Source organism: Budorcas taxicolor, chromosome 3 (genome assembly GCF_023091745.1).
Source record: "Budorcas taxicolor isolate Tak-1 chromosome 3, Takin1.1, whole genome shotgun sequence".
NCBI lineage: Eukaryota > Metazoa > Chordata > Mammalia > Artiodactyla > Bovidae > Budorcas > Budorcas taxicolor.
In genome coordinates this window covers 23,037,247-23,109,335 of record NC_068912.1, presented here as the reverse complement: position 1 = coordinate 23,109,335, position 72,089 = coordinate 23,037,247, and the positions used below count along the sequence as shown (strand labels likewise).

The following is a 72,089-nucleotide window of genomic DNA, read 5'->3' as shown; positions in this document are numbered from 1 at the left end:
CTGTCCAGTGAATGACACACAGCCAGATATAGAGTGTGGACAAGTACAGCGGGTGTGAATTGGAAAGAACGTAAGAATGACAGGGTCAAGAAAGGATTGCAGGATGTAGTCAGTCAGGAGGGGGTTGTGGTTTAAAGGCAAATAAGGTATTGATGGCACATTGTGAATGAGCCAAGTGCCACTGGTTCACTTGAATGTAGTGAATTTCATGATGAGATTCAAGTCAGTAATTTATTTAAAAGCAAAGTAAATTACTTCCTGAATAACACCTGGAATCCATAATTCACCAACTGGTGTTCTCCACCTATTTGATAATATTGTGCCCTGTGCTCGCTGTGATCATCCCTGCCCTCCTTACCTCAGCCTTTCATCAAGTGTTGGCTTCTCTGCCGGCTTCTCTGCTGGCCTCCGCACCTCAAACAGCAGCTTCTCCCCCAGCACGGATTCAACGATGTCCTTACACGCTTCACACTCTGAGGAAAGAGAGACACGGCCTCAGGGAAAGCTGGCCTTGCTCCTGTTGTCACTGCCTTCAAGGAGGAGGACGGGCCACCTCAGTGGTGGATGTAACTCCTTCTTCAGTCTCAGTGGAGAGATTTCCACATCTGATTTTCAGCATCTGGACCAAGGTTACTCCCCATTGTAGAGGTGAAGAAAGAGAAGCTCCTAGGCACAGACCATAAATAGGAAGAACTGCCATTTGACAAAGTCAGAATTCATATCCCCTGAGACTGACCCTGAATCCTGGGACACTGAACCAGGACCTGCAGCCTCTTAGGTGAGACACTGAGCAGGGCCTGCGGTGGCGATTCCTGTGTGGTCGGGAAGGCCCCCAGGACTGCAGGACTGCTGGTTCCCTCCTGCCAGGATTTCAGCAACAAACAAGTGTCTCAAGGTATAAAACTTGCCGGGACACACTTGTGTGAAATAGAATACATGAAACCATAAGGAACTGAAGGAGAAGATACGCCAAACACTGAGAAAGTCTGTGTTATTAGGCACAGTAGAACTATGAACTAAGTGTCTTTAAACCAAGCCAGGCACTACGGTCAGGGCTTTGTCAGATTTACTCAGCATTCACTACAACTCAAACAATAGTTACTATTACAGCACCACACAGACACAGGAGGAAAGAGAGACACCGGAAGGTTCCCAACAGGGATGTGAGCCAGGAAGACTGGCCCGGAGTCCATGTCTTTCCACTGTGCTTGGTGACTTCCACACCAGGGTCCTGGTGAGACATTTCTTCTTCACTAGCCACACAATTTGTTCCTACAATTTTGTTACTATCATAAGGAGCAGTTTAAATAACACTTAGTTTGCCCTTTCCCCAAAGCTCATCATTTCACTTTCTTAAATAAGAGTCTTGACTTCTTACTTGTCTCTGTGTCCGTCATTTTTCATTGACTCCCTCATTGCTTCACTGAAAATGACTGTAGGAAAGGGACACAGACACAAGTGGTAAAGATTCCTCTCGTCCCCTTGTTGTGCATGTACCCTGGTCTTGACTTCTTTCCTTACCTTACTCCAGGCCCCTCTTACTGAACAGGCAAAAATGATTCCAATCACCAGGCTGACTGTGGCTGCAAAGGGCTCCTCACACTCTGCCTGGGTTTTTACTGGGGCTGGTGATCTCCCCCCACGTACCATCAATCTCATGTTGGTCACCCATCTTGTAGCACAGACTCAGGTTTCCCCGGACTCCTGGTCAACCTGTATCACCAAAGTTTCACCAACTCAAGTGGGGAGGGGGGGAAAGTGCAGATTGTCTGGTTTCACCATAAACACCTTCAATCTTGCCACAGAGTCACATAGCTTTCTAGGACTCAGGAAAGAGAACCTGCACACTCAGAAAACACAGCTTCCTTCTCACCAGAGAACCTCTGTCTTGATGGCTTTACAGAAACCATGGTTTCATTGAGAAGCAGACTCATCCTGAAGCTCCTTTAAATCATATCCCCTCCTTCTTACAGTGTCTAACCACATGTTACCCCAGTGTAACTAGCACAGGACTTTGCCAGTGGAACCTCAGGGAACCTCAAAATGACGGAGTTCATTAGTCCCAGACGTTTAGCCAGGAGTCAAGCAGGATCAGATATGGAACAAAAAAGATTCCAGTCAACACAGCTTAGTTTGCTCCTGAGAGACACAGGCACTCCTGTGCCTGCACCAGGAATCACTGTCTGGAATTTTAACTCTAATCTCACCCTGCACATCACTGCGAACTTGGAAAAGGCCACACTCCTTGTGCCTCCGTTTTCCCAGCCCCAGGACACTGAAGTCAAAAGAGCCACTACTACCTTTCCTGGACTGTGGTCAGGATGGAATTCAAAATGACCAAGGAAATGGAGACCAATCCTGGAGACTTGCAGTTTCTTAGAGGAAAGACAGTGATCGTTCATTGCTTTGGTGACCATGACCTCGAAGACTTACTGTATTTCTGTAGCTGGTTGGCCAGGGAGTAAGCAGTAGCTTGGGATATGAGGAATTTCTCTGTGAGGTCTCTGAAGTCCTGCTTGCACTTTGCCAGCTGCAACCGAAGCTCCTGGTTGATTTCCATAAGGGTAGGTTCTGCCCTCAGATCCGATAAAGAGGGAAGACGTACTGCCATGGTGACATGTGGTAGAAGGGGTAGAAGCCAGAGGTGGGGAGGAGATACCCAATATATGGGGGATTAAAGACAAGCAAAGTCACATTAGTTTAATCAGCACTGAGGGATGACAAAAACTGGAATTCCTGACTTACTGTTGGGAACAACTAGAGGGTTTTCAACCACAAAAAGAAGTTGAGGATGCCAGAGCTCAGAGCCAAAGGAGCTGCTTGGGGCTCAGACTCAGAGAGAAGTGAAGGAGGGGGACCCAGGGTGCTAGGCAACCATCTGGAGTTGCCATAACAGAACTGGTAGGGGGAGGGGTTCATGGAATCTTGGGGGCCCCTGCCTTCCAGGTGCCTACGCCATGACCGTTTGTGAACATTACCACTGATAGCACCCAAGCCCTCAGCAGCCACTCTGATGTTGACTACACATGTCCCGATACCACTGATCTATCTCCTTCCAAACACTATCTAAGCTGAGTTCTCATTGTTCATTCTTCTGTGTATAAAAATATTCACGGGAGAAATACTTTGCCAGCAGGTCTTAATTTCTGTCAGGCTATCATAAAGTCACCTCACTTCAGTTCAGTTCACTTCATTTCAGTTGCCCAGTCATGTCTGACTCTTTGCAGCTCCATGGACTGCAGCACACCAGGCCTCCCTGTCCATCACCAACTCCTGGAGTTCACTCAAATTCACATCCATTGAGTCAGTGATGCCATTCACCATCTCATCCTCTGATGTCCCCTTCTCCTCCCACCTTCAGTCTTTCCCTGCATCAGGGTCTTTTCCAATGAGTCAGTTCTTTGCATCAGGTGGCCAAAGTATTGGAGTTTCAGCCTCAGCATCAGTCCTCCCAGTGAATATTCAGGATTGATTTCCTTTAGGATGGACTGGTTGGATCTCCTTGTAGTCCAAGGGACTCTCAAGAGTCTTCTCCAACACCACAATTCAAAAGTATTAATTCTTTGGCACTCGCTTTTTTTATAGTCCAACTCTCACATGCATACATGACTACTGGAAAAACCATATCACCTCATCTTCTCTTTAAACAGACCTTAAGGCTTTTCCACAAGTGAAGAACGTCACACTTGTAGACTGTCATGAACTTCTTCTCTGGGTCTTCTCCAGTTTAGTCTGTGCCCTAAAAACTGTAGGATAAAAATCAGAGTACAATACTAAGTGATTAAATAATTTTTAAAAATATTTTCTGTCCCATCTCAGTATTCTTTTGTTGCATCCTGTTGTTATCTCAATTTCTTCTCTTTACTGGGCAGCATGTAGGCTTCAGAATGAACTTAAATTTGACATCCCTACTTTCTAAATTCTTCCTCTGGGTCTGGGTTGTTTTATTTGATTATTTTTTGAAAATGTTACTAAACACCACATTTCATATTTCATTTATGTATTTCATTATAGCCTCACAAGAGCTCTTTCCAAGCCGTCAAAGTGACTAAAAGAGTTCATGTGTACATCCTTGAATACACAGTGTGCTTGTGCTCAGTCACCTCATTCTTGCCTGACTCTTTGCGATCCCAGGACTGTAGCCCATCAGGCGGCTCTGTCTATGGGGATTCTCCAGGCAAGAATACTGGAGTGGGTTGCTATGTCCTCTTCCAGGGGATCTTCCTGACCCAGGGATCCAACTTGCACCTCCTGTGTCTCCGGCATTGCAGGCTGCTTCTTTACCACTGAGCCACTGAGTCCATGGGGTGCCTATCTGTTTAGGAAAGATGTGACAGCCTCGTGCTATTGTTCTGTGTTCATTCAGGTCACCCACCTATTGAACAGACCAGGGTTCCAGAGCAGTGTTTGTGGCACACAGTTGGATCCATCTCTTTGAGTTTTCCTCATGCCATTGACCTGTGGTTGTATTCCAAAAACAGAGCACGGTTAAGTTCAGGGTCATAGGTCAGGGATCATGATGATCCAAAGTGAACATAAGCATTGTGTTCAGTGGTATAGAAGCTGAGTTTGAGGAAAGAGAGACAGGCAAGCCCTCGGACAGTGATGGTCTGAACCAACTCCTCACTTCCTCAGCATCTCTTCCTACCGGGGTCTTGTGAGTCCGAGACTTTTGGAACCCCTATAGCATCCATCACTTCAGTTTAGCTGTTGGTCTAACCTGGATGGAGGGTGAAATGGGTGTGACAATAGGCCACTGAGCATTTGTTCATGTTAAGGTAAAAGATACAAATCTGGAATAACTACTTAGAAAGCTTGTCTTCCCCACATCCCCACACAGTCCTCCAACTACAATGGTTAATGATAGTTGGTGTGTGAGATTCAGCAAAGGCTTTAAGGAAATCTATTTTCTGGTTTCTGTGGGGGCCTGACATTCTGTGGGGGAAAGAAAAATGTGTCAAATGTCTTCATTTTAAATATGATGAAATCAAAAAAGCTCACAAAAGGTATCTGACTTGAGGTCAAAGAGGGATGAATTTTGCCATGCTGAGCGCCAAAGAACTGATGCTTTTGAACTGTGGTGTTGGAGAAGACTCTTGAGAGTCCCTTGGACAGTAAGGAGATCCAACCAGTCCATTCTAAAGGAGATCAGCCCTGGGTGTTTTTTGGAAGGACTGATGCTGAAGCTGAAACTCCACTACTTTGGCCAAGTCATGCAAGGAGTTGACTCATTGAAAAAGACTCTGATGCTGGGAGGAATTGGGGGCAGGAGGAGAAGGGGACGACAGAGGATGAGATGGCGGTATGACATCACCAACTCGATGGACGTGAGTTTGAGTAAACTCCAGGAGATGGTGACGGACAGGGAGGCCTGGCGTGCTCCGATTCATGGGGTCGCAAAGAGTCGGACACAACTGAGCAACTGAACTGAACTGAAATTTACTGAATAGAAGTATTAACAGGTACAGTTCATTAACTGATACTGTGCCAGACATTTCACACATATTTTGATACTTCTTTCATCATAATCATTCAAGGTAACATCATTGTAGAAGAGGTACATTAAAAAATTTATTAGACCAAAGTTAAAATTAAAAAAAAAGACCACTTTGTCAAGGCAAGTAAGCCATTGCCTTGCATTTTGTAGGTAGGAGAAACCTACTGTTTTTATCCTGCCTTTGTCCCATTTCATACTCCTCTTTTTCTCTGTGACCTAGAGCCCTACCTTTTTTCAACTAAACCATTTCTATGCACTGAGCAATTGCAGAAGTGATGGCTGGGCCCTTCTAAGGCTTCCTGAGTGCTTATGTGTTTCAGGACACCAGATGCCCTCTGGAGGCAGAGCAACCCGTCTGTTAGAACGTGTGCTGTGCTAAGTTGCTTCAGTCGTGTCCCACTGTTTCTGATCCTATGGACTGTAGCCCTCCAGCCGCCTCTGTTCATGGAATTTCCCAGGCAAGAAGACTGGAGTGGGTTGCCATTTCTTCCTCCAGGGAATCTTCCTGACCCAGGGATCAAAACCGTGTCTCTTGCATGTCCTACATTAGCAGGCGGGTTCTTTACCACTAGCACCCCCTGAGAATCCCATCTGTTAGAATGGGCAGCTGCTTTCCCAGCCCACTGAAGTTAGCAGAACGTCCCGGGACAGAAAGGATCACTTCCCTTCAACTCAAGGATCTTGTCTCTCAGTGACTGTGCTCTATAGGGCTGAACTCTCCTGAAATTGAATGCTCTTGCTAACTTTCTGGTTTCTTGTTAGGTGGCTTGAGTGTTTATAAACTTTTCTAACAAACATCTTTATTGAAGTTTGCATTTATAGCAATACGATTTATTTTTTAGAAAGTGGCAGCTTGGAGAAGATTGGTCCCATCAATGAGCAAAGAAGGGTGAATTTAGCTTCCACTCAAAACATGACTGAATTTAAAATTAGGGCTCTCACTTTCCTCAAGGTGGATAGTCAAGGGCCACAGGCATGTATCCCCAAGGACTTGTGTCTCTGCTGTACACGGGACAAGAGTAAAATGGGGTCAGATGGGCCTAGTCCTTCAATGCTAGAGTCTTCCAATAGTACTCTGCTTTAGTCACTGGACTGGAAACACCCTTGTTCTTCTGCTCCGTCCTCCTTCTGTGTTTGGCCCATGGACTGCAGCCTCCCAGGCTCCTCCATCCATGGGATTCTCCAGGCAAGAATACTGGAATGGGTTGCCATTTCCTTCTCCAGGGGATCTTCCTGACCCAGGGATCGAACCCAGGTCTCCCACATTGCAGGCAGACGCTTTAACCTCTGAGCCACCAGGGAAGCCCTAAAAGGTATGCAGTTCAGTTGTTCTGTCCCCAAGCTGATCACTGTAGGAATCACCTGGGAGAGTTAGTACCCAAACAAGTGCACAGTCCTCACTGTAGCAACTGAGATTCAGCAAGTGCAGGTAGGACCTGGAACCTGTCTGTTAAAGGTACTCAGGTGTGCACTTAGTCTTACCCACTGATTTCGTTGTCCTCCCTCATGATTCGAGGGGATGATTATTTCATTTATGGTACTTCTAGTGTTCAGAATTGACTGGCGCCAAAAACATAAGTCTGCTGCTTTGCAGAGGAAGAAACTGAGGCACAGAGAGGATCTCTAACGGGGCAAGACCCCCCGTGCTGGAAGGGCTGGAGCCACACCCGGGTCGCATTCCTTCTACTCTGAAACCCCATCCCACATTTTCCAGTTCACTCCTGTGTCAGATTCTTCCAAGTAGCTGTGTCCTTCACCTATACTGCATTTCTACCAAAAACTTCCCAAGCATATTAATAATTTCTCATTTGATACTGTTTTTCACAACAGATAATTTGCAGAAAAGTCTATCATTACCCCGTGATGCATACTGGTGACTTTATTTAAAAACTGGATATGGCTATCACTTACTCTCTCCTCTTTCATTCATCAATTTGTGTTCTGTTTACTTAAAGCAGTTACTGTCTTAATTACTGTGTTTTAACCTGAGTTTTGAAATCTAGTAGAGTTAGTCCTCCAGCTTAACTCTTCTTCAGTGTGTCTTGGCTAATTGAGATACTTTGATTTCCATTGACATGTTATAATTAGCCTGCAAAATATACCTCCCCCCAAATGTAGGGGCAGTACTATTGAGAATAACAAGGATTTGACATTCTAAAATATTGTCTTCCAATCTATGAATATAACATGCATTTCTATTCATTTAGGTTTTCTTTAATTCTCTCAGCAGTAGTTTTCAGGAGTCATCAGTCTGTATTCTTAAGCATTTAATGATCATGGATGTTTATCTCTATTATGTTTTATTGAATTTCATTCCTAATACTGCTGGTATGGAGAAATGTGGTAGATTTTTATATGAATCCTCTTGACTGCACCATTTAAAAATATACAACTAAATGCATTTTGATAGATGTATACAATATGGAAACCACAGCTCCCATCAAGATACAGGGTGTTTCCATCGGTCACAACTTTCCTTGTTCCCCTTTGCAGTACATCACTCCCTCAACGCTTAGCCCCAAGCAACCAGTGTAGATGAATTTGTCTTTTTAACACATTTATAAAATGGAACAGTATACATATCCTTCCTTGTCTGCAAATTAAGCACTCAACACATAGTTAAGAGAAGATATATGTAAAGCTTCAAAATTGTAAATGCAGAAGAAGATTGTTACCATCTCTGCTTCAGAAATGAGTCCCATTATCCTGTCCCCTGAGAAGAATGAAGACCACTAATTTTTCTCCAAACACCATTAATCCACCTCATTGCACCCTTACTTGGAGGACATCCATGTGTGGGCACTTCCAAGTTTCAGGCTGGGGGTCTAGTGCAGAGCCTCAAGGTCTCATCGTCCTCCTCCTGGAACTGGTGCTCCCAGCAGTATAAACCAACTGGATCCATTGTGTGGACCTCCTCGGCAGGTGCACAAGTTCGCTGTGAACCAGGATCAAGTTACCCTCCTGGTCCTTCCTGCTCAGCTCAGGTTGCTCCTTGAGAACTTAGATGATGCTGTGCATTCCTCAATTCCTATTGAACTTTCCAAGCTCAACTTGTGCTTGTCCTCGCCTCCCTTGGCAAATAGCTCCTTGACCATTACCTTGCTTTTCTTTGGGTTCTCTCATCCTCCTAACCTGTTGATTTCCCCTCTTCCATCCCCTCTCTCCTTGCTGTGTTTCCAGTGTGTGGGCCCAGTTGAGGCTCCTATAAGAGACACACAGAGAAGGAACCAAGGTCAGGTCTTGGCTGCACATCCCAGTGCACATTTAACATGCATCTCACTCTCTCATGCACTCAGGAAAAAACTCAGCAGGAAAGGAATTTGGAGAATTTGAATAACCTTATCTTATAGATGAGGAAACTGAGGCCCGGAGAGATATGGGAAGCCCAATCTCTTTCCAATAGTCCTATATTTATACTCTGTTTTCCCCCTTGGACACAATGGGACCAAGAAATGCATGAATATTAACTACATCACAGTCTTTATTTAAAAATTAGATGTGATTCTCTGTAAAACATCTGGCTCCTGTGCTAGAGGCCATATTCCTGAGCGCCAGGCGCCCTCTGTGCCTTAGTCAGCCCTCCTCCCCAGAGCCTCTTCAAAGCCTGCCACATAGAACATTCAGTAAATACTTGTCAAGCAGATCAATACTAGTTACCAGGAATCACTAATTCTTACTGATGTCTCTACTCCCTACCCTATTTCCATCGATCCTACCCTGTGTCTATGTGAAAACAATGAAAGCACAGCCCTGGTGACAGAAGTTCAAGATGCAAATTCCAACTCCACCAAAATACCAGGTCTGCTGTACATGGTGATTTCATTGCCCTCTTTGTGCACATGGATCTCATGTATAGTGGAGAAGAATATGTGTAATAGAGAAAGTAGTACTAACCTTGGATGATTGACTGTGATATCACACAGGAGAGAGGCCCCAATCCCTGGGTGCTGGCTGCACAGTATAGAAAATCTACACCAGAGACACTACAGGGCCTGTTATAAACTTGAGGATAAGGCTCGAGAAACTGCATTTCAGGCAAAATTTCCAGGGAGAGTCTCATGAAGGAAAAAGCCCCAACATTAAACAAATGGCCTAGAATGAAGACCTTGAAATCCTAGCAGCAACAAGCATGACTCAGCCTAAGTAAAGCAAGTCCCTTGTCAAGGTGGCTTCTCAAGGGGAAATGTCTCCTTTGCAGGATGGTGCCCAACCCTGCCCAGCCCCACTCTCTTCCAGGACAGAACTGGGCAGCAGTGGCCAGGGGTACATGATGAGACCTCAGGAAGTGAGCATAACTGGACACCTATCCTCAGGCTCCCCCATGTGCCAGCTTCACTCCAAACCCACAGGTAAACACAAAGCTGGGTAGGTCAGCCTGTGAAATGAAGTCTCATTTAGGACCCACCTCTTTTCTACCAGGGCATCCTCTTCCCTTTCTCCTCTAGTCCCTGCTCACAGAGTGAGGTAAAGCAAAGGCCCTAGCAATGCCAAGTCCTTCCAAGTGCACCCCGCGTCCTCCCCACCCTGGGCCTCGGGGCGGAGCAGCGGTGTGAGAGAGTCGATGACTACCTCCGTGCTCTCACAGTCACATGCTTCTCAGTCCCTGTACCCTGGTCCCCTCGCAGTCCACTCTCAGACCCTTCCAGAATGCCAGGTGCCAACATTTGCAGAACATTCTTCCATCATCAAGAGTAATTACAGAAAGTGGGGTTGTTGCTACACAGATCCTCACCCCGTAAACGTGCCCTGTGTACAAACCCAATGCACACTCTTCTAACTCCTAGCTCCCTGGTCTCCACCTGGTGGAGAGCTGCAGCCACACAGGTGAATGCTGGGCTGCAGCCCAGTTCCAGCAGGAGGGAATTGGGATTCTCAGAAAAAGGCTGTGTCCAGGCAAAATGAGGCATTTGATGGAGTCGGTCATCAGCACCCCACCCACTGCTCTTTCCTGCATCTTTTTTTCTTTTCTTTGCGGTGTTTTTTCCAACTCTCTAATCAGCTGTCGGATTCCTACTTCAGTGCCATACAGACAAAGATAATGTCATACTAGAGATGTTTTTATGCCAACCCAGGTGCAGCCATTTATGGAGTAGTAGATAATTGTGGCTGAGACTGAACTGGCATTTCCAAATCAGGGTTAGTTACTATGTTGGAGGAAGAAGAGCTAAGAAAAGGCATTTTAAGGTCTGTTTGCAAATAACAGGACATATAGAATAGGCCAATCTCCTTTGGAAAAGCAAATTCACCTGGATTACCTGCTGGAAGGACTGGAGATGGCAAATATTCAAAACTTTAGCAACCAAAGGCAATGGCCTTGATGAGGCGAGGGCTGGTAAGTTGAAACATTAAACGGAAGACATCAGGACAATCATTTTTGCTCCTCTCAAACAAAGACCATATCACAAATCTCTTTGGAAAAGTTGAGTGAGCTTTCTTCCTTCCATAAAAAAAAGTGATTTGAGGGAATTATTGAATACCAATCATTAACCACACAGGATGAGTTGACATGAGGTACTAACTTTTTAAAATTTATTTATTTATGTATTAATTTTGGCTGTGCTGGGTCTTCATTGCTACACAGGAACTTTCTCTAGTTGCAGCAAGTGGAGGTTACTCTCTAGTTATCATGCACAGGCTTCTCATTGTGCCTTCTTTTGTTAAGGAGCCAGGACCCTAGAGCACATGAGCTTCACTACCTGTGGTGACAGAGAAGGCAATGGCAACCCACTCCAGTACTCTTGTCTGGAAAATCCCATGGGTGGAGGAGCCTGGTAGGCTGCAGTCCATGGGGTCTCGAAGAGTTGGACACGACTGAGTGACTTCACTTTCACTTTTCACTTTCATGCATTGGAGAAGGAGATGGCAACCCACTTCAGTTATCTTGGAGAATCCCAGGGATGGGGGGAGCCTGGTGGGCTGCCATCTATGGGGTCGCACAGAGTCTGATACAACTGAAGCGACTTAGCAGCAGCAGCAACACTCTCCCCAGCCTTCTCCTCCCATGAAGGCATTTGCAGCTCTCAGCTCTAGTTCCTAGGAACTTCCCAGGTACTGGCTGCTCAGATTCCTCTCCCCACAGACTTTCTCCTTCTCTCTCTCTCTCTGACTCTAGCGCCTGAGCTCAGGGCACAGCTGTTGACTGGCTGACACTAGGAAGCAGTGCACTGACTTGCTTTCACCCGGATGACTTTCAGAAGGGAGCAGAAATGTGGTCACTGAGGAGGCTGGCTGTGGTGGCAGGCTAATGCTTCCCCAAAGATGTCACATCTGGGTCCCTGGAATCTGTGATTATGTTACTTGACATGGCAAAAGAGACTTTGCACTGTGGTTAAATTAAAGATCTTGAGATGGGCACCCCATGGAATCACAAAGGTCCATACAGAGGGAGGAAAGAGAGTTGGCATCAGAATAATGTGCTGTGAGAATAACTTGATCAGTTGTAACTAACTTTGAAGATGAAAGTGGCCTATGAGAGTAGAATGTGGGCATTTTCTAGAGGCTGGACAAGGCAAACAGATTCTCCCCTAGCATCTCCAGGAAGAACCACCACAACCCAACTGTCACGTTGATTTTAGCCCAGGGAGATGCATCTTGAACTTCTGATCTCCAGAATCATAAGATAAGAAATGTGTGTTGTTTTAAGCCACTACATATGTAGTAACATGTAACAGTGGCATGTAGAAACTCCTACAGTGGACCTTGGTGAATAAAGAATATTTAAAACCAGTTCTGGTGGGAATTTGTTACCATAGCTTTAGACCAATTACTCTATCCCCAGAAATGCAAACTTTCAAACTGTTTAATTCTCAGTGTAGAAAATGTAAATAATACCGGATGAGGTACCAACCATCCCCATATAAGAGGCTGAAACCTCGCTTGCACTCAGGCATAAACGTCTAGTATGTTCCAAGACGGGATTGTGCATGCCTGGTCTATTTGACACAGGGTTGCAGGGGCTGGGGCACTGAATTTATAATGTTCTTCACTGGGCTAGCTACAGGGCGGTTCTTTGTTATATCTTGATCAACTACTATCTGAACCCCCCTTTCCCTTGATGAGGAATTTTCCATATTCTGCAACTTCTGAGGATCACACACTTACTTAGTTTTCTGAAGGGCTAAGATGTGGATCTATTACCAGGAACTGGCCACTGGGAAAATTCTTTCTGGTCACAGCAACAGAAGAATTCCCCCACAAGATCTTCAGTTTAACACAACCAGGTGCAGCGGAAGGTATGGAGCCATGGCTGGTGTCTAGTGCCCAGGCCCAATAGGGTCTGCACTGAGAAGCTATAGGGTTTGTCACTCAGCAGAAGGCACCAGTGTCCTTTCGATTTGGCTTGTGGGCTCACTTTCATCAGCCTGTTTTATTTCTCCCAGTTCGTATAAATTCATTCTCCAGTTTTCTGGAGATTCTCTAGGTATTACTAGCCCTGGATTAAAGTTTATGTTAGATGAAAAGAGCCGGAGTCTATTTCTGATGGTTGCAGAGAGAGAAATGGGGGGTGGGGGCTGTGGGTGGGGAAGGGAGGAAGAAAGCAAGACTCTTCCTGGAAGTTAACTGTGTGCTGAGTTCCTTTGCTGTTCTCCCCAAGATTTTCCAGAAGTCACCTTCCCCTTCAAGCCAAAGGCACTACAAGAATCAAGTTACTCCATTTCCCCTTGCTCTCTGGTCGGAAAACACAAGTTGGCTGTCTTCTCCAGCCTCCCACTTCTCTGCCTTCAGGTCTAACCCAGTCTTATGCAGTTCAGTTCAGTTCAGTCTCTCAGTCGTGTCCAACTCTTTGCGACCCCATGAATCGCAGCACGCCAGGCCTCCCTGTCCATCACCAACTCCCGGAGTTCACTCAAACTCACACCCATCGAGTTGGTGATGCCATCCAGCCATCTCATTTTCTGTCGTCCCCTTCTCCTCCTGCCCTCAATCTCTCCCAGCATTGGAGCCTTTTCCAATGAGTCAACTCTTCGCATGAGGTGGCCAAAGTAGTGGAGTTTCAGCTTCAGCATCGTTCCTTCCAAAGAAATCCCAGGGTTGATCTCCTTCAGAATGGACTGGTTGGATCTCCTTGCAGTCCAAGGGACTCTCAAGAGTCTTCTCTAACACCACAGTTCAAAAGCATCAATTCTTCTGTGCTCAGCTTTCTTCACATTCCAACTCTCATATCCATACATGACCATAAGAAAAACCATAGCCTTGACTAGACAGACCTTTGTTGGCAAAGTAATGTCTCTGCTTTTCATATGCTGTCTAGGTTGGTCATAACTTTTCTTCCAAGGAGTAAGCATCTTTTAATTTCATGGCTACAATCACCATCTGCAGTGACTTTGGAGCCCAGAAAAATAAAGTCTGACACTGTTTCCACTGTTTCCTCATCTATTTCCCATGAAGTGATGGGACCAGATGCCATGATCTTCGTTTTCTGAATGTTGAGCTTTAAGCCAACTTTTTCACTCTCCTCTTTCACTTTCATCAAGAGGCTTTTTAGTTCCTCTTCACTTTCTGCCATAAGGGTGGTGTCATCTGCATGTCTGAGGTTATTGATATTTCTCCCGGCAATCTTAATTCCACCCTGTGCTTCTTCCAGCCCAGCGTTTCTCATGATGTACTCTGCATGTAAGTTAAATAAGCAGGGTGACAATATACAGCCTTGACGTACTCCTTTTCCTATTTGGAACCAGTCTGTTGTTCCATGTCCAGTTCTAACTGTTAATTCCTGACCTGCATATAGGTTTCTCAAGAGGCAGGTCAGGTGGTCTGGTATTCCCATCTCTTTCCGAATTATCGACAGTTGATTGTGATCCACACAGTCAAAGGCTTTGGCATACTCAATAAAGCAGAAATAGATGTTTTTCTGGAACTCTCTTGCTTTTTCGATGATCCAGGGATGTTGGCAATTTGATCTATGGTTCCTCTGCCTTTTCTGAAACCAGCTTGAACATCTGGAAGTTCACGGTTCACATACTGCTGAAGCCTGGCTTGGAGAATTTTGAGCATTACTTTACTAGCGTGGGAGATGAGTGCAATTGTGCGGTAGTTTGAGCATTCTTTGGCATTGCCTGTCTTTGGGATTGGTATGAAAACTAACCTTTTCCAGTCCTGTGGCCACTGCTGAGTTTTCCAAATGTGCTGGCATATTGAGTGCAGCACTTTCACAGCATCATCTTTCAAGATTTGAAATAGCTCAACTGGAATTCCATCACCTCCACTAGCTTTGTTCATAGTGATGCTTTCTAAGGCCCACTTGACTTTGCATTCCAGGATGTCTGGCTCTAGGTGAGTGATCACACCATCGTGATTATCTGGGTCGTGAAGATCTGTTTGTACAGTTCTTCTGTGTATTCTTGCCACCTCTTCTTAATATCTCCAGCTCTGTTAGGTCCATACTATTTCTGTCCTTTATCGAGCCCATCTTTGCATGAAATGTTCCCTTGGTATCTCTAATTTTCTTGAAGAGATCTCTAGTCTTTCCCATTCTGTTCTTTTCCTCTATTTCTTTGCATTGATCACTGAGGAAGGCCTTCTTATCTCTTCTTGCTATTTGGAACTCTGCATTCAAATGGGAATATCTTTCCTTTTCTCCTTTGCTTTTTGCTTCTCTTCTTTTCACAGCTATTTGTAAGGACTCCCAGACAGCCATTTTGCTTTTTTCCATTTCTTTTCCATGGGGATGGTCTTGATCCCTGTCTCTTGTACAATGTAACGATCCTTTGTCCATAGTTCAACAGGCACTTTCAGATCTAGTCCCTTAAATCTATTTCTCACTGCCACTGTATAATCATAAGGGATTTGATTTAGGTCATACCTGAATGGTCTATTGGTTTTCCCTACTTTCTTCCATTTAAGTCTGAATTTTGCAATAAGGAGCTCATGATCTGAGCCACAGTCAGCTCCCAGTCTTGTTTTTGGTGACTCTATAGAGCTTCTCCATCTTTGGCTGCAAAGAATATAATCAATCTGATTTTGGTGTTGATCATCTGGTGATGTCCATGTGTACAGTCTTCTCTTGTGTTGTTGGAAGAGGGTGTTGCTATGACCAGTGTGTTCTCTTGGCAAAACTCTATCAGCCTTTGCCCTGCTTCATTCTGTACTCCAAGGCCAAATTTGCCTATTATGCCAGGTGTTTCTTGACTTCCTACTTTTGCATTCCAGTCCCCTATAATTGAAAAGGACATCTTTTTGGGGTGTTAGTTCTAAAAGGTCTCATATGTCTTCATGCTACTGCTGCTGCTAAGTCGCTTCAGTCGTGTCCGACTCCGTGCGACCCCATAAATGGCAGCCCACCAGGCTCCCCTGTCCCTGGGATTCTCCAGGCAAGAACACTGGAGTGGGTTTCCATTTCCTTCTCCAATGCAGGAAAGTGAAAAGTGAAAGTGAAGTTGCTCAGTCGTATCCAACTCTTCACGATCCCATGGACTGCAGCCTACCAGGCTCCTCCATCCATGGGATTTTCCAGGCAAGAGTACTGGAGTGGGGTGTCATTGCCTTCTCCAGTAGGTCTTCATAGAACTGTTCAACTTGAGCTTCTTCAGCGTTACTGGTTGGGGCATAGACTTGGATTCTGGGATATTGAATGGTTTGCCTTGGAAACGAACAGAGATCATTCTGTCGTTTTTTAGATTACATCCAAGTACTGCATTTTGGACTCTTGTTGACCATGATGGCTACTCCATTTCTTCTCAGGGATTCCTGCCTGCAGTAGTAGACTCACTCATTCCAGTCCATTTTAGTTCGCTGATTCCTAGAATATAGACGTTCACTCTTGCCATCTCCTGTTTGACCACATCCAATTTGCCTTGATTCATGGACCTGACATTCCAGGTTCCTATGCAATATTGCTCTTTACAGCATCAGACCTTGCTTCTGTCATCAGTCACATCCACAGCTGGTTATTGTTTTTGCTTTGGCTCCATCCTTTCATTCTTTCTGGAGTTATTTCTCCACTGATCTCCAGTAGCGTGTTGGGCATCTACTGACCTGGGGAGTTCCTCTTTCAGTATCCTATCATTTTGCCTTTTCATACTGTTCATGGGGTTCTCAAGGCAAGAATACTGAAGTGGCTTGCCATTCCCTTCTCCAGTCTTATGCAGTAAGAGAAAACAAAAAAACCTCAGTCTTCAAGCAAACACGTCATCTTTCTCGCCCTTATTTTAGTCATCAGTTTCTATTTCAGAATCCTCATTTCTTGTATTCTGTATGGTAAGCAAAGGAAAAGCATGGTCCTTGGGATATCGTGAGAATGAAACAGGAAGAATCTGCCCAGAAAATAAGTCTACCGAGTAGCACTTTGAGATGTAACCCTAAATCCGTATGTTTATACACATGAAATATACATATGCTTTTATTTTGCCTCTATACTATTTCTATTCACTGTTTTACAACTTATTTATTACTTAAAAGCTTTTGCATCAGCGTAGCACACCATCCCTAAATATCTCTCCTCAGCGTGCAATCCAGCACGAAAGGTCAGACTCCGAGGAGGCTGGCAAAATCCGTCTGTATCTCCATGTATATATATGGCTGAGTCCCTTCGATGTTCACCTGAAACTACCACAACATTGTTAACTGGATATACCCAAATAAAAAATAAAAATTTTAAAGTGAAAAGAAATAAAACCCGTCTATGTCTCACTTAAAGAGTGAAAGTTATATCGCTCAGTCGTGCCTGACTCTGCAACCCCATGGACTGTAGCCTACCAGGATCCGTATATGGGATTTTCCAGCCAAGTGTACTGGAGTGGGTCACTAATTCTTCCTCCAGGGGATCCTCCCAACCTAGGAATGGAACCCGGGTCCCATATTGTAGGCAGACGCTTTACCGTCTGAGCCACCAATGAAGTCCAAGGTCCCTTCTATCGTTGTAAGCAGGTCGATTGCTAAGGTTGATGAAATCATGACGTCACTTCGTTGTCACAGGGGACTCGCCATTGGTCATCTCGATTGGGGTGGGGCCGAGATTGAATTGAAGGAGAGGCGCCGCCCTAGAGGTCCTGAATGGGGTTGGCTTATGTTAATCTTGCAGCGAAGTGGTACTGTTCCCGGCGAGCCACTTCCCCGGTTACAGAAAATTTCCTGAGATTTCGTTGGAGTTTTTTTAGAAGAGTTATTTGGAGGGCCTGAGAGGCGTGGAAAGGGAGAGGGTGCGGAGGATAGTGGAAGAGTTGCGGGGAAACGGCAAAGTCAGCGTGTGTGTACAGTGAACGTGTCTAAGGCTGTGCGCGGGGGCAGGGGAATGTCAACTCATACTTACCTGGCAGAGAAGACACCATGCCCAAGGAGGTGGTTCTTCCAGGGCGAGACTCACCTATTGCACTCTGGGTGTGTTGACCTCTGCGATTTCCTCAAATAGAGGACACTCGTCTGTGTAATTTGTGGTAGAGGGGGACTGCGTGCGTGCTTTCCCCCAATTATTAAGTAATAGCTGTAGACTCAATCTATGTCTCCTCGCTGGTGGTTTAGTCATTAAATCATATCCGACTCTGACTCCGTGGACTATAGTTTGTTAGTAGGTTTTTGTGTCTATGATACCTTTCAAGGCAAGAATACTGGATTTCTTCTCCAGAGAACTTTTTTTGACCCAAAAATCATACTCAGATCTCTTCCATATATGCCTCTTGCTTTTATCATGATTCAGAGGATGTTGGCAATTTGATCTGCTGGCGACGGAATGAAACACCAACACTGCAGAGTGGTTTGAATCTTTATATTTTTAACACTTGCTTCTTACAGCTACTTTATTTTATATCCCTTGCACAACAACCTACAGGGCAAGCTGCCAAGCACTATGATTCAGAGACTATACAGTGCGCAGGCGCAGGGCGAGATAACCTTTACCTTGACTTATTTACTGCAGCTAAGACTTTGTTTTGGGGAACTTCTTTATCAACTTAGAATCCGTTTTGTCCCAGGGTCTGTTCCTTTTGAGAAATCAGAGAAACATCCTTGTGTGCAAGAAATGTTCTTTTCCCACGGGAACAAACAGGATTCTTAGCTGAACATCTCGTTTGCAAGAATGTTCAGCCCTGGTTGAGAGTCTCGTTTGCAAGCACTTCTCAACCTTCCTTAAACCTAGTTCCCTACACTGGGCAGAACATCTCGTTTGCAAGAATGTTCAGCCCTGGTTGAGAGTCTCGTTTGCAAGCACTTCTCAACCTTCTTTATACCTTGTTCCCTACATGATCTCTGGTTCCTCTGCTTTATCTGAAACCAGCTTGAACATCAGGAAGTTCGTGATTCACGTATCGTTTGAATCCTGGCTTGGAGAATTTTGAGCATTACTTTACTAGCGTGTGAGATGAGTGCAATTGTGTGGTAGTTTGAGCATTCATTGGCATTGCCTTTCTTTGGGATTGGAATGAAAACTGACCTCTTCCAGTCCTGTGGCCACTGCTGAGTTTTCCAAATTTGCTTAACTGCTGAAACAACAAAGTCAGACTGCAGACATTAAACAAAGATTTTCAGGAGACTTGGCATCAGGTGAAGGACAGGGAGTGATCCCTGAGAGATGGGAAACAATGGCTCCAACTTATTGCATGGAAAGTTCCCAAGTGAGGCACCAGGAGCAAACTGAAAACCAGCCCAGTGGACCTTGCTGAGCTGAGAACACAAATTCCTGGATGCCAAGGGAGCTAGAGACCATAGGACAAACTCCCAGGGAGGAGAGAGATGCTGAAGGTAATCAGGGGAGCCCTGCAAAGGAGACTCCTGCAGTGAGCAGCAAAGTACTGATCAGTGCAGCCCTGGGAGAAAACTCCCCAAAGTCAGGGGGAAATCTTTGATAGGGTCAGAGAAAACAGAAAGCCTGGAGAATCCCATGGACAGAGAAGCCTAGAAGGCTACAGTCCATAGGGTGGACAAGAGTCAAACGCTGAAGTGACTTAGCATGCATGCTCACACAACCTGAAATTGAATGCTCTTTTTAACTTTCTGATTTCTTGTTAGGTGGCCTGAGTATTTATAAAATTTTCTAACAACCATCTTTGTTGAAGTTTACATTTATAGCAATAGAATTTTTTTGGCAATATAATTTATTTTTATAAAGTGGCAGCTTGGAAAAGACTGGTCCCTTCAATGAGCAAACAAGGGTAAATTCAATTTTATCTCAAAGTCAGCTTGAATATGAAACTACGGATCTCACTTTCCTCAAGGTGAACGGTCAGATGCCTCAGGCATTTGTCCCCAAGGGCTTGGATCTCTGCTATAAACGGAACAAGAGTAAAATGGGGTCAGATGGGCCTGGTCTTCAATTCTAGAGTCCTCCAATAGTTCTCCTCTGCATTAGTCACTGGAGCGGAAACACGCATGTTCTTCTGCTCTTTCCTACTTCTGTATTTGGGGTCAAAGTTATACAGCTCCGTGTGTTCTACCCCTCAAGCTGATCATTTTAAGAATCACCTGGGAGAGTTGGTACCATACAAGTCACAGTCCTCATGTGCAGCAATTCTGACTCAGCAAGTTGAAGTGTGAACTAAAATCTATTTGATAAAAGTACTCGATGTGCACTTAATTTTGCCCACTGCCTAAAACAAAATGCACAAAATTGAAGAGCACAAATCAATGAATTCAACATACATATGCATTGTATAATCACCATGCAAATCAAGATATAGAACATCGTCCTCCACTCCCCAAAGTTCTGCCATGTTACTTGCTAGTCAATCCCCATCAGCTAGAGATAAATATGTTCTGAATCCTCTCATTATAGATTAATCTTCTTTATTCTTGCACTTCATGTGAATGAATGATGCTGTATGTTGTCTTTTTTTCTCTGTTCTTTCATTCAGTTTTGAGGTTCAATCTTAACTGGTCATGTCAATAATTTGGCTTTATTTTTATGCTAAGAAATACCCTGTTTTATGATTACAGCACAACTGGATTTTCCATTTTTCTCATGATGAACAGATCTCTTTTTGTTTATTAGGCACAAAGTAAGTATGAATAACTGTACACAAGTTATTTTGTCTAGATATCCATTTGGGTACATATACCTAAGTTGAGAATTGCTTGATCAATGAGTAGAAACTGACCCAGACTTTGCAAAGTAGTTGTGTCATTTTACATTTCCTCTCAAATATAAGCTTGATCCAGTTTCTGTACATTCCCACAAACTTAGTATTGTCAATCTTTTAAATTTTAGCCATTCTGATGTGTGTAGCGGTTTCTAATTTTGGTTTCCAAAAGTTAATTTGTCATTTGGATATCTGCTACTATAAAGTGCCACTTCAAATATTCAGCTCATTAATAAACTATATTATTTGTAATTTTCTTTGTGATTTGTTGAATTTTTTATATATTTTGAGAAGTCTCTTGTCAGATATACATACTGCAAGTAATACATATGGTCTCTGACTTGCCTTTTCACTTTTTAAGAATATAATTGCTTTACAGTGTTGCATTAGATTCTGCTGTACAATGAAGAGAACTGGCTAAATGCATGTATATACATCCTCCACCTCTTGGACTTCCCTTCAACCCCCACTCCCATCCTACCCATCTAGGTCCTCACGGAGCACAGAACTAAGCCACTTGTGCTATACAGCAGCTTCCCACTCGATCTCTATTTTATACATGGTAGTGTATATAAATAGCAAATTATGTTAAGTTTAAAGATTTAATATTTCATGAAATTCAGTTTAATTTTTTCAATCTATGGCAAGTGCCTCGGCATTATGTATAAGTAATTTTTGTTTTTGCCTTAGTCAAGAAAGGGATTCCCTGATAGCTCCGCTGGTAAAGAATCCACCTGCAATGCGGGAGACCCTGGTTCGATCCTTGGGTCAGGAAGATCAGGAGACCCTGGTTCAATTCCTAGGTCAGGAAGATCCACTGGAGAAGGGACAGGCTACTCACTTCAGGATTCTGTGTAGTCCATGGGGTCACAAAGAGTTGGACACGACTGAGCAACTTTCACTTTCACTTTAGTCAAGAAAACATTCCTATTATCCTTTTAAAAGCACTGTAATTTAAAAACAATGTTTCTAATTAACTTTATGGAGAGAAGTGCATTTAATATTAAATTATTTATAAATGAACAGTCATTTGTTGTAGCATAATTTGCAGAAAAATAATTTATTATCCCCCTACACATATTGGTGACTTTATTTTAAAAAATCAAATAATTGGAGATGTGTAAACTTTTTACTCTGTACTCTTTCACATTCATATATTTGTGTTTATTTACACTAGTATTATAGCGTTTTAATTGTTGTTCAGTCACTAAGTTGTCGGACTCTTTGCAACCTCATGCACTACAATGTGCCAGGCTTCCCTGTCCCTCACTATCTTCTGGAGTTTGCTCATGTCCATTGAGTTGGTGATATCATCCAACCATCTCATCCTCTGTTGCCCCCTCCTCCTCCTGCCCTCAATCTTTCCCAGAATCAGGATCTTTTCCAGTGAGTCAGCTCTTTGAATCAGTATCAGCAAAGTATTGGAGTTTCACTTTGCATCAATCCTTCCAATAAATATTCAAGGTTGATTTCCTTTAGGATTGACTGGTTTGATCTCCTTGCAGTCCAAGAGACTCTCAAGAGTCTTCCCCAGCACCACAATTCAAAAGCATCAATTCTTTGGCACTCAACCTTCTTTATGGACCAACTCTCACATCTGTACATAAATGCTGGAAAAAACATAGCTTTGACTATACAGACCTTTGTCAGAAAAGTGGTGTCTCCACTTTTTAATACACTGTAAGGTGTGTCAAAGCTTTTCTTCCAAGGAGTAAGTGTCTTTTAATTTCATGGATACAGTCACCAGAGTCCACTGTGAAGGAAACAGCAACCCACTCCAGTATTCTTGCCTGGAGAGCCCCACTGACAGTATGAAAAGAGCATCCTATTGTCTCAGTGTAAACTAGGAATTTGCTTTCCCCCTTTTTTACTTTAGTTACTTGCTTCAAAATTAGGAATAAAACACCAAGTTCTATAATTCTGGGAATAAGATCGATATATAAATTATTTTTTATATGGAGAAAGTCTGGAAATTAGCTTATAAGAGAGGAAACCATTAATCATGAATCATTATGACAAGCATGAACCTATAAGACAAATGGAACTTGCCTCCTTATCTCTCCAGCTGGCCAAGACATCATCAGTAGCTACCGATACTAGCAGTTTCCTCTAGAGACTGTGGTGGAGCTGACTGCTTTGAGCCAACATGGAGCCCAGGTGCTAGCTGTATCCTGAAAGGCTCAAATCTGGCTAAGAACCAGGATTTGGGGGCCAGAAGAGACATACAATTGTTGGGAAAATGAGAAAGGGGACCAGACCACACACGTGGTCATGGTAGCCAGCACTGACCATCTCTTCCAATGAACCCACCATCCACTACACCTCTCATGATGAAACTGGGGATAATATTTCATCCATCACTGTGTGCATGACTCCTGGCATTGATTCACACACTGACGAGGCTCTCAGAAACATTTGTTCACTGACTGGATAAACATGGTTATAAGTCTTCACTCATCTCAGTTACGTTCCTGTACAACTGTGCAGTCAGGGATGCTCTACTTTCTCCCAGGATGTAGCAATCCCCTTCCTTAGAGAGAAACCTGACTGTACTATCCTTGCCCTAGGACACTCACCTGAGCTGACTCTGAAAACACGACTGTCCTCAGGGATTCCTCTCAACGGTTCACACTGTCATTAGGAAGAGATGTCCTTAGCATATCCTCCCATCCTCTGGTGGCCATGATATCCCACCTGAGGAGAGCCACCACATTTGGTTGACACTATGTACTTGTATTCATCCTCTCATTGTTTAAATTCCTCATGGATATAACTGATATCTGAACTCTAAGTTGTTAACACAGCATAAGGCAAATTAAACATTCAACATATAATGAACAGATGCTGTGTGTAAAGCCCCCAAACTATAAATCCAGAAGAATATTATTACCATTTCTGCTTCAGAAACAGGGTCCCATTAATCTGGCCCCTGGTATGAATACATATCTCTAATTCTCCAAACATCATTTATCCACCTTATTGCACCCTTCCTTAGAGGACATCCACTGTGTGGCCACTTCTAAGTTTGAGGCTGGGGGTCTAGGGCAGAGCCTCAAGGTGCCATTGTCCTCCTCCTGGAACTGGTGCTCCCAGCAGTATAAACCAAAACTGATCCAGCGTGTGGATCTCCTTGGCAGGTGCACAAGCTCACAGTGGACGAAGTTACTCTCCGGGTCCTTCCTGCTCAGCTCAGGCTGCTCCTTGAGGACCTGGATGATACTGTGCATTCCTCACTTCCTCTTGAATTTTCAAAGGTCAACTTGTCTCATCCTCACCTCCCTTGGCAAATAGCTCCTCGACCATTACCTTGCTTTTCTTTGGGGTTTCTCATCCTCCAAACCTGTTGATTTACTTTCTTCCATCTCCTGAGTTCTGTGTTTCCAGTGTGTGGGCTCAGTTGAGGCTCCTGCAGGAGACACACAGAGAAGGGACCAAGGTAAGGTCTTGGCTGCAGGTTCCAACACATACTTAACATGCATCTCAGTCTCTCATGCACTCAGAAAAAAATCTCAGAAGGAAGGGAATTTGGAGAATTTGAATGACCTCATCTTACTGATGAAGAAACTGAGGCCCAGAGATTGGAGATTTCCCCTAAATTCCACCACCACTTGCCACTGTAGAGCCACCACAAAAACCCTGGGCACAAGTTTTTCTGTCCAAAAGCACTAGGAATCCAAGGTTGAATTTCAGGGGGCATTAGATAAAGCATACGTACTTCCACTCTTAAAAATAGCCAAAGGCTATTTCCCCCCCAAAAAATGTTGATCTCTGTTCAATAGTCCTATATTTATACTGTTTTCCATCTTGGCTGACACTCTAGGACCAAGGAATATATGATTATTAAATACATCACTGTCATTTGGGCTTCCCTGGGAGCTCAGCTGGTAAAGAATCTGCCTGCAATGCAGGAGACCTCAGTTCGATTCCTGGGTCGGCAAGATCCCGTGGAGAAGGGATAGACTACCCACTCCAGTATTCATGGGCTTCCCTGGTGGCTCAGATGGTAAAGAATCCACCTGCCATGGGGGAGACCTGGTTTTGATCCCTGGACTGGGATCATATATTTAATAATATATGATTATTAAATACGTCACAGTCATTATTAAAAATACATATGTGGAGATTCCCTGGTGGCTGAGCGGTAAAGAATTCGCCTGCCAATGCAGGCGACATGGGTTCCACCCCTGATCTGGGAAGATCCCACATGCCACAGAGCAGCTAGGCCCGTGGGTCACAACTACTGAGCCTGTGCCCTAGGGGCTGGGAGCCACGACTGCTGAGCCCACGTGCTGAGCCCGGGACCCGCGACAAGAGAAGCCACGGCAATAAGAAGCCCCCACACCATAACTGGAGAGGAGCCCCAGGTCTCCACAACTAGAGAAAAGCCCACAGAGCAACAGCGACCCAGCACAGCCAAAAATAAAACAAAACTAAAATAATAATAATATATATGTGATTCACTGTGAAACAACTGACTCTTGTGCTCAAGGTCATCTTCCTGAGAGCAGGTTCTCTGTGTACCTTGTTCACCCAGGGCCTCCTCAAGAGCCTGCCTGATACAAGATTCAGCAAATACTTGTCAAGCAGATCAATACAAATCATCAGGAATCATGAACTCTTACTGATGTCTTCTCTTCCCTACCCTATTTCCATCAGATGCAAATACCAATTCCATCATGTACCAAGTTTTCTTTACATGGTGATTTCATTACCCTCTTTGAGCATATGGATCTCGTATATGATAGAAAAGAATATAGCATGTAAAATAAAGAAAGTGGTACTAACCTTGGATGATTAACTATGATATCATACAGGAGACAGGCCCTAATCCTCAGGCACTGGCTGTACAGTATAGAAAATCTACACCACAGACACTACAGGGCCTGTTATAAACTTGGGGGTGAGGCCCAAGAAATTGTATTTCAGACAAAAATTCCAGGGAGATTCTCATGCAAGGAAAAAGCCCCAACATTAAACAAATGGCCTAGAATTGAGACACCCTCAAAAACTAGTGGCAACAAGAATGACTCAGCTTAAGTACAGCAAGTCCCTTATCAAGAGGGACTCTCAAGGGGAAATGTCTCCTTGTCCAGGATGGGTGCATAACCCTGCCCAGCCCCACTCTCCTCTAGGACAGAACTGAGCAGCAGTGGCCAGGGGTAAGTGATGAGACCTCAGGAAGGGAGCATAATTGGGGACCTATCCTCAGGCTCCTCCATGTACCAGCTTCACCCCAAACCCTCAGGTAAACACAAACCCAAGTAGGTCAGCCTGTGAAATGAAGTCTCATTTAGGATCCACCCCTTTCCTACCAGGGCAGCATTTTCCATGTCTCCTCTAGTCCCTGCTCACAGAGTAGGAATAAAGGAAGCGGCCCTGGCAGTGCTGAGTCCTTCCAAGCACATCCTTCATTCTCCCCACCCTGGGCCTCGGGGTGGAGCAGGGGTGTGAGAGAGTCAGTGACCTCTGTGCTCTCATACTCGTGTCCGTCTCAGTCCCTGCTCCCTGGTCCCATCCCAGTCCACTCTCAGTCTCTTCCAGAATGCCCGGTGCCAACATTCACAGAACATTCTTCCATCATCAGGAGCTGTTACAGAAAGAGGGGTTGTTTCTACACAGATCCTCACCCCATAAACGTATCCTGTGTACAAACCCAATTCAAACTCTCCTCTGACCTCTAGCTCCCTGGTCTCCACCTGGTGGAGAGGTGCAGCCACACAGGGGAATACTGGGATGCCGCCCAGTTCCAACAGAAGAGACCTGGGATTCTCAGAAATAGGCTGCGTCCAGGCAAAATGAGGCTTTTGATGGGGTTGGTCATTAGCACCCGTCCCACTGCTCTTTTGTACATCTTTTTTCTTTTCTTGGAGGTGTTTTTTCCAACTCTCTAATCAGCTGTCAGACCCTACTTAGCGCCATACTGACAAGGATGAAGTCACACAGGAGATATTATGGAAACACAGATGCAGCCGTTCATGTAGTAGATAATAGTGCTGAGATTTAAGTGGCATTTCCAAATCAGGGTTAGCTGCCATGCTGGAGGAAGAAGAGCTGGAGAAAACGCGTAAATGCTGCTCACAAATTAGCACGAAACAGAACAACCCATGACACCCTCTGAGATGGCATGTTCACTTGAGTTACCAGCTTGAAGGGTCAAAACTGGCAAGTATTCAAAACTTTAGCAACCAGAGGCAATGGCCCTTATGAGATAATGGAATGGGTAGTTGAACCTTTAACAAGCAGACAGTAACACCATAACTTCTCCTCTGAAAGAAGACCATATCCCAGATCCCTCTGAAAACAGGGGAGCTTTCTTCCTTTCCTATTAAAAGTGATTTAAGGGAAGCACTGAACACCAGTCATTAACCACTTAGGATGAATTGACCTGATGCCTTCTTCAGCGATCAATGCAAAGAAATAGAGGAAAACAACAGAATGGGAAAGACTAGAGATCTCTTCAAGAAAATTAGAGATACCAAGGGAACATTTCATGCAAAGATGGGCTCGATAGAGGACAGAAATGCTATGGACCTAACAGAAGCAGAAGATATTAAGAAGAGATGGAAAGAATACACAGAAGAACTGTACAAAAAGGATCTTCACAACCCGGATAATCACGATGGTGTGATCACTCATCTAGAGCCAGACATCTTGGAATGTGAAGTCAAGTGGGCCTTAGAAAGCATCACTATGAACAAAGCTAATGGAGGTGATGGAATTCCAGTAGAGCTATTTCAAATCCTGAAAGATGATGCTGTGAAAGTGCTGCACTCAATATGCCAGCACATTTGGAAAACTCAGCAGTGGCCACAGGACTGGAAAAGATCAGTTTTCATTCCAATCCCAAAGAAAGGCAATGCCAAAGAATGCTCAAACTACCACACAATTGCACTCATCTCCCACGCTAGTAAAGTAATGCTCAAAATTCTCCAAGCCAGGCTTTAGCAATACGTGAACCGTGAACTTCCAGATGTTCAAGCTGGTTTCAGAAAAGGCAGAGGAACCAGAGATCAAATTGCCAACATCTGCTGGATCATGGAAAAAGCAAGAGAGTTCCAGAAAAACATCTATTTCTGCTGTATTGACTATGCCAAAGCCTTTGAGTATGTGGATCACAATAAACTGTGGAAAATTCTGAAAGAGATGGGAATACCAGAATAACCTGCCTCTTGAGAAATCTGTATGCAGGCCAGGAAGCAACAGTTAGAACTGGACATGGAACAACAGACTGGTTCCAAATAGGAAAAGGAGTACGTCAAGGCTGTATATCGTCACCCTGCTCATTTAACTTATATGCAGAGTACATCATGAGAAACACTGGACTGGAAGAAGCACAAGCTGGAATCAAGATTGCCGGGAGAAATATCAATAACCTCAGATATGCAGATGACACCACCCTTATGGCAGAAAGTGAAGAGGAGCTAAAAAGCCTCTTGATAAAAGTAAAAGAGGAGAGTGAAAAAGTTGGTTTAAAGCTCAACATTCAGAAAATGAAGATCATGGCATCTGGTCCCATCACTCCATGGGAAATAGATGGAGAAACAGTAGAAACAGTGTCACACTTTATTTGGGGAGGCTCCAAAATCACTGCAGATGGTGACTGTAGCCATGAAATTAAAAGATGCTTACTCCTTGGAAGAAAAGTCATGACCAACCTAGATAGGATATTCAAAAGCAGAGACATTACTTTGCCGACTAAGGTCCGTCTAGTCAAGGCTATGGTTTTTCCAGTAGTCATGTATGGATGTGAGAGTTGGACTGTGAAGAAGGCTGAGCGCCGAAGAATTGATGCTTTTGAACTGTGGTGTTGGAGAAGACTCTTGAGAGTCCCTTGGACTGCAAGGAGATCCAACCAGTCCATTCTGAAGGAGATCAACCCTGGGATTTCTTTGGAAGGAACGATGCTGAAGCTGAAACTCCACTACTTTGGCCACCTCATGCGAAAAGTTGACTCATTGGAAAAGACTTTAATGCTGGGAGGGATTGGGGGCAGGAGAAGAAGGGGACGACCGAGGATAAGATGGCTGGATGGCATCACTGACTCAATGAACGCGAGTCTGAGTGAACTCCGGGAGATGGTGATGGACAGGGACGCTTGGCGTGCTGTGATTCATGGGGTCGCAAAGAGTCAGACACGACTGAGCGACTGGACTGAACTGAACTGAACTGACGCAGTTTTACCTCAGGCCTTCGCACCAAGTGTGGAGGAAGGGCTTTGTCCCTTGCTAAGGAAAGTTCAGTCAAGTCTTAGTAAGAGGAAAAGTATTACATCAGAGTGAGATCTTCCCTGTGACACTCAAAGTCAATGCAGGAAATAGCCACACCTGTCTAGGTGTTAAGCCAAAGACCACAGACTTCAGTTATTCTTCTAAGCCATGTGAAATCTTTTACACTTACTAGTTACCATGGTAACTGTATTATATATATATATATATTTACAACTATATATATATTTACAACTCCCTTATACACACCCCAGTATGGCCACTGGGGCTTGCTTAGCATCACCTGTCCTGTTTTTGAAGCCAATTCACTTTAAACAAGTTCACCTAAACTCCTGATGTCTATGTGAGAGATGACAGTGATATTTAGGGATCTTGCTGGCCAAGCCACACCCCAAACCCACGTGGGCCCCACTAGTGACCAAGATGTTCCATCTCCACCTCCTCCTCTCCTGCTTGGTGGCTGCAGGGGCTGACCTGCTAGAGGAGCTTTTTGGTGAAATCTAGAACCTGCGCCATCACCTAGAGGAGTCAATCTGCATTAACAACTGCCTACAGGAGCAGCTGGAACACAGGCTCAGCTCCACTGCCCGAGGAAGCAGTAGGAGAGGCCCAGGGCCTCCTATTTCTGGTCCATTTAGGGAGAATCTAAAGGTTGCCCTTGAGAAGACCTTCAGAGATTTCAAAGGACTGTGGTCTGCTTTCCTCCACTTGCTCCTTACAGTCAGCAAGGCTGCAGGGGGTGGGGGTGGGGGGAGTGTGGGCAAGTCCCATTCCCCCCCTCTCTGTTGCTGTATCTGAGCTCAGAGAGTAACTCTCCTCACTGCAGATATAACCAGGTCTGGTCCCCAGAATCCTGATTTCTCGTCCATCTTAATCTGTTCATTTGCTGCCTGCTGACTTCTGTGCCCTGGTCCTGTGATTGGCAAGTGGTGGAGCCAGGTCTGCAGGGCCTCCCCCAGCCCTCACAAAGGTTTACCACCCTCTCCTCCAGGCTCTGACACTGAGGAGCCGGCCCTTCCCCATGTCCTTGTCCTACCCACACAGTAGCAGCAGCAGCTACTTAGGAGAAAGAGCCTCCTGAATAGCTCACCCAGGGCATATGAAATGCACACAAAGAACCCACACAGAGGAGCCGCAGGAAAGCCAGGCATTCTACCTACCAGGCCTTATGCCCAGGACATGAGTCCTCAGGGTTTTCTGCTGGGTTGGGACAGTGTCTTTGGAGACAGATAAAGAGTAACACAGAAAGCCTCTGTCACTCAAAGGTGTAACTTCCCTGCTTGCACTTCCCAGGACAGGCTCCACCTCTAACTTCTATAGTCCAGGCCCGGCGACCACACCTCAGCTCTGCAATGAGAACAGAGTCCTTAGGGAATAGGTCACTCTCAGGCCCCTTTTCTCCCTAGCCACACCAATCTCCAATTTTAGAAGCCAAGAGAGAAGGTGGAGAGAACAGATCTATACAGACCCACAGACCCAAACTTCTATAGCTATTCTCAGTCTAGAAAACATCCTCTCCTTCCTACAGAAGACCATGTCTGTATGCACATGCTTCATACCAAGCACTTCTTTTCCTAGAAAATCACAAAAGCCATCCTTTTGCTCCCAAGTGAATTGGAGAGTGAACTGACCCTTGAAGAGGAAGTGGTAGGTCTGGCTACCTGGTGTGCAGTGGCTAAAAACTGTGGTTCTTAAATTTAGAGTGCCTTAGAATCAGCTGTGGAGATTATAGAAGCTACTTCCTGGGTTTCAATTCTGAGATTTAGTTGGTATGGAGTCCTAGAGTCTAAATTTTTCACATAAGCATAACCATACGTTTCTGATGCAGGTGAGCTGCATATCACAGTTTAAAACCTATTCTTCTGTAACACTAATTCAACCCTATAAACAAGTTTGTTTTCCTTTGAGAATTTTTAATTGAAAAGTGGATAAGTCACACCACAAATTAACATAAAGATCTTAAATCATTCCCTAGAAAAAGTTCCTAGTTACATTCTTTCACCTTCCAGAATTAAAATCAAGCGCTCAATCCACAATTACTTCCTAGTAACAGCCGAAAAAGTAAAACAAACAACAAACAAACATTCTACCACCACCATCAGTAACTAAAAGTTCCATCAAAAGACTCATGCCTGAGACTTCCCTCGCGGTCCAGTGGCTCAGACTCTGCGCTCCCAATGCAGGGGGCCTGGGTTTGATCCCTGGTCGGGAAACTAGATCCCACATGTCACAACTAAGATCCAGCACAGCTAAATATTAAAAAAAAAAGACTCATGTGTGAGGTAGACCATGCCCCAGTTTTATAGTAGATGAAGTGATATCAACTTCTGTTACACTTGTTTAAGTATTTTCCATAAGTGCTTTTGGCCTTCACCACTGAGGAACTCACTGGCAGAAGCAGCAAAATGGGTGAGAAGTCAGCTAAACTATGAAGTAATTAGTTAAAGACAAAGTAGGAAAATTCGAGGACCTCTATCCCTGTGGTGATTCAAGCATCCCAGCAACTCTTCCTTCATCCCTGTGCTGCTGTGGCTGCTAGGAATTGATAATATAATCAGTAATCAATGGCGAACTCAAGCAACGCTTTTAAGAACTTCATTTTATGGACATAACATTTATGAAAACAGCATATGAATCAAGTAAATCTCAGACTGGTCAAAATACAGTCACAAATTACTTTTGGGGAAAATTTCTAAAAGCCTTTCTTGTGTTTCACACTTTGAAAAGTAGTTTTTGGCTGTAAAAAATGCAAAAAAAAACAAAACAAACAAACAAACAAAAAAACAAGTATCTTTGAAATGGAGAATTCTGCAAAATTTAACTTTTCATGAAGTATATTCTTTCCTTCTATATGTTGGAATCCATTCTTAAAGGCAAATGAGATCAATCTGTGTCACCACCACTGTCTTCCAGTTTGCTGTAATTCAAATGAGAAACATGCTGAGTATACCTGCATAGGAAATAGGGTGAGAGTCCTTGAGGGAAAAAAAATGAAAAGTAAAAAAGACACCTAATGTAATGCTTCAAACATGTAACAATATCTCTTGACCTTCAACCTAAAACAGACAGATAACTTAAAGATTCATACAGGGTTCATTATATCCCCCATCGTATTACTGCTAAAGTGAATATGCTAGACACATTGAATTGGGGTTCTATGTCTGTTGTCATGAGTGACCATGAGTTTAGCATCTTAAAAGAACACACTTTTATTATCTTACAGTTCTGTAGGTTAGGGGTCCAACAAAGATCTCATTGGACTAAAATCAAAATGTTGACAGGACTGCCTTATCTTCTGGAGGCTCTAAGAGATAACCTGTTAACTTGCATTGTCTAAAAAGATTTTAGAGCCCTCCCACATTTCTTGGCTTCTGCCCTCTTCATCCATCTTCTAAACTAGAAACTCAAAGTGAGGTAGAGTCCTCACTTTGCCTCATTCTGACCTGAAGGCCCTGTGTAATTACAGGGTGTCCATCTGAATAGTCCAGGGTCATCTCCTCGTCTCAAAGTCTGTGTCCTAACCACAACTGCAAAGTTTCTTTTTCTAATATATTCACAGGTTTTGAGAATTACAGCAGGGACAACCTAGAGGGGCAGTATTCTGCCACTGACAATGGTGTTAACTAAGGTGCTAATTAATATTGAAACTAAGAATAAAAATTGTTTACTTTCAACAAAGTTTAGTAAAATTAAGACGATATATGAAGGTGCAATGCAGAACAGTAAAGACAAAGTCAAATCAGAACCCTAGAAGTGCTCCATTGATGACCATTATCTTACACAAGGGCTAGTCAGTTTAGGTTCCTTTTCTCAGATGTTGATTTCCCTGCCTCCCAGATTGAGTTTGAGGATATAAATTTCATCTGAGCCTAAGAGCCTGTGATGGAGAAAGTGAAGGTGGTGATGGAGAAAGTGAAGGTGGTGATGGAGTTGCTAAACCTAGAACCCCACTCTCCTTTGACTATGAAATTTCAGTTGATCTCCATGGAACAGATGGGACGATTTTCTCAGACTTAGCCTTGCATGAACACAGGGGTCCTTGTGCATCTTCATCAGGAGGGGGCGCCATGGACCTCCCCTTAGAACTTGGCCTCATGAAGAAGCAGGCACCAAGAAGCTAACCTGTCTGGGACTTTATGAACACGACGGTCCCAGTGGAGAGGTTCCTGACTTTTAGTCACGCATCTCGGGGGTGGGCCTAAGGCCCGTGCTTCCTCAGTTGACTGGAGAGGGGGAGCTTCTCAGGCTGAGCCATCTTGTGCTGTCTCCTCCAAACCAATTTCTGACGAGAGACAAATGTATTCATGCTTCTTAGTCTGGTGGAAAACACTGCCTCATTTTCCTCTCAGACTAGGGCAGCGCCTTCATATGTTGGCCTGCTCTGTGGTGTGGGGGAGGGGTGGGGAGGATGGGAGCAGGAGGAGCAGGGAAAGGAGGAGGAGTGGGAATGAAGAAAAGCCTGGGGAGATAAGGGCAGGAGGAGAAGGAAGGAGACAGAAGCTGAGGGAGAGTAAGGAGGAGGATGACCAGAGCCTGAATGGCAAGAAGATCCTAGTCTCTGGTCCCAGAATGGCAGCTGCCTTCTCTTGAACGTCCCCTGACCTCATGCTGGACACACACACTAGCCTCCTCTCTCATCCACCAACTTCCTTTAGTCCCACAAGAGCAGACTCCCATTGCCTCCACCCCCAAACCCCTTATATGCCTTGATTCTGGGGATTTTTTTTCCTTTTCCCTTAGGTCTCTCCAGAGCTAGCACAGTTTCCTCCTCACCAGCAAACAAACCCTTGTCTGTGGTTCTGGAGAGTCCAAACCACAGAAATCTCCCAGGGAATGCAAGTCACATGGGCTCATGGGTTCACCCTGAAGAATCTCAATTCAGCCATCCAAGACATGCTAGGTTGATATTTGGGAAGATGCCGAACTTTTCTTGGCTTCCTCGATGGTTCAGAGGTAAAGAATCCAACAACAATGCAGGAGACTCTGGCCGATCTCTGGGTTAGGATGATCCCCTAGAGGAGGAAATGGCAACTCTTTCCAGTATTCTTGCCTGAAAAATCCCATGGACAGAGGAGCCTGGCGAATTGCAGTCCAAAGGGTCACAAAGAGTTGGACATGACAGAGCACACATCCACAAACTTGTTTTAAAAAAAGAAAGCAAACTCTAAGAAGACCTTTGGTGCAAGTCACTGTTACATGGGATAACTTACACTATGAAATCCTAAACCAGGTGATCAAAAGTCATTCTAAAGTCACAGATCATCCTTAGCAAGAGAAAGCGGGCTGTAAGTACTATGTACAGGAACAAAACTGGGACAGATCCCAAGGCCCAGGTAGGAGAATACGCTTAGGCCAATGGCTAAGTAACCTCCTGTATTAGTCAGCTTGGGCTGCCATACAAAATTACTGTCGACTGGCTGGCTTAACCATCAACCTGTTTTCACACATTCTGGAGGCTGGATGTCCAAATCAAGATTGATGTTTGTGCCAATTTGGTTTCTGGTGCAAGCACTCTTCCTGGCTTGCAGATAGCAGATGCCTCGATGGCTCCTCACAGGCCTTTTCTTATTGGTTGAGCTGGAGTAGGGCACCTCTTAATAAAGGTGAAAGAGAAGAGTGTAAAAGCTGGCTTAAAACTCAACATTCAGAAAACTAAGATCATGGTCCCATCACTTCATGGTAAATAGATGAGGAAACTGGAAACTGTGACAGACTTTATTTTCTTAGTCTCCAAAATCACTGCAGATGGTGACTGCAGCCATGAAATTCAAAGATGCTTGCTCCTTGGAAGAAAAGCAATGGACAAACCTAGACAGTATATTGAAAAGCAGAGACATTACTTTGCTGATGAAGGTCTGTCTAGTTAAAGCTATGGTTTCTCAAGTAGTCATGTATGGATATGAGAGCTGGACAATAAAAAAGGCTGAGTGTCGAAGGACTGATGCCTTCAAACTGTGGTACTGGAGAGACTCTTGAGAGTCTCTTGGATTGCAAGGAGATCAAACCAATCATTCCTAAAGGAAATCAGTCCTGAGTATTCATTGGAAGGACTGATGCTGAAGCTCCAATACTTTGGCCACCTGATGTGAAGAGCTGACTCATTGGAAAAGATCCTGATGCTGGGAAAGATTGAAGGCGGGAGGAGAAAGGGATGACAGAGGATGAGATGGTTGGATGGATCACCAACTCTATGGAGATGAGTCTGAGTAAACTCTTGGAGATGGTGATGGACAGGGAAGCCTGGCGTGCTGCTGCAATCCATGGGGTCGCAAAGAGTCAGACGCAACTGAGTGACTGAACAACAACAAGGGCAGGAGCCTAAGCTCTCCGGTATCTTTTCTCATAAGAACTCTAATCCTATCAGATCAGGGCCCCAAGACTATGGTCTCATTTAATCTTAATTACTTCCTTAAAATGCCTTCTCCAAATACAGCCCCACAGGAATTAGAGTTCAAGACATGAATTAGGTGTTGGGCGTGGGGGGCACATGCATTCAGTTCCTAACATCCTCCCCAGCCTCCTCCCCGCATGAAGGCATTTGCAGCTCTCAGCTCTGGTCCCTGGGACCTGCCCAAGCACTGGGTCCTCAGATCCCTCTCCCCACAGACTTTCTCCCCTCTCTGTGACTCCAATGCCTCAACACAGGGTTCAGCTGTTGACTGGCTGACACTCAGAAGCAGTGGACTGACTTGCTTTCACCTGGATCACTTTCAGAAGAGAGCTTATACTTGCAGAAATGTGTTCACTGAGGAGACTGGCTGTGGTGGCAGAATAATGCTTCCCCAAAGATTTTCACATCCTGATCCCTGGAATTTGTGATTATGTTACTTGACATAGCAGAAGAAACTTTGCTGGTGTGATTAAATTAAGGACTTTGAGATGGGGGGCTCATGAAATCACAAAGATCCATATAGAGGGAGGATGGAGAGTTGGTATCAGAATAATGTGTTGTGAGAATAATTTGATCAGTTGTGACTGGTTTGAAGATGGAAGGGAGCTATGAGAGTGAAATGTGGGCATCTTCTAGAGGCTGGACAATGCAAAGAAATAGATTCTCCCCTAGAGCTTCCAGGAAGAAACTCAACCCAATTGTCACATTGATTTTAGCCCAGGGAGATGCATCTTGCACTCCTGATCTCCAGAACCATAAAATAATAAACGTGTGATAAGTCACTAAGTGTGTGGTAATGTGTTACAGTAACAATAGGAAACTCCTATAGTAGAAATTGGTGGATAAAGAATATTTAAAACCAGTTCTGGGGGGAATTTGTTACCATAGCTTTAGACCAATTACTCTATCCCCAGAAATGCAAACTTTCAAACTGTTCAGTTCTCAGTGTAGATAATGTAGATAATACTGGATGAAGTACCAGCCATCCCCATATAAAAGGTTGAAAACCTCACTGGCACTCAGGGATAAACATCTAATATGCTCCAAGACAGGGTTGTGCATGCCTGGTCTATTTGAGATAGGGTTGCAGGGACTGGGGCACTGGATTTATGATGTTCTCCACTGGGCTAGCTGCAGGGGCCTGGGCTGCAGGGGATTCTTCTGTCATATCCAGGTAGTCTAGTATCTGAATGCCCTTCCCTTCAATGATGAACTTCCCACATCTGCAACTTTTAAGGATCACATACCTGCTTTCTTAGTTTCCTAGGGGCTAAGTTGTGGGTCTGTTATCAACAACCGTCCAATCTTTATCAGTAACAACTACTCCAGAATCTGACAGGAGTTGAGAGACACAAGAATGCTTCCATGGTGACTCAGTAATAAAGAATCTGCCTGCAATGCAGGAGACACGAGTTAAGAGAATCAGTTTCAACCTCTGGGTCGGGAAGATCCCCTGGAGGAGGAAATGGTAACCTACTTCATGGATTTCCCTACTCTTGCCTGGAAAAACCATGGACAGAGGAGCCCGGTGGGCTACAGTCCATGGGATTGCAAAAGAGCTGGACTCAACTGAGTGGCTGAGCACACATGCAAGAGACACAGGAGTAGGCTCTGGGGAATTTCTTTTTGTCCCTGCAGTGGAAGAACCCCTCATCTCAAGATCCCTAGTTTAATACAGGCCAGGTGCCGCAGAAGTCATGGAGCCATGGGTGGTGTCCAGTGTGCAGGGCCAGTAGTGTCACTTGTGGAGAGCTACAGGGTTTGTCACTCATCAAGGGGCACCAGTGGCCTGTGTGCTCATTTCCACTGGCCTTTCTTATTCCTCCCAGTTTGTAAAGCCTGGTTCTCCAGTTTGCAGGAGATTCTCTGAGCTATTAGTTTGGGGTTGGCCTAAAATTTCCTTCAATTTTTTAAGTAAAAAATAAAAGATACATTTTGCATTTTCACGGAGAACTTTATTAAACAACATTTTTCACGGAGAACTTTATTAAACAACATAGTCACCATATTGTTTCACAACCTTGTCATTCTTCAGGCAACCTCACAATTCCATCTTCCCCAAATATTTTTATCTTTTTGGCAAAGAACTGTTTCAGGTGCCTTTTATAGCCTCCCAAGAAAATGAAATTTTTTCCATTAAGAGAATTTTGTAAAGACCAAAATAAATAAAAATCCAAAGTCTGGTGAATAAGGCAGATGAATCAGAACTCCCAGCCAAGCTGTAACAGTTTTTGCCTGGTCATCAAAGAAACATGTACTCTTGTGTTATCCTGATGGAACAGTATGCACTTTCTGTTGACTAATTCTGGACACTTTTTGTTGAGACTGACTTTCAGTTGGTCTAATTCGAAGCAGTGAAGTGAAGTGAAAGTCACTCAGTCGTGTCCAACTCTTTGAGATCCCATGGACTATACAGTCCATGGAATTCTCTAGGCCACAATACTGGAGTGGGTAGCCTTTCCCTTCTCCAGGGGATCTTCCCAACCCACGGATCGAACCCAGGTCTTCCACAATGCAGGCAGATTCTTTACCAGCTGAGCCACAAGGAAAGCCCAATGGGAAGCAGTACCTTTGGGAATTAATCATTTGATTTTCCAGAGGGGCTCATAATAGAGGACTCCATTCTAATCCCACCCCATATACACAACAGCACCTTTGTGGATTAAGACAGGCCTTTGGTGTGGTTGGTAGTGGTTCATTTTGCTTGCCCCACCATCCCTTCGATTCCACATTATTGTCCAGTATACACTTTTCATCGCCCATCACCATTTGTTTTAAAAACAAAGTTTCTGTTACATTTAAGTAGAGAATCACGTGCGGAAATATGGTCAGGAAAGTTTTTTCCACTTATGTGGAGGGGCTTCCCTGATGGCTCAGACAGTAAAGAATCTGCCCACAGTGCTGGAGACCCAGGTTCGATCCCTGAGTCAGAAAGATCCCCTGAAGAAGGAAATGGCAACACACTCCAGTATTCTTGTCTGGAAAATCCCATGGATAGAGTAGCCTGTTGGGCTACAGTCCAGGGGGTCACAAAGAGTCAGACACACCTGAGTGACTAATATTTTCCATTCCTTTTAAGTGGCTGCCTGACTGGGGTGCATCCTCCAGTGAGAAATCTCTGGCACAAAATTTTGCAAACCACTTTGGACATGTTCTATGAGTCATAGCACCTTCTCCATACAATGCACAAATCTTTATGTGTGTGTGTGTTTCAGTTGCATTTTGACCTTTCTTAACATAATAAAGCATAATATGCTGAAAATGTTGCTTTTTTCCCTTCCATTTTCAATATTAAAATGGCTACACAAAAATTATCAACTTTGATCACATTTTTAACTGCATGCTGATATGACAGTGTGTGACAGCGGTCACATAATAATCAAACAAACTAGTTTTGAATGATGTTAAAGACACTAAGCGCTACTAGAGCCACCTTATGGTAAAAACCAAATGAACCATTTGGCCAACCCAGTAGCTCTTGAATAAAGTATATTTCAGATAAAATTAGCCACAATCTATTTCTGATGGCTGCAGAGGAAATAAAGCAAAAGGGGAAAGAAGGGAGGAAGGAGAGTTCTTTCTAGAAGTTAGCTAGGTGCTGAGTTTCTTTGTGTTTAACTCCAGGATTCTCTTCCTCCAAGCTAGTCACCTTCCCCCCTTAAGCCAATGTCACCCTCAAGGATCAAGTTACTGCATCCCTTGCTCTCTATTCTGAAACCACAAGTTGGCTGTCTTCTCCCTCCTCCCCTCTCTGGGCCCTGGAGTCTAACCCAATCATATCCAGTGAGAAAACAAACCAACCAACAAATTAACCATACTCTTCAAGCAAGCACATCATCTTTCTAGCCCTTATTTTAGTCATCAACTTCTTTTTCAGAATCTTCATTTCTTGTATTCTAAATGGTGAGTGAAGGAAAGGCTTGGTCCCTGGGATATCATGAGAATGAAGTAGGAAGGATGTGAGCAGTGAATATGCACACTGAGTATCACTTTGAGATGTAACTCTGAATCTATTTGGCTGGAGAAGACTCTTGAGAGTCCCTTGGAGAGCAAGGAAGTCAAATCAGTCAATCCTAAAGGAAATCAACCCTGACTATTCATTGGAAGGACTGATGCTGAAACTCCAACACTTTGGCCACCTGATGTGAAGAGCTGATTCACTGGAAAAGGCCATGATGCTGGGAAAGACTGGGGGCAGGAGGAGAAGGAGACTGCAGAGGTTGCCATGGTTGGATGGCATCAATGGACATGAGTTTGAGAAAACTCTGGAAGATAGTGAAGGACAGGGAAGTCTGGCCTGTTGCAGTCCATGAGGTCGCAAAGCCTTGGACACGACTGAGCAACTGAATAACAAATACACATGACCCATACATATGCTTTGATTTTATACATTGTGGTGATTTGGTCGCTAAGTCGTCTCTGACTCTTGCGAGTCCATGGACTGAAGCCTGCTTGGCTCCTCTGACCATGGAATTCTCCAGGCAAGGATACTGGAGTGGGTTGTCATTTCCTGCTCCAGGGGATCTTCCTGACCCAGGAATGAAACCCAGGTCTCCTGCATTGAAGGCAGATTTTTTACCGACTGAGCTACGAGGGAAGCTTTTTTTTTTTAATACTTGTATAAATATATATATATATATATATATATATATATGTGTGCATACACTGTTTTACAGCTTCTTTATTACTTAAAGTCTTTTTGCATCAGCGTAACACACAATCTCAGAATTCCTGTTCTCCGCGTGTGAACCAGGACAAAAAGTAAGAATTTGAAGAGACTGGCAAAATTCACCGCATCTCACCTAAGTGACAAGATGTTTCTTAGCACAGGATTGGTAGGGTCCACAAGGCGGGGGAATCATGACGTCACGTCCCCTTCAGTAGCCGACCCGCCACTGGTCATCTTGGCAGTGGTGGGAGGGGAGATGAGGGCCGGGCGTGGGCTGGAGGAGAGGAGCGGCCTTAGAGGTCGTGAATGGGGTTGGCTTATGTAAATCTTGGGCTTCCCTGGTGGCTCAGAGGTTAAAACGTCTGTCTGGAATGAGGGAGAACCAGGTTCGAAACCTGGGTTGGGAAGATCCCCCTGGAGAAGGAAATGGCAACCCACTCCTGGAAAATCCCATGGAAGGAGGAGCCTGGTAGGCTAAAGTCCATGGGGTCTCGAAGAATCGGACACGACTGAGCGACTTTACTTTCACTTTCACTATGTAAATCTTGCAGCGAAGTGGTACAGTGCCCGGCGAGGCACTTCCCCAGTTATGGAAGTTTTCCTGTGATTTTGTTGGATTTTTTAGAAGAGTTGTTTGGAGGGCCTCAGAGACATGGAAAAGAGCGGGTGAGGAGGGTAGCGGAAGGGATGTGGGGAAATGGCAAAATGAGCGTGTCTAGACAGTGAACGTGTCTAAGGCTGTGCGGGGGCGGGGGCGGGGGTGGGGAGGCAGGCTAAAGATCAACTCACACTTATCTGGCAGAGACACCATGATCCTGAAAGTGGGTCTCCCAGAGCAAGGGTTGTCCTTTGCACTTTGGATTCGTTGATCTCTGTGATTTCCTCAAGTGTGGGAAACCACATTGTAGTAACTTGTGGTAGTTGGGGGGCAGCATGTGCGTTCTACTTCCGTAACTAGTGATAAAAATGCAGTTAGTGACATGATGGTAAAAACTTACTTGGCCTCTTTATTTTCCCAATTATTAACTGTTTTGTTTTGTTTTTTCTTTTCTTGGCATTCTTTGACAGTGCCAGGCCTCTGTCAGTTCAGATCATTCGCTCAGCTGTACCGGAGTCTCTGAATATTAGGCCTTATCCTGCTCTATTTATCCTTTTACATACCCTTCTATCAGTTCAATTAAGTTGCTCAGTTGTGTCTGAATCTTTGCAACCTGGTGGACTGCAGCAGGCTTTCCTGTCCTATCATCAACTTCTGGAGCTTGCTCAAACTCGTCCATCAAGTTGGTGATGCCATCCGACAATCTCATCCTCTGTCCTCCCATTCTCCTCCTGCTTTCAATCTTTCCCAGCATCAAGGTCTTTTCCATTGAGTCAGTTCTTTGCATCAGGTGGCCAAAGCATTGGAGCATCAGCTTCAACATTGGTCCTTCCAATGAATATTCAGGACTGATTTTCTTTAGGATGGACTGGTATGATCTCCTTGCAGTCCCAGTGAAGTCGCTCAGTCGTGTCTAATCCCCATGGACTGTAGCCTACCAGGTTCTACCATCCATGGGATTTTTCAGGCAAGGATACTGGAGTGGGTTGCCATTTCCTTCTCCAGAAGATCTTCCTGACCCAGGGATTGAACCTGAGTCTCCCGCATGATAGGCATTGTAGGCAGATGTTTTACCTTCTGAGCCACCAGGGGAGATCCAAAATCTAGGCCTTAAAGGGGGCACCCGGACTTGAACCAGGGACCTCTTGATCTGCAGTCAAATGCTCTACCACTGAGCTATACCCCCATGCAGTCCAAGGGACTCTCAAAAGTCTTCTCCAACACCAGAGTTCAAAAGCATCAATTCTTTGGCGCTCAGCTCTCTTTAGAGTTCAAATGTCACATCTATAACTGACTACTGGAAAAACCATAGAGGGACTTTTGACTAGACGGACCTTTGTTGGCAAAGTAATGTCTCTGCCTTTTATATGCTGTCTAGATTTGTCATAGTTTTTCTTCCAAGGAGCATGCATCTTTGAATTTCATGGCTGCAGTCACCATCTGAAGTGATTTTGGAGACTGGAAAACAAAGTCTGTCACTGTTTCCATTGTTTCCCCGTCTATTTGCCATGAAGTGATGGGACCAAGTGCCATGAGCTTAGTTTTCTGAATGTTGAGTTTTAAGCCAAATTTTTCACTTTCATCAAGTGGCTCTTTAGTTCCTCTTTGCTATCTGCCATAAGGGTGGTGTCATCTGCCTATATGAAGTTATTGATATTTCTCCCAGCAATCTTGATTCCAGCTTGTGCTTCATCCAGCCCATCATTTAGCATGATGTACTCTGCATATAAGTTAAATAAGCAGGGTGACAATCAGCCTTAATATACTCCTTTCACACTTTGGAACAAGTCTGTTGTTTCAGGTACAGTTCTAACTGTTGCTTCCTGACCTGCATACAGATTTCTCAGGAGGAAGGTCAGGTTGTCTGGTATTCCCATCTCCTGAAGAATTTTCCACAGTTTGTTGTGATCCACACAAAGATTTTGGTTTAGTCAATAAAGCAGAAGTAGATGTTTTTCTGGAACTCTATTGCTTTTTTGATGATCCAGTGGATGTTGGCAATTTGATCTCTGGTTCCTCCACTTTTCTAAATCCAGCTTGAACATCTGGAATTTCACAGTTCACATTCTGTTGAAGCCTGGCTTGGAGAATTTTGAGCATTACTTTGCTATCAAGTGAAATAAGGGCAATTGTGCAACAGACCAACCTAGACAGCATATTAAAAACAAAGATATTACTTTGCCAGCAAACGTCTGTCTAGTCAAAGCTATGGCTTTTCCAGTAGTCATGTATGGATGTGAGTGTTGGATCATAAAGAAAGCTGAGTGCCGAAGAATTGATGCTTTTGAAATGTGGTATTGGAGAAGACTCTTGAGAGTCCCCTGGACTGCAGAGATCAAACTAGTCAATTCTAAAGGAAATTAGTCCTGAATATTCATTGGAAGGACTGATGTTGAAGTTGATGCTCCAATACTTTGGCCACCTGATGCGAAGAACTGACTCATTTGAAAAGACCCTGATGCTGGGAAAGATTGAAGGTGGAAGAAGGGGATGACAGGATGAGATGGTTGGATGGCATCACCAATTCTATGGATTTGAGTTTGTGCTATCTCCAGGAGTTGATGATGGACAGGGAAGCCTTCCATGCTACAGTCCATGGGGTCGAAAAGAGTTGGACTTGAATTGATTGTACTCTGCCATTATACAGAATTCGGTTGTTGACTCTGCTAGTTATTGGAAATTTGTCTATGTATAGGAGCGCAAAGAGAGTGGGAAGTGGAGAACTTGAGCCCAAGAGAAGCTGGAGTTGTCTCATGTAGGTCAGGAGCAGGCTTGAAGGGTCGTGAGCTCAGGGTTGTCTCGTCGGAGCCCCGCTCACTAGGGCTCGGTGTCCACAGCCTGGCGTGCTCGACACCGAGACTCAATGCCTCTGGTGCCGGCGAGGCTGGACCAAGATAGAGACATTTGAATCACTGTTCCACAGTAGTTGGAAGGGACAGAGAAAGATTTACAGCAGCTGGTCTCTGTGGTGTAACTGGTTAGCGCGTTCGGCTGTTAACCGAAAGGTTGGTGGTTCAAGCCTATCCAGGGACGGATTGGTTTCAACTGTGGTGATGTTTTAACTATTGTTTTTACGCATCTGGAGCGCCTGAAATCTCCACCTACTTCACCTCAGCATGTTCTTTCCTCCCTTCCAGTTTTCAACTGGTGCCCCTGGTCTCTCTGATGCCTGCCCACACTAAGTCATCTGCCTTGTACATTCCAGGGCAGCTGCCAGAGGATGAAGGCACATGCACACAGGTGGGAATTGGGGGGAATCCCTTACTCAAGGTGGGACATCGCAAATTAGGCTCTATGTCACCACCTGAGCTGGCACCCACTGCCACAGGATCTCACCGACACCCCCACCCTTTCATTTGGGACTGTCACTTTCTTTTTTGTTTTCTTTTCTTCCCCACCACAAGTACCATCATCCAGTTTCAGAACACTCCTTTCATCTTCATTTCCCTTCAGTTCAGCTATAGATAATCCCTTTTCTTTCCTCTAGCCCCAATTAATGTTACTCTGCCTTCTGCCTCCATGAATGTCTTTTCGATACTTCAGATAAATAGAATAAATCAATATGTAGTGCTTTCTGACAGGTTTCTTTCACTTACTGCAATGTTTTTGAGGTTTATCCAGGCTCTGGCTTAAGTTTGCTTCTTATTACTGAGAATTTCATTGTGTAAATATACCACATTTCATGTACCAGCTGATGGGCATTTGAGCTGTTTCCACTTTTTTTTTTTTTGCTATTATGAATAATGCTGCTACAAATATTTGAATAATTTTATCTGCACCTATTTCATTTTTTTTTCATTTCTCTTGAATAGATTTATAGAAGTGAAATTGCTGAGTTTATAGTAAGCTTGTTTGTAGTAATACTTCCTAAGGCCAACTTGACTTCACACTCCAGGATGTCTGGCTGTAGGTGAGTGACCACACTATTGTAGTTATCTGGGTCATTAAGACATTTTTCATATAGTTCTTCTGTGAATTCTTCTCACCTTTTCTTAATCTCTTCTGCTTCTGTTAGATTCACGCTGTCTCTGTCCTTTATTGTACCCATTTTTGCATGAAATATTCTCTTGGTAGCTCTAATTTTCTTGAAGAGATCTCTAGTCTTTCTGATTCTATCATTTTCCTCTATTTCTTTGCATTGTTCACTTAATCATAATATTGCGTGAATCTCCTGGCCCAGTATCAGTCAATGAAGTGTAACTGTTATTATGACATTTTAAATGAAGGGATGTGATACGTATTTCTTTCCCCCACAAAATGTCAGGGCACACAGACACCAAAAATCAAATTTCTTAAATATCTTTGTTGGATCTCACATACCAATATCATTAAGAAGGGGAGGAGGAAGACTATGTGGGGTAAGGGGGAAGATTAACTTTTAAAAATGTTTATCTCCGTTTCAAGTGGTTATGCTCTTATGCCCCTCACTGACCTTTTTAAATATAAGTTTTAACTTCTTCAAAAGTCAGTTGGTCAAAGTCAAACCAGGCTAATCAGTGTACAAATTGATTGGCAGAACACGGATTAAATATTCAATAGCGGAACCCACTCCACTAATCTTGCCTGGAAAATCCCAGGGACAGAGGACCCTAGTAGGCTGCAGTCCATGGGGTTGCTAAGAGTCGGACATGACTGAGCGAATTCACTTTCACTTCACTTTCATACATTGGAAAAGGAAATGGCAACCCACTCCAGTGCTCTTGCCTGGAAAATCCCAGGGACAGGGGAGCCTGGTGGGCTGCTGTCTATGGGATCGCACAGAGTCGGACACGACTGAAGCGACTTAGCAGCAGCAGCAGCAGCAGCAGCAGCCTTTATAACCACATATATGCTAACGTGTCTTCCAAAGTCACTGTTGCAGGTATCATTATCAACTCCAAAAGCCCAAAGCCGTATTTCCCTGATACCTTGTGGTCACTGTCATCACCTTCAATCACTTTATCCTGTAAATTGAAGGTCTCTGTGTTATTACATGATCTTAGAAGCAGAAGTGTATGTCCAATTGGTTTCAGTGCAGGAAGAGACCCTGTTTCTCTGTGAACCAATGGAGCTGAAGAGCACTCTATGTTCCCAATAAGCCATATCAGATTTTTTTTTTCCTCAAGAATTGCTGATTATTCCATTGTGGTCACATCTTTATACAGACTATATACTACTTTGTGTGCATGATAAGTCGCTTCAGTCACGTCCAACTCTTTGTAATGCTATGGACTGTAGCCCACCAGGCTCCTCTGTCCATAAGATTGTCCAGTCAAGAATACTGGAATGGGTTGCAATATCCTTCTCCAGGGGATCTTCCTGACCCAGGGATTGAACCCATGTCTCCTGAATTGGCAGGCGGTTTCTTTACCACTGTCACCTGGGACTATATACTACTCTGAGTCCTATTAAGAAAATGGTTTCCATGACACAAGAAACTAGAAGCTAAAACATCACTCTGAAAACTAGCTTTACCCTACTGAGCAAGTTCTCCCTAGGACTCCAGAAGTTTTTATTAAGCTTGGTGCTTAGTTGCTTACTGTATGGTATATGGGATTAAGGCTATTTTTTCACAACACTTCAGATAAATTATTGCAATGTGACTTTAAGTCACATAAACCTAACTTTTATTAGGTTTCAATTTTTGAAGTTTAGGAAGAAGTTGGATGACAGTTGCTTTTCTGATGTACTCTCAAGTTTCCTCACATAGCAGTGTCATCCCTCAGTTTGTATGGGGGGTTGTGATGGAGGTGGAGCCCCAGTGTTGAAAAGCAACCTGCCCACTCCTTCCTTCACTTAGTAATGAATGCTTAGTGGAGCACTTGGTCATTGTAGCCATTTTCAACCTTGTGAAACCACCAGCCTAGCCAATCCCAGCAGAGTTATAGTGACACACATATCAGGAGAATTTCCTATGGTTTGGACTTACAAACTGATAGGATAGGATGTAAGTTAGAAGAAGACTCTCCTTCCCAGGGTAATCCATAAGCTCATTCACCTGTTACTTGAATGGTTGGTGGTCCCAGCCCCAAAAGGATACTATCCTTGTGGGTTTTTTTTTTTTTTTTTGACAGATCTCAGGTATTTTCATGTTATGTTTGTGATGCACAGTCTCTGTTAACTACTTCTCTGATCCTTAACCTCAACCTCTCTCTTTCAATCAGATATGGAAAAATCTTGCTTATACTCCTAAAGGCTCACATTAATTACTAAAGGGTTTGGTGGAAAGAATTATTTTTTAGAAGGATAAAAATAAGTTCTGGAGTTCCAAGCTCACTGACAATATAATGTTTCTGCCTGAGGCTGAGTTTCTGCAGCTGCTCATTCCTGGAAAGCTGGTGTCAATTCCCTGAAGCCAAATACCAGGAACACATCTCTCATTGAACAGCTTAGGTGTTTGTTTGTTTTTTTTTTTAATTCCTTGAAGCCAGAAGAACACACTTCATGATCTAAGTAAGACAGTGGTAACAAGGCTCTATTATAAGATTTGGGCTTTGGCTGGGTGATAGGGGGAGGATGGGAGGAAGCAGGGTGTGTTCCATATTGAGGACTCTTAGCTCCAGCAACTCTACGATTGAAGTAAAGAAGTAACATCATTTTGTTATGAAGAGGATGTTTGAGATTTTGTAGTGCAAACATATCACAGTTGCTTGATGGATGCTGTTCCCTGCTGGGTTCATACGTTGTTCAGGATTTTGAGAGTGAGGGATTGATTCACAGAAGAGATTTGATGTTGGGTTAATTTGACTTCCCTTGGCAAGACAGCCAGGCTGCTGCCAACTTGGAACTCACTCATCCTGAAGAGTGAGTCTCCATGATTGAGCTTGAACAAAATAAAAATTGGAAAACTGATACTTAAGTTTAAATGTTCATTCAGTTCAGTTCAGTCACTCAGTCATGTCCGACCCTTTGCAACCCTATGGACTGCAGCACGCCATTCTTCCGTGTCTATCAACAACTCCCAGAGTTTGCTCAAACTCATATTCATTGAGTCGGTGATGCTACCCAACCATCTAATTCTCTGTCATCCCTTCTCCTCCTGCCTTCAATCTTTCCCAGCATCAGGGTCTTTTCCTGTGAGTCAGTTCTTCACATCAGGTGGCCAAAGTATTAGAGCTTCAGCTTCAGCATCAGTCCTTCCAATGAATATTCAGGGGTGATTTCCTTTAGGATTGACTGGTTGGATCTCCTTGCTGTCCAAGGGACTTTCAAGAGTCTTCTCCAACACCACAGTTCAAAAGCATCAAGTCTTCGGCCCTCAGCTTTCTTTATGGTCCAACACTCACATCCATACATGACTACTGGAAAAGCCATAGCTTTGACTAGACAGACCTTTGTTGGCAAAGTAATATCTGTGCTTTTTAATATGCTGTTTAGGTTTATCATAGCTTTTCCTCTAAGGAGCAAGTGTCTTTTAATTTCATGGCTGCAGTTACCATCTGCAGTGATTTTGGAACCCCAAAAATAAAGTCTGTCACTGTTTCCATTGCTTCCCCATCTATTTGCCATGAAGTGATGGGACTGGATGCCATGATCTTTGTTTTTTGAATGTTGAGTTTTAAGCCAGCTTTTTCACTCTCCTCTTTCACTTTCATCATGAAGCTCTTTAGTTCCTCTTCACTTTCTGCCATAAGGGTGGTGTCATCTGCATATCTGAGGTTATTAATATTTTTCCTAGCAATCTTGATTCCAGCTTGTGCTTCATCCAGCCCATCATTTAGCATGATGTACTCTGCATGTAAGTTAAATAAGCAGGGTGACAATATACAGCTTTGACATACTCCTTTCCCAATTTGGAAACAGTCCTTTGTTCCATGTCCAGTTCTAACTGTTGCTTGTTGACCTGCATACAGATTTCTTGAGAGACAGGTCAGGTGGTCTGGTATTCCCATCTCTTAAAGAATTTTCCACAGTTTGTTGTGATCCACACAAAGGCTTTAGCATAGTCCATGAAGCAGAAGTAGATAATTTTCTGGAATCTTTTGCTTTTTCTATGATTCAGTGGATGTTGGCTAATTGATCTCTGGTTCCTCTGCGTTTTCTAAATGGAACAAATGGAAGTTCTCAGTTCACGTACTGTTGAAGCCTAGCTGGGAGAATTTTGAGCATTACTTTGCTAGTATGTGAGATGAGTGCAATTGTGCAATAGTTTGAGCATTCTTTGGCACTGCCTTTCTTTGGGATTGGAATGAAAACTGACCTTTTCCAGTCCTGTGGCCACTGCTGAGTTTTCCAAATTTGCTGACATATTGAGTGCAGCACTTTCACAGCATCAACTTTTTGGATTTGAAATAGCTCAGCTGGAATTCCATCACTTCCACTAGCTTTGTTTGTAATGATGCTTCTCAAGGCCCACTTGACTTTGCACTCCAGGATGTCTGGCTCTAGGTGAGTGATCACACTATCATGGTTATCTAGGTCATTAAGATCTTTTTTTATATAGTTCTTTTGTGTATTCTTAGAATAGGACTTTAAATATTAGATTTTTTCTTCATTTGTAGTCAAAATAAAAGGAGAGGCTGTATCCAAAGGACTTAGTGACATAGTTTGAGGAACTTAATAACACTAGCTGATCTATTGGTCTCCTCAAATTGCTTCACCTGTGCTGGTAGAGGTTGTTTGGTAGTCTTAAAGACACATTCCTCCACACAAAAATGCCCTTCATAGTATCCTTCATGTTGTGTGTGTTAGTGGCTCAATCATGTCTGAATCTTTGCAATTCCATGGACTGTAACCTGCCAGGCTCCTCTGTCCATGGGATTCTCCAGGCAAGAATACTGGAGAAGGTTGCCATTCCCTTCTCCAGAGGATCTTCCTTATCCAGGAATTGAACCTGGGTCTCCCACATTGCAGGCAGATTCTTTACTGACTAAGCTACCAGGGAAGTCCTCAACTGGTGCTTTGCATAAACCTTGTCTGGAGAGCCCAGGAGAACAAGGATTTAAAAATAGATCTGCCACAGGAAACAGATATATGATAAATTCATGGATAAAATTATGTGCAGTTAAGTATTGTCCCCTTTTGATTCTTTTAGAGGTTGTTTGGTAACAAAGACATACCTCCACACGAGAATGCTCTTCATAGTGTCCTTCATGTTATAAGAGCTTAGAAACAGTAACATGAAGATGAGCCCAAAATTGTTACTGTGGTTATTTTATTTTATTTTTTTGCACACAACATTAGTGTATATTTTTCTGAAAAGTCAGAAAATCAGGTGAGTAGAAATAAACATCTGAATTAGTTCCCTATTACTTCCTATTAACAGGTTATAAAAACAATATTTTAAAACCACCAGGCTCCTCTGTCCATGAAATTCTCCAGGCAAGGATACTGGAGTGGATAGCCATTCCTTTCTCTTGGGGAACTTCCCGACCCAGGGATCAAACCCTAGCCTCCTGAATTGCGGGCAGATCCTTTACCATCTGAGCTACCAGGGAAGCCCAATATACTCATTATCAGAGTTCTGCTGATCAGAAGTTTGGAAGGATGTGACTGGCTTCTCTGCTCACAAAAGCGATCAGCATGTCCTCCCCACCTGAACACGGTGATATTGACCACGTCATGGTTCTGACCATCTCTGGTGAGGGACTGCCCTCATGGTCTCATGCTCCTCTGGGGTCACATTTATTGACCTGAATTCCATAACTCCTCATTTCTTTCAGCCCACCTGAAAGAAAGTAGCTTAGGATAAAGTCTAGAACTGTGGAGCCCTTGAACTGATCTCTGCCATATCTTTCTCCAAGAGGAGAATAAAATAGCAGAGGTCTTCATAAAGATATGACCCACATAAGGGCTGAGATGCTCCAGTGATTGGAGAAGAGGAGAAAACTCAAAAGACAATGGAGGCACTATAAGCCCAAACTGGGGAAGCAAGGTCCTCTTTGTGTCCCACCTCAGGTGGGTACTCCTCTGGAAAAGAGGCATTTCCCCTGCCACAGCACCTTGGACAACAAACTTGATCTAAACCCACTGAGTTGTTCTTGTTGCTGCTAGGCTTTTGGGGTCTCCATTCTAGGGTGTTTGTTTAAAGGTAGGGGTTTTTCCTTGCATGAGAATCTTCTTGGAATTTTTGTATGAAATGCAGTTTCCTGGGCCTTCTCTCCAGACGTTTTTAACAAGCAGCACAATGACTGTGATGTAGGCATTCTTTAGCTGTGCAGCTAGTGCCCAGGGAATGGAACCCTATCTGCTGCATAGTATCTATCACACTTACTCATCCAAGTTTAATGCTGCCATATCTGTTTTACATGGTACATTCTTCTCTATTATACATAAGATCCATATGCTCAAAGACAGTAATGAAATCACCATGTAAAGCAAACTTGGTACATAGTGGAATAGGTATTTGCATCTTTGACGGCTGTTCCTAGGGCTGTGCTTTCATTGCTTTAGCACAGACCTAGGGTAAGATTTGATGGAAACAACGTAGGGAGTAGAGGACATCGGCAAGAGTTAGTGATTCCTGGTAACTAGTATTGATCAACTTGACAAGTATTTGCTGAATGTTTTATCTGTCAGGCTCTTGAAGAGGCACTGGGTGAACAAGGCACACAGAGCACCTGCTCTCAGGAAGACGACCTCTAGCACAAGAGCCAAGTGTCTTACAGAGAATCACACATATGTTTTAATGATGACTGTGATGTATTTAATACATCTATGTTCCTTGCTCCCGTTTTGTCAGCAGGGATTGAAAACTGAGTGTATATAAATAATCATACTCTGGAACTCTGATAAAAGAATTGTCACAGAAAAGCTCTTCTAGATAGGTAGCTAGCTAGCTAGATAGATAGCTCTTCTAGGTCTCCAGAGTAAATGTTGATATCTGTCTCTACTGTCTATGTCTTGGTCAGCAGGAGAAATAAAGAGGCAAGTTTAATAAGTCTTATAGATTTATCATTGTCATAACAATCAGGAACAATTTGTCTTCTCTCTGAAAAGGTAATGCCTTTTGGACTTCAAATTCTCACCCTGTTTCAAAGACAATGTAAATATCAGTCATAGTCCTAGAATTGTAGGACTTGGTATTTTATCCTTAAATTTTAGATCAAATAAGTAAAGTTTAAAAAGAGTAAAGCAACTTCATGTTTTGCAGTAAGAATGTATGGGGGTCTGGCACTAAAATCCTGGCTTTCACCTGGTTGATGTGTCTTTAGTGTTGTTAGAAACAGAATAGCCTAATGCTCTTTGATTCACTCCTCTATCCCATCATGTTCTATAAAATATAATATCTCTGCTCATCTAGATAATATGGATCCTAAATTAGCTGAGTTCCATGAATGCATTTATGGGGCCCTGTGGGTAAAGCATTGTGCTATTTCCATCAGGGGGTACAGAATGAGGATACACATTCCTTACTGGAGGCAGTTCAAAGAGGACTGTTCCCAGTTCAGCCTGGATATCTGTCTGTAGATAGAATAACAACAGCAGACACCAATAGATTCAACCTGCTGAAAGGGAAGATGAGGATGGGGAACAATAACTCAGCTCAGGGTCCTCAACTCAGTGAGGCCCACTGAGCTTCTTTTCAGTTGCCTCTCCCCAGCCACGCTTAGAAACTCACTCCAAGTGGTGAACTGGAGCAACTGTAGGGCTTATCTGTTTATTTTTCATTTCTCAGGTCTCACTCACTGGCCTTTACTGCCTGATGCCCAGTCTCTTGAAAATCTTTGTCTCATCTGTTTTGTTCAGTTTGTTGTTGTTGGTTTTTTTGTTGTTTTGCTGTTTCAGGTGGGAGAGTAAATCCAGTTTCTGTTAGTTTGTGTTTGTGTGGCATCCCTTTTTATAAAATCAGTTGGAAAATATCTATCAAGATCCTTAAAAGACACTTTTACAAAATAAAGAACACAGTCACAAACATGGTGAAACTGTGAACTAAGGAAAACCCTTAACACTTGACCGATAAGGTGTTAATATACAAATATATAAGCAGTTCATACAACTCAACATCAAAAAACCCCAAGCAACCCAATTAAAAAATGGGCAAAAGAACTGAGCAGACATTTTCCCAAAGAGAACATGCAGATGGCCAATGGAAAAGAAGCTCAACAGCATCTATCATCAGGGAAATGCTAATCAAAACCACAATGAGATATCACCTCATGCTATAGAATGGCTATCATCAAAAAGAACACAAATAACAAATGCTGGTGAGGATGTGGAGAAAAGGGAACCATGGTCACTGATAGTGGGAACTACCATATAACCCAACAATCCCACTGCTGGGTATGTATTTGGAAAAAAAAATAAAAAACCAAACAGAAACACTAATTTGAAAAGATACATGCAACCCAATGTTCATAGCAACATTATTTACAGTTGTCAAGATATGGAGGCAACCTGTGTGTCCATCAACAGAGGAATGGATAAAGAAGATTAGGAATATATAATAAATGGAATCATTCTCAGCCATAAAAGCAATGAAGTTTTGACGTTTCCAACAACATGGATGGACTTGGAGAGTATTATGCTAAGTGAAGTAAGTCAGACATCACTTATATGTGGAATCTACAAAAATATAACAAATTAGTGAATAAAACTAAAAAGAAACAGACTCACAGATATGGAGGACAAACTAATGCTTTCCAGTGAGGAGAGGGAAGGGGGAGGGACACAATAGGGGTAGAGATGAAGAAGTACAAACTACTATGTATAAAATAAGCTACAAGGATATATAAAACAGCACTGAAATATACTCAATATTTTATAATAAGTATAAGTGGAATATACCCTTTAAATTCTGAATCACTATATTGTACATGTGTAAATTACATAATAATTTATGTCAACTATACTTTAAAAAATACTTTTATTTTAAAAGTACCATACCAGTCCTAAGGACAATGTTTGCTTAGCTATATGTTGGGGAATGCAGTCCTCACAGCCCCTTGCCCAAAGGCTGAGGGGAGGCTCCTCTGAGGTTTGTTGTGAAAACTATTCCTTTGTGAATCAACATGCCTCTTTATTTTTTTAAATTAATTTTTATTGGTGTATAGCTGCTTTAAGGTTGTGGTTTCTGCTGTACAGGAAAGTCAATCAGTTATATGTATACATATATCCCCTCTTTTTTGCATTTCCTTCCTGTTCAGGTTGCCATAGAGCACTGAGTAGAGTTCTCTGTGCTACATAGTAGGTTCTCTTAGTTATCATTAGTTATGAATTCTCATTAATTATCAGTTACTTTATACATAGTAGTTATATAGGACATGCCTCTTTAAAAGCATGTCACCCTTGATTATTTCTAATCTCCAAAAGGTCCTTCAAAGGAAAGGGTGAACATGACTACAAAGTAGCCCAGTGGAAAGTTCCAGCTTTGAAGCTTTTGTGGAGAGTCTCTCAGGAAACACTTCCCCCAGGCTGACTTATGTTCCCTGGAGAGCCAGGGAGAGAAGCCAGACATTTCAAATCCTTAGGTTACAAACAAGGCACTGAAGGAGGAATAGAGATTCCCAAACCCTCTCTCAGGAACCTCATCTGTTGCTCCAAAAGAGATCCCAGAAATTCCTCCTCTTGGTAGTCTAAAATGATCCTGTGCCTTAGTTACTAAGCAGGGGACACAGCACTAGATACCACCGTTTGTTGGTTGGGAGTATGGCCATGCCAGTTATAGCAGAGAAAAGAAAGTAGGGAAAGTCAGGTGAGATATTAGAAATATCTGTCCTCCCCAGGCTGGAAGAGGCACAGGTCACACGGGTCTCCCTGAGTTCAAGATCTCTGGTGTTTCTGCAGTAAAGGAATAACCTGGTACACTCCATTTCCAGGGGAAAATGGGAAATGCAATGATGGGGAAAATGATGCAAAAATGGGAAATGATGGCTGTCAATTCACAGTCTGGCACTGGAAAGGAATACAGCATTTTTATTCCCCAAAGCAACTTAGAAGGGGAGCAGGAACGTTTATCTTCCAGGAAAATGAATCTAGGAAATGTCCCCAAAAGTACACACAAACTACTGAATATATATTTAAACGGTCTGTTATTAACCATTAGGGCTTCCCAGGTGGCTTAGTCCATAAAGAATCTGCCTGCAATGCAGGAGACCCAGGTTCAATCCCTGGATCCGGAAAATCACCTGGAGAAAGAAAAGGCAACGCACTCCAGTATTCTTGGCTGGGAAATCCCACGGACAGAGGAGGCTGACAGGCTATAGTCCATGGGGCTGCAAGAGATGGACACAACTTAGCAAAACTAAACTACCACAATTAACCATTAACTGTCAGGGGAGAGTGCAAACTCAGTCCCCCATTACCACAAATTGTGCATTGGAGTTTCCCAAATTTGGGGAAATCAAAGCATTTGGCACATCTGGAGTGCAATAGATAAAACTTCATTTTTTTGAAAACCATTTTCCTGATAATGAGATCTTCAACCGCCCCCAACCACCCCCCAGCTACTCCCCTACCCCCCATGACACTAACGCAAGACAGCAATAATAGAAGAAATTGGGTGAGGGACAACAGAGTATGTGTGAAAACTCTCTACTATGTGCTCAATTTACCTGTAAACCTAAATCTGTCCTAAAAAGTAATGTCATTAATTTTTTAAAATGTAAGGATGCAACACCTCAAATCAAAGTGTTGGTGGCATCCTGTAAGGGCATACTTAATACTAGCTGTTAAGAAATCTTAAAAATTAGGGCAGAAATAAATGCAAAAGAAACAAAAGAGACCATAGCAAAAATCAACAAAGCCAAAAGCTGGTTCTTTGAAAGGATAAATAAAATCGACAAACCATTAGCCAGACTCATCAAGAAGCAAAGAGAGAAAAATCAAATCAATAAAATTAGAAATGAAAATGGAGAGATCACGACAGACAACACAGAAATGCAAAGGATCATAAGAGACTACTATCAGCAGTTATATGCCAATAAAATGGACAACGTGGAAGAAATGGACAAATTCTTAGAAAAGTACAATTTTCCAAAACTGAACCAGGAAGAAATAGAAAATCTTAACAGACCCATCACAAGCACGGAAATTGAAACTGTAATCAGAAATCTTCCAGCAAACAAAAGCCCAGGTCCAGACGGCTTCACAGCTGAATTCTACCAAAAGTTTCGAGATGAGCTAACACCTATCCTCCTCAAACTCTTCCAGAAAATTGCAGAGGAAGGTAAACTTCCAAACTCATTCTATGAGGCCACCATCACCCTAATACCAAAACCTGACAAAGATGTCACAAAAAAAGAAAACTACAGGCCAATATCACTGATGAACAGAGATGCAAAAATCCTCAACAAAATTCTAGCAATCAGAATCCAACAACACATTAAAAAGATCATACACCATGACCAAGTGTGCTTTATCCCAGGGATGCAAGGATTCTTCAATATCCGCAAATCAATCAATGTAATTCACCACATTAACAAATTGAAAAATAAAAACCATATGATTATCTCAATAGATGCAGAGAAGGCCTTTGACAAAATTCAACATCCATTTATGATAAAAACTCTCCAGAAAGCAGGAATAGAAGGAACATACCTCAACATAATAAAAGCTATATATGACAAACCCACAGCAAACATTATCCTCAATGGTGAAAAATTGAAAGCATTTCCCCTAAAGTCAGGAACAAGACAAGGGTGCCCACTTTCACCGCTACTATTCAACATAGTTCTGGAAGTTTTGGCCACAGCAATCAGAGCAGAAAAAGAAATAAAAGGAATCCAAACTGGAAAAGAAGAAGTAAAACTTTCACTGTTTGCAGATGACATGATCCTCTACATAGAAAACCCTAAAGACTCCACCAGAAAATTACTAGAGCTCATCAATGAATATAGTAAAGTTGCAGGATATAAAATCAACACACAGAAATCCCTTGCATTCCTATACACTAATAATGAGAAAGTAGAAAAAGAAATTAAGGAAACAATTCCATTCACCATTGCAACAAAAAGAATAAAATACTTAGGAATATATCTACCTAAAGAAACTAAAGACCTATATATAGAAAACTATAAAACACTGATGAAAGAAATCAAAGAGGACACTAATAGATGGAGAAATATACCATGTTCATGGATCAGAAGAATCAATATAGTGAAAATGAGTATACTACCCAAAGCAATTTACAAATTCAATGCAATCCCTATCAAGCTACCAGCCATATTTTTCACAGAACTAGAACAAATAATTTCAAGATTTGTATGGAAATACAAAAAACCTCGAATTGCCAAAGCAATCTTGAGAAATAAGAATGGAACTGGAGGAATCAACTTGCCTGACTTCAGGCTCTACTACAAAGCCACAGTCATCAAAACAGTATGGTACTGGCACAAAGACAGACATATAGATCCATGGAACAAAATAGAAAGCCCAGAGATAAATCCACACACATATGGACACCTTATCTTTGACAAAGGAGGCAAGAATATACAATGGAGTAAAGACAATCTCTTTAACAAGTGGTGCTGGGAAAACTGGTTAACCACTTGTAAAAGAATGAAACTAGATCCCTTTCTAACACCGCACACAAAAATAAAATCAAAATGGATTAAAGATCTAAATGTAAGACCAGAAACTATAAAACTCCTAGAGGAGAACATAGGCAAAACACTCTCAGACATAAATCACAGCAGGATCCTCTATGATCCACCTCCCAGAATTCTGGAAATAAAAGCAAAAATAAACAAATGGGATCTAATTAAAATTAAAAGCTTCTGCACAACAAAGGAAACTCTAAGCAAGGGGAAAAGACAGCCTTCTGAATGGGAGAAAATAATAGCAAATGAAGCAACTGACAAACAACTAATCTCAAAAATATACAAGCAACTTATGCAGCTCAATTCCAGAAAAATAAATGACCCAATCAAAAAATGGGCCAAAGAACTAAATAGACATTTCTCCAAAGAAGACATACGGATGGCTAACAAACACATGAAAAGATGCTCAACATCACTCATTATTAGAGAAATGCAAATCAAAACCACAATGAGGTACCACTTCACACCAGTCAGAATGGCTGCAATCCAAAAATCTGCAAGCAATAAATGCTGGAGAGGGTGTGGAGAAAAGGGAACCCTCCTACACTGTTGGTGGGAATGCAAACTAGTACAGCCACTATGGAGAACAGTGTGGAGATTCCTTAAAAAATTGCAAATAGAACTACCTTATGACCCAGCAATCCCACTGCTGGGCATACACACCGAGGAAACCAGAATTGAAAGAGACACATGTACCCCAATGTTCATCGCAGCACTGTTTATAATAGCCAGGACATGGAAACAACCTAGATGTCCATCAGCACATGAGTGGATAAGAAAGCTGTGGTACATATACACAATGGAGTATTACTCAGCTGTTAAAAAGAATTCATTTGAATCAGTTCTGATGAGATGGATGAAACTGGAGCCGATTATACAGAGTGAAGTAAGCCAGAAAGAAAAACACCAATACAGTATACTAACACATATATATGGAATTTAGAAAGATGGCAATGACGACCCTGTATGCAAGACAGCAAAAAAGACACAGATGTGTATAACGGACTTTTGGACTCAGAGGGAGAGGGAGAGGGTGGGATGATTTGGGAGAATGGCATTGTAACATGTACACTATCATGTAAGAATCGAATCGCCAGTCTATGTCTGATGCAGGATACAGCATGCTTGGGGCTGGTGCATGGGGATGACCCAGAGAGATGTTATGGGGAGGGAGGTGGGAGGGGGGTTCATGTTTGGGAACGCATGTAAGAATTAAAGATTTTAAAATTAAAAAAATTAAAAAAAAAAAAAAACTAGCTGTTGATGTGCACCAGCCTGGAGACTGATCATGGTGACTCCCATGCCTGTGCCTTCAGCCTCTGCAGCCTGGTAGTTCTGGAATCGCTGTGGAATCATGCAGGGTAGGGTAGTTGCAGGGCTGCAGATAGTGCAGAGACCAGTTGCACCTAATGAGGGCGGGGAGAAACCATCCTGGGGCCAAACAGTGAAGATCCAGGAACTGCTGAGTTTCAGCCGCTGCCCCGCCTGTATCTACAGAGCAAAGGGACAGTGAGAACAGGAACTGAGAGCTACCGCTTGAGGTTGCTGCCCGGAGGATACAGGCGGCAGAGGAGGCTTTGGTCAAGTTTGAGACTTGAAAGCAGGAAAATAAGTTGAAATAAGACTAGAACGTTCCGTGGTGGCTTCAACCACCAGTTTCGCAATTAACAGTCATGCTCGTGTACGGTATTCACAGAGCAGGATTATAAAATCTTATGCTGTTAACATGAGGTGAGAACGAGCTCCCCAAACCCTCTCTCCTGTGCTGAAAACACAACACAGGGCTGAGTCTTAACAAGCGGACGTCTGGGCGCTGACACCAGGGAGAGGCCCTCGACGCCCCGAAGCCGGCCGCACGGCCTGGCTGCCTGCTCCTCGCCATCTTGGGAGCCCCCGCCCAGGTGACAGGCGACAACACAGCCTCTCCGGCTGCAGTCAGCTACGTGCCCCTCTTACTCGTGCATCCCTCTCTGCAGAATGGGAGGGTGTGAAAGGCTTTCAAGCGTGGCCGATGTTCAAAACTTTAAAACTGGCCGCTGAATCATATAAATATCGGGAGAATGGAAACGCCCCTGGGCGCTGAGCTCCCCTCTCAAAACCGAGAGGGCGCCGCCGTCTTGGGGACGCGGGTGGGCGGGGAGGGGGTGAACCCAGAAAGCTGAGGAGAAGGAAGGTTAGGAAGGAAACAGCCCAGAAGAAACACTGTCAGCTGCTCACATCCGACCACACCCCACGGGGCGCCAGCGGCGTGGGTGCTCGCGGCGCGACGTGCGGGGCCGCTGTCGCTTTAGCTTCGATCGGGTTCCCAACACAGAGAGGACGTTCTGTCCCCCAACGAAGCTGGCAGTGCCCCGCGATTCTACCCTTGGACCTGGGGTCCCAGGAAGGGGACATCCCACGAAGTCCGAAAGGCTCTTCTGGGGATGTTCAGCGCTCCCAGGGCAGCGGGAAGAGGACAACTGCAAAAAGAAAAGGAACTTTTTTTTCTGGCGAGAATTTTACTTCTGGGTAGAAAACTCTAGAAATGCCAGCAGAGCAGGTGCATTTGGAGGAGGCCCAAAAAGCCCTTCCTTGTTGTTCACCCCGAATGGGTTTCGTCTCATTCCACGAAGTCCAAACCCGAAGAGACGGTTGCGGGCCGGCGAGTCAGGCGCCCCCTGGCGTTGTGGAGGAAGCTGCTCGGGGCGGGGTGACGAGAGCGCCGGGCGGGAGGCGGGTCCTGGGCCGGCGCGGCTGCGCCAGGCCTGGCTCAGCGGTGGGAGTGTCAGGCCGTTGGCGGTTCCATGGTGTAATGGTGAGCACTCTGGACTCTGAATCCAGCGATCCGAGTTCGAGTCTCGGTGGGACCTTTCTCTTTAGGCTGAGCTAAGTGTCTTTTACGCGCTTAGCCCGAACTCAGTCTCCTCCTGAAAGCGGATGCGCGCCGAGTGGACCTGCTTTCTCGCCCCAGCGTCCCCCTCCCTCCTGCTCGCGGGACGAGAACTTCTGGGTCCCGCGAAAGAGGCCACGTTTCCCCCGTGCTCTGCAGCCTCCCCCTCAGCAGCCGAGGTCCCGGGAACTTGTTATCCGAGCTGTGTAGGTCCGTGATCCACGGGGAGGTGGCTGGCAGGTGCGGGTCGAGCCCGGGGCGTCCCCGCTGGACCTAAACGCTCTGCTCATCGCTGGCCATCGGCGGCCCGGCCCCGCCAAGGGGCGCAACGATCGAGCCATTGCCACCTCCACCCCATCGGGTCACCCTGGGTCTCCGGGGCGAAAGGCAGAAGCTGAGCCCACTGAGGGGGCTTCTCACCGCATGTCTTGTCCCTGTGAATAAATGGTCGCGGGGGCTGTAATGTCTTTGATCGGCCAGGTTGACAGCTTTCCGGTGAGAACAACTGTATTTTAATTCATGTGCCCAATTCTAGTTCGCGTTTTAATTGATCCTATTTCAATTTACTTCGATTTATTCGATTTTTTTTTTTCAGAATTTCTCACTCCTAAGTCTCCGCTGGACACGAAAAGCAGCTGCCAGGCTAAGATTTGAACTTGACTCCAGGAAATCTAGTCCTTTCCTCCCAAGTTCAGGCAGAAAGAAGAGCCAGGGCCGCGGATCCAGCGTCTCTGGAGACCAAGGGCCGCTTATCCAACTTCATCCTGGCCTTTGAGACACCTGTGGATTTATAGTCAAGGCTAGATTATAGTGAATATACCTTATTTAGTTAGATTTAAGTTGGAAGCTACGTCCAATTATAAAATTAAAATAAAGCAACAATTTATGTATGCCTCAGGACAACAAACCCCAAAATTGCTTTCCCCTATATCGTTGAGGACGACAGAGAATGAGATGGTTGGATGGCATCACCGACTCGGTGGACATGAGTTTGAGTAAGCTCCGGGAGTTGGTGATGGACAGGGAAGCCTGGCGTGCTGCAGTCCATGGGGTCACAGAGTCAGATAGGACTGAGTGACTGACTGACAGGACTGAGCGGTATTCAGTGACTGAATACCATTGATAGTGGTATTTTTGCTATTATGTATTGTTTTGTCTATGAAATGTGAAAAAAACTGAAGGACTTTCTGGAATATCCTATTACTCCCAGTAGTACCCTTAAAAACAAAAAAGCTTGGTGTTAGAGAAAGAGATTCACTTAAAAGATAGGTATTCAATAAAACCCTGTAGTTCCGGATTGAAATTGGGTGTTTGCGAATCTTTGTGAATTCATAAATACATACAAATACATTCAATACATACAAATAAAGAGTGGGAATTGTCTGCAGCCAGGCTGGAGGGAATGGAAGATGACAGTAGTGTTCTGAAGCTGGATTATTGTACCTGCGATGGGGCAAGAAAAGAAAGAGAAGGAAGGAAGGAAGGAAGTGATAGTTCCACAAGAAAGGGTGGAGGCATCGTGAGACATGGCATTGCCGTGCCCCTGCAGGTGGTGACATAGGGCCTAATCTGCGACATCATAGCTTGAGTAAGGTGTTCCCCCTCCCCACCCGCCAACCCCTGCTGCGTGTGTCTTCATCCACTGGCAACTGTTCTGGCAGGTTCAAGGCGGATGGCTTAGTGAGGGCAGGCCTCAGGGTGGTGCAGAGAGATCAACGGCACCAGGTAAAAAAACAGGAGGAAGGAGCATGCGGAAATCAACAGCCTGGGGATTGCGGGTGCTGGGGAGGAAGTGAAAGGGTAGATGCATAAAACTAACGGCTGAGACATCGCTAGATTCAAAGCCGAGTTCGTCCCTGGGTGGGCTCGAACCACCAACCTTTCGGTTAACAGCCGAACGCGCTAACCGATTGCGCCACAGAGACCAACTGCTACAGCCATCTCCTGTAACATCCTGCAATGAGAATGGATTTCCCCGGTCCCTTCCAACCGCCGCGAAAAAAAGATTCAAATGTCTCTATTTTGTCCCAACCTCGCCGGCACCAGAGACACTGAGTCTGGGCGCCGAGCACGCCAGGCGGCGGACCTAGAACCCGAGTGAGCTGGGGCTCGGACGAAACAACGCGGAGCCCACAACTGTCCTCACCTCCTCCTGGCCGCCTCCAAAGCTGCCCCGCTACCCGAGACAACGGCAGCTTCTCTCGGGCTCAAGTCCTCCACTTCCCACTCCTGATCGGCCTCACCGGTCGCGCTCACGGCACTTGCCCCCGGGCCCTGGGGGTCGCACGGGGCAAGAACAGCAACTGGCTGTGTCCCCACTGCACTGCCCCTTCTCAGCGCCTCCAGAGAATAACTCCACGGGGCACGAGCTGGAGTTGGCTCACCATGCCCGGAACGGGGCCTGGCACCCAGCAGTCGCCCAAGAAATGCTGGGCGGTGGATGCATTCCGTCTCAACGGCTGGGAGTGGTCGGTAGACCGAGAATTCTTACGACTCCTCCAAGTTTTCAGTCCTAGAGAAACCTAGATTTTTCAGGTCAGTCGTTTTCAAAACTTTTTTTCTAGCAGGTGATTTTAGGAACAGATAAAAGTTCTCGAAAGACCGAGATGGCACCACCTGGACCGGCTCTGAGCTCCCCACCCAAGACGGTTCCGCGCCTAGTTGCTTGGGTCTGAATTCGTATCCTAACAAAGAACGGGTTTCTCGTGCCTGATCGCCGCCAGCAACATCGTGTGGTTCTACCTTTCGGACTTGGTGGCTTGTCCCTTACTGCCCACGGATCAGGTGGGTGGGATGGCGAGGCGGACACCGCGCCAGAGAACTCAAGCTCCGAAGCAGCCCAGACCCCGCCCGAAGCCCCCAAGGCCTGGAGTCAGCTTGCCCTTCAGCTTCGGCCTCGCTAGGGCTCCAGGTGCCCCCCGGGGGAGGATGCCTGCCGCACCGTAAATAACCTCCGCTGTCTGATCCGGGGCATTTGGCTGAGCTGATAGGAATCCGCCATTTTCTGGCCTCAGGGGTCCTCAAGGGGTCACCCTAATCCTGCCGATTGAATTTGCTTGCAAAGAGAGAGGCTCCCCGCCTATCTCCATTTCTCTGGCCTAGGCTGTGCATGCTGGTCCAAGACTCAGGGGTTACTGGTAACCCCAAACAGGTAACCTCCTGTCTGTCTTTCTCTTTGCAGATGGGTGCTCCTATACATTTAAAAGTCCCCAATAACCCTGCACACAAGGAAACTACCAGAGTCAAAAACTGAATTCCCCATAATGGGTACACTACAGGCAAAAATCAGTTGTGTTTCTATGCAATAGGAGTGAACAATCTGGAAAGGAAATTAAGAAAACAATTCCACTTACGATATCACTTAATTAATTATTAAGGGAGGTGAAAGACTTGAACACTGATAACTGTGAAACATAGCTGCAAGAGATTAAAGAACCCCTAAGGAAATGGAAAGACAGCCTCTATGGACTGGAAGATTCAGTGTAGTTGAGATGCCAGTATTACTCGAAGTGATCCGCAAAGTCAGTGCAATTCCTATAAAAAATAATCCTCTGCATTTTCTAAATGGTCCTTGTTAATAGATTTAAGGAACTAGATCTGATAGATAGAGTGCCTGATGAACTATGGATGGAGGTTCGTGACATTGTACAGGAGACAGGGATCAAGACCATCCCCATGGAAAAGAACTGCAAAAAGCAAAATAGCTGTCTGGGGAGGCCTTACAAATAGCTGCGGAAAGAAGAGAAACGAAAAGCAAAGGAGAAAAGGAAAGATATTCCCATTTGAATGCAGAGTTCCAAAGAATGGCAAGAAGAGATAAGAAAGTCTTCCTTAGCGATCAATACAAAGAAATAGAGGAAAAGAACAGAATGGGAAAGACTAGAGATCTCTTCAAGAAAATTAGAGATACCAAGGGAACATTTCATGCAAAGATGGACTCGATAAAGGACAGAAATGGTATGGACCTAACAGAAGCAGAAGATATTAAGAAGAGGTGGCAAGAATACACAGAAGAACTGTACAAAAAAGATCTTCACAACCCAGATAATCATGATGGTGTGGTCACTCACCTAGAACCAGACATCCTGGAATGTGAAGTCAAGTGGGCCTTAGAAAGCATCACTATGAACAAAGCTAGTGGAGGTGATGGAATTCCAGTTGAGCTGTTTCAAATCCTGAAAGATGATGCTGTGAAAGTGCTGCACTCAATATGCCAGCACATTTGGAAAACTCAGCAGTGGCCACAGGACTGGAAAAGGTCAGTTTTCATTCCAATCCCAAAGAAAGGCAATGCCAGAGAATGTTCAAACTACCACACAATTGCACGCATCCCACACGCTAGTAAAGTAATGCTCAAAATTCTCCAAGCAAGCCAGGCTTCAGCAATATGTGAACTTCCAGATGTTCAAGCTGGTTTCAGAAAAGGCAGAGGAACCAGAGATCAAATTGCCAACATCTGCTGGATCATGGAAAAAGCAAGAGAGTTCCAGAAAAACATCTATTTCTGCTTTATTGACTATGCCAAAGCCTTTGACTGTGTGGATCACAATCAACTGTCGATAATTCGGAAAGAGATGGGAATACCAGACCACCTGACCTGCCTCTTGAGAAACCTATATGCAGGTCAGGAAGCAAAGTTAGAACTGGACATGGAACAACAGACTGGTTCCAAATAGGAAAAGGAGTACGTCAAGACTGTATAGTGTCACCCTGCTTATTTAACTTCTATGCAGACTACATCATGAGAAACGCTGGGCTGGAAGAAGCACAGGGAGGAATCAAGATTGCAGGGAGAAATATCAATAACCTCAGATATGCAGATGACACCACCCTTATGGCAGAAAGTGAAGAGGAACTAAAAAGCCTCTTGATGAAAGTGAAAGAGGAGACTGAAAAAGTTGGCTTAAAGCTCAACATTTAGAAAACGAAGATCATGGCATTTGGTCCCATCACTTCATGGGAAATAGATGAGGAAACAGTGGAAACAGTGTCAGACTTTATTTTGGGGGTCTCCAAAATCACTGCAGATGGTGATTGTAGCCATGAAATTAAAAGACACTTACTCCTTGGAAGGAAAGTTATGACCAACCTAGGTAGCTACTTTGCCAACAAAGGTCCGTCTAGTCAAGGCTATGGTTTTTCCAGTAGTCATGTATGGATGTGAGAATTGGACTGTGAAGAAGGCTGAGTGCCGAAGAATTGATGCTTTGGAACTGTGGTGTTGGAGAAGACTCTTGAGAGTCCCTTGGATTGCAAGGAGATCCAACCAGTCCATTCTAAAGGAGATCAGTCCTGGGTGTTCTTTGGAAGGACTGATGCTAAAGCTGAAACTCCAATACTTTAGCCACCTCATGCGAAGAGTTGACTCATTGGAAAAGACGCTGATGCTGGGAGGGATTGGGGCCAGGAGGAGAAGGGGACGACAGAGGATGAGATGGCTGGATGGCATCACTGACTCGATGGACATTAGTGTGAGTGAATTCTAGGAGTTGGTGATGGACAGGGAGGCCTGGTGTGCTGCAGTTCATGGGGTCGCAGAGTCGGACACTGAGCGACTGAGCTGAACTGAATCCCCTGCAATACAGTTCATTTCAGACATTGTCGATTTCATCTCTTAAAGTTAGACTGGGTCTTTGTTTATGTTTGCATGTGTCTACTTAACTGTTTGAACTTATGTAATGTTGTTGTTCAGTCCCTCAGTCATGTCCAACTCTTGGTGACCCCACAGACTTCAGCTCATCAGGCTTCCCTACCCTTCATTAACTCCTGGAGTTTGCTCAAACTCATGTCCATTGAGTCAGTAATACCATCTCATCCTCTGTCGCCCCCTTCTCCTCCTGCCCTCAGTCCTTCCCAGTATCAGGGTGTTTTCTAATGAGTCTGCTCTTCACATCAGGTGGCCAAAATATTACAACTTCAGCTTCAGCATCAGTCCTCCCATGAATGTTCAGGGTTGATTTCCTTTAGGACTGACTGGTTTGATCTCCTTACAGTCAAAGGGATTCTCAAGAGTCTTCTCCAGCACTATAGTTCAAAAGTATCTTCAGCTCTCAATCTTTTTTATGGTCCAACCCTCACATCTGTATATGACTACTGGAAAAAACAACCTTCCATGGTGGCTCAGATGGTAAAAAATCCACCTGCAAAGTGGGAGACATGGGTTCGATCGCTGGATTGGAAAGATTCCCTGAAGGAGGGCATGGCAACCCACTCCAGTTTTCTTGCCTGGAGAACTCCCATGGACAGAAGAGCCTGGAGGGCTACACACAGTCCATGGCGTCTGTAGAGTCGGACACAACTAAGCGCACAACACTGGAAAAAACATAACTTTGATTGGAATATAGTTGAAATAAAAGTTTAAATGTCCTTCCCTGGTTATTCTGACATCTGTGTCAGCTCTCGGTCACTCATAAATGATCAATGCATCCCTGCATTGTGAGTCATTTCCCCTTCCTCTTTGGATATCTAAAAATCTGATGGAATGCCAGACATTGTAAATGTTATTTTGTTGGGTGCTGGATAGTTTTGTGTTCCTATAAATGTTGAGTCTTGTTCAGGGTTGCCCTTAAGTTATTTGCAAACAGTTTGATGGTTTCAGGTCTTGCTTTTATGATTTGCTAAATGGTTTGGAGCAGCCGAACACTCAGTCTAGGGCTACAAGTTCCTGCTACTGAGGTAAGACTTGAGTACTCCACTCCACGATCTCCTTAATTACAAGGTTATTATTATTATTTTCTAGTCTACCTGTTGAGGGCAAGCATGACTGTGAGTGCCAGGCTTTCTGTTTTCTCTGACCCTATCAAAGATTTCCCCCTGACTTTGGGGAGTTTTCTCCCAGGGCTGCACTGATCAGTACTTTGCTGCCCACTGCAGGAGTCTCCTTTGCAGGGCTCCTCCTGATTACCTTCAGCATCTCTCTCCTCCTGGGAGTTTGTCCTATGGACTCTAGCTCCTTTGGCGGCCAGGAACTTGTGTCCTCAGCTCAGCAAGGTCCACTGGACTGGTTTTGAGTTTGCTCCTGGTGCCTCTTGGGAACTTTCCATGCAATAAGTTGGAGCCATTGTTTCCCATCTCTCAGGGATCACTCCCTGTCCTTCACCTGATGCCAAGTCTCCTGAAAATCTTTGTTTAATGTACCCAGTCTGACTTTGTTGTTTCAGCAGTTAAGTAAACTTAGTTTCTATTAATTGTATATGGGTGTGGGGACCCTATGAACTCAAGATGTGAGAAAACCATTAAGATTCTAAAAAGAGTTATACATGGTACAGAACACAGGTTCCCACTAAAATCTTTTGAGGTCTGTATTTGTCAGACAACAACAAAAGACTTCACACAAAGTATCACGACTAGCAAACATCTTGCAAAGAAATCAGACATCATTGAGTGAGTGAACAACTGCAAGTATCTCAAGAGAAGTTTTGCCTGAGGTGTCTCAAAAGTAATCACACCCCTTCATTCAATTTCTTAAAGATAACTTACAACTTCCGGCACCAAGCAAATGGGGAGAAAAATAGTTGCAAACCCATACCTACTACAACAGAGAACCTATTAAAAAAAAATAGACATTCTTGGAGTTTTACTTTACCCCCACCCCAGCCTACCCGTCTTTTCCAACTCTGCTGCTGCTAAGTCACTTCAGTCATGTCCGAACCCCGCGACAGCCCCCCGACACCCCCCGCGACAGCCCCCCGACACCCCGTGACACCCCCGCGACACCCCCAACCCCCCCGCGACACCCCCAACCCCCCCGCGACACCCCCCCGACCCTCACACTCCATAGAGCCCATAGAAAGACCCCATAGAAAGACCCCATAGAAAGACCCCAAAGAAAGAAAGACCCCAGAGAAAGTAAGACCCCATAGACTGACCCCATAGACCGACCCCATAGACCGCAGCCCACCAGGCTCCCCCGTCCCTGCGGTTCTCCAGGCAAGAACACTGGAGTGGGTTGCCATTTCTTTCTCCAATGCATGAAAGTGGAAAGTGAAGTTGCTCAGTCGTATCCGTAACTCGATCCTCTAACGACCCCACGGACCGCAGCTTTCCAGGTTCCTCCATCCATGGGATTATTTCAGGCAATAATACTAGAGTGGGGTGCCATTGCCTTCTCCAACTCCACCCACCACTCTGAGAAACAAACTTGAACTTCAGCATATATTGAGAAAACTCAAGTTCATTTCTGGGTCAAGAATATTCCCCAGAGAAGAAAACAGCCATCAATATTCCAGGACTCTTGTCTTAAAAATCTCAGAGATAGAAGACCCAAAGAGAGTCAGATAACGACTTTGTGACTAAACCACTCCTAAGAAAACATAGTTAAGTCTGCAGTTATTACTTAGTTATCAGGGGAAAGCGCGCACGCAATACCCCACTACCACAGATTACGCAGTCGAGTTTCCTCTATTTGAGGAAATCGCAGAGGTCAACACACTCAGAGTGCAATGGATGAGTCTCGCTCTGGGAGAACCACCTTCTTGGTCATGGTGTCTCCTCTGCTAGGTAAGTATGACAGCCTTCCCACTGCCCCCCGTACAGCTTTAGACACATTCACTGTACACACACGCTGACTTTGCCGTTTCCCCGAAACTCTTCCACTATCCTCCACACCCTCTCCTTTTCCACGCCTCTCAGGCCCTCCAAATAACTCTTCTAAAAAAACTCCAACAAATCTCAGGAAATTTTCCGTAACAGGGGAAGTGCCTCGCCGGGAACAGTACCACTTCGCTGCAAAATTTACATAAGCCAACCCCATTCAGGACCTCTAAGGCGGCGCCTCTCCTTCAACTCAAGCCCCGCCCCACCCCTGTCGAGATGACCAATGGCGAGTCCCCTCTGACGAGGAAGTGACGTCATAATTTCGTGATCCTTAGCAATCGACCTGCTTACAATGATAGAAGAGACATCGGACTTCCTTGGTGCCTCAGACGGTATAACGTCTGCCCACAGTACGGGAAACCCGGGTTCGATTCCTAGGTCGGGAGGATCCTGTGGAGAAGGAAATAGTTACCCCCTCCAGTACGCCTGTTTGGAAAATCCTATAGACGGAGGATCCTGGTAGGCCACAGCCCAAGGGGTTGCAAAGAGTCAGGCACGACTGAGCGATATAACTTTCACCCTTTAAGTGAGACTTAGATGGGTTTTATTTCTTTTCACTTTAAAATTTTTATTTTTTATTTGGGTATGGCCAATTAACAATGTTGTGGTAGTTTCAGGTGAACAGCGAAGGGATTCAGCCATACATATACATGGAGATACAGACGGATTTTGCCAGCCTCCTGGGGTCTGACTTTTCGTGCTGGATTGCACACCGAGGAGAGAAATTTAGGGATCGTGTATTACGCTGATGCAAAAGCTTTTAAATAATAAATAACTTGTAAAACAGTGAATAGAAATAGTATAGAGACAAAAGCATATGTATATTTCATGTGTATAAACATATGGATTTAGGGTTACATCTCAAAGTGCTACTCGGTAGACTTATTTTCTGGGCAGATTCTTCCTGTTTCATTCTGACGATATCACAAGGAACATTCTTTCCCTTTGCTAACCATACAGAATACAAGAAATGAGGATTCTGAAATAGAAACTGATGACTAAAATAAGGGCAAGAAAGATAACATGTTTGCTTGAAGAGTCAGGTTTGTTTATTTGTTTTCTCTTATTGCATAAGACTGGGTTAGACATGAGGGCAGAGAAGTGGGAGGCTGGAGAAGACAGCCAACTTGTGTTTTCCGACCAGAGAGCAAGGGGAAATGGAGTAAATTGATCCTTGTAGTGCCTTTGGCTTGAAGGGGAAGGTGACTTCTGGAAAATCTTGGGGAAAACAGCAAAGGAACTCAGCATGCAGTTAACTTCCAGGAAGAATCTTGCTTTCTTCCTCCCTTCCCCACCCACAGCCCCCACCCCCCATTTCTCTCTCTGCGACCATCAGAAATAGACTCTGGCTCTTTTCATCTGACATAAACTTTAATGCAGGGCTAGTAATACCTTAGAGAATCTCCAGAAAACTGGAGAATGAATTTATACAAACTGGGAGGAATAAAAAAGGCTGATGAAAGCGAGCCTACAAACCAAATGGAAAGGACACTGGTGTCTTCTGCTGAGTGACAAACTCTATAGCTTCGCAGCACGGACCCTATTGGGTCTGGGCACTAGACACCAGCCGTGGCTCTGTGCCTTCCGCTGCACCTGGTTAAACTGAAGATCTTGTGGGGGAATTCTGTTGCTGTGACCAGAAAGAATTTTCCCAGGGCCTACTCCTTGTGTCTCTCACCTATTAAATGCTGGAGTAGTTGTTACTTATAGGGAGTGGCCAGTTCCTGGTAATAGATCCACATCTTAGCCCTTCAGAAAACTAAGTAAGTGTGTGATCCTCAGAAGTTGCAGAATATGGAAAATTCCTCATCAAGGGAAAGGGGGGTTCAGATAGTAGTTGATCAAGATATAACAAAGAACTGCCCTGTAGCTAGCCCAGTGAAGAACATTATAAATTCAGTGCCCCAGCCCCTGCAACCCTGTGTCAAATAGACCAGGCATGCACAATCCTGTCTTGGAACATACTAGACGTTTATGCCTGAGTGCAAGCGAGGTTTCAGCCTCTTATATGGGGATGGTTGGTACCTCATCCGGTATTATTTACATTTTCTACACTGAGAATTAAACAGTTTGAAAGTTTGCATTTCTGGGGATAGAGTAATTGGTCTAAAGCTATGGTAACAAATTCCCACCAGAACTGGTTTTAAATATTCTTTATTCACCGAGGTCCACTGTAGGAGTTTCTACATGCTACTGTTACATGTTACTACATATGTAGTGGCTTAAAACAACACACATTTCTTATCTTATGATTCTGGAGATCAGAAGTTCAAGATGCATCTCCCTGGGCTAAAATCAACGTGACAGTTGGGTTGTGGTGGTTCTTCCTGGAGATGCTAGGGGAGAATCTGTTTGCCTTGTCCAGCCTCTAGAAAATGCCCACATTCTACTCTCATAGGCCACTTTCATCTTCAAAGCTAGTTACAACTGATCAAGTTATTCTCACAGCACATTATTCTGACGCCAACTCTCTTTCCTCCCTCTGTATGGACCTTTGTGATTCCATGGGGTGCCCATCTCAAGATCTTTAATTTAACCACAGTGCAAAGTCTCTTTTGCCATGTCAAGTAACATAATCACAGATTCCAGGGACCCAGATGTGACATCTTTGGGGAAGCATTAGCCTGCCACCACAGCCAGCCTCCTCAGTGACCACATTTCTGCTCCCTTCTGAAAGTCATCCGGGTGAAAGCAAGTCAGTGCACTGCTTCCTAGTGTCAGCCAGTCAACAGCTGTGCCCTGAGCTCAGGCGCTAGAGTCAGAGAGAGAGAGAAGGAGAAAGTCTGTGGGGAGAGGAATCTGAGCAGCCAGTGCCTGGGAAGTTCCTAGGAACTAGAGCTGAGAGCTGCAAATGCCTTCATCGGAGGAGAAGGCTGGGGAGGGTGTTAGGAACTGAATGTATGTCACCACCACCACCACCCACCCCCACCTAATTCATATGTTGAACCCTAATCCCTGTGGGGCTGTATTTGGAGAAAGCATTTTAAGGAAGATGTTGTTCAGTCATGTCCAACTCTTTGCGACTCCCGTGGTCTTCAGCATGCCAGGCTTCCCTGTCCTTCACATCTGGAGTTTGCTCAAACTCATATTCACTGAGTCGGTGATGCCATCCAACCATCTTGTCCTCTGTTGTCCCCTTCTCCTCCTGCCTTCTATCTTTAAGGAAATAATTAAGATTAAATGAGGCCATAGCCTTGGGGTCCTGACCTGATAGGATTAGTGTCCTTGTGAGAAAAGAAACGTGAGAGCTTGGGCTCCTATCCTACCGCAGCTCAACCACAGAGAAGAATGCTGGAGAGGACCCAGTGAGAAATCTTCTATAACATTTGCAAGCCAGGGAGAGTGTTCGCATCATAAATTGAATTGACATGACATGACATGAACATGACATGAATCTTTATCTTGGACAACCAGCCTCCAGAATGTGTGAAAACAGACTGATGGTTAAGCCACCCAATCTATGGTAATTTTGTATGGCTTGCCTGAGCTGACTAATATAGGAGGTTACTTAGCCATTGGCCTAAGCATCTTTTCCTACCTGGGCCTTTGTGGGGTCTGCCCCAGTTTTGTTCATTTCCTGTAATTAGTACTCACAGCCTGCTTTCCCTTGTTCAGGCTTATTTGTGACTTTAGAATGAGAATTGATCACCTCGTTTAGGATTTTATAGTGTAAGTTATTCCATGTAACAATAACCTGCACAAAGGAGTTGGTTTTTTGTTGTTGTTGTTTTGGTAAACAGTTTTTACATCTTCCCAAATATCAACCTGGCATGTCTCGAGCAG

At 44.2% G+C, this 72,089-nt stretch overlaps 7 non-coding genes across 7 annotated transcripts; 4 read left to right on the top strand and 3 right to left on the bottom strand.

Moving 5' to 3' along the window:
• Positions 1-17,736: 17,736 nt before the first annotated feature.
• On the top strand, positions 17,737-17,900 carry LOC128045903 (U1 spliceosomal RNA). The gene has a single exon (XR_008199230.1). It is a non-coding gene; the product is annotated as a U1 spliceosomal RNA (small nuclear RNA).
• Positions 17,901-40,574: 22,674 nt separating this feature from the next.
• Positions 40,575-40,739, top strand: LOC128045908 (U1 spliceosomal RNA). Its single transcript, XR_008199234.1, has one exon. It is a non-coding gene; the product is annotated as a U1 spliceosomal RNA (small nuclear RNA).
• Positions 40,740-41,499: 760 nt separating this feature from the next.
• Positions 41,500-41,571, bottom strand: TRNAC-GCA (transfer RNA cysteine (anticodon GCA)). Its single transcript has one exon. It is a non-coding gene; the product is annotated as a tRNA-Cys (tRNA).
• A 1,773-nt stretch (positions 41,572-43,344) lies between these two features.
• On the top strand, positions 43,345-43,418 carry TRNAN-GUU (transfer RNA asparagine (anticodon GUU)). The gene has a single exon. It is a non-coding gene; the product is annotated as a tRNA-Asn (tRNA).
• A 16,201-nt stretch (positions 43,419-59,619) lies between these two features.
• Positions 59,620-59,691, top strand: TRNAQ-CUG (transfer RNA glutamine (anticodon CUG)). Its single transcript has one exon. It is a non-coding gene; the product is annotated as a tRNA-Gln (tRNA).
• Positions 59,692-61,562: 1,871 nt separating this feature from the next.
• On the bottom strand, positions 61,563-61,636 carry TRNAN-GUU (transfer RNA asparagine (anticodon GUU)). The gene has a single exon. It is a non-coding gene; the product is annotated as a tRNA-Asn (tRNA).
• Positions 61,637-68,054: 6,418 nt separating this feature from the next.
• On the bottom strand, positions 68,055-68,218 carry LOC128045901 (U1 spliceosomal RNA). The gene has a single exon (XR_008199228.1). It is a non-coding gene; the product is annotated as a U1 spliceosomal RNA (small nuclear RNA).
• Positions 68,219-72,089: the final 3,871 nt, after the last annotated feature.